Below are 61276 nucleotides of genomic sequence, written 5' to 3'. Positions count from 1 at the left end.
TGGGGGGGGAGGAGCGGGAGGGCCCTGAGGGACCCTCCTGCCGGGTCCCGAGGGGGCTGTTGCCTTTTGGGGGTCCCTGGCGGGGGGGGGGGGGGGGGTCTGAGGGGCCCTGGCCCGGGGGGGCTCCCGGGGGACCCTTTGGCCTTTGTGATGGGTCCTGGGGGGACCCTGGTTTGGGGGGGGGTCCTGGTGCCCCGGGGGGCTGGGGGGGGTCCCTATAGGGTCCTGCTGCCTGGGAAGGGTCTTCGGCCGGGCTGATTTTGGGGGGGTTGTGGTGTTCTCGGGCGGGTCGCGGTGGTAGAAGGTGTCTTGGGGGGTTCCCGGTGCCCGGGAGGGGAGCTTTGTGCGAGGGGGGGTGTTTAGGGGGTGTCCGGGGGGGGGCTAGTGTCAAGTTGTGTCCAGGGGGGCTGCACAGGGGTCTTGGTGCCAGGGGGTGCTGGGGGGTCCCGGGGTGGTCCAGTGTCCAGGGTGTATTTGGGGGGGCGCTAGGGTGTCCTGCTGGTAGGGCGTGATGGGGGGGGGCAGTCCTGGGGTTTTCCTGGCACCAGGATGAGTTTGGGGGTCCCCTGGTGTTGGAGGGGAGAGAAAGGAGGGGGATGCTGGGGGGGGGTGCAGTGTTCAGGGGGATTAGACCTAGACCTGGTTTGTGTTTTGGGGGGCAAGGGGGTCAGTTTGGGGGTGGGGGCCACCTCCAGGGAGCGCTTCACGGCATCTTGGGGTGACGGTGACGGCCGAGGGTATGCCAGGCTGTGCCATGTGCTGTCCTTAATTTGCTGGGATCCTTAATTTGCCCGTTTGCTTTCCAGCCCCGCCATTAAAATCCTCCCGTGTCCGCTGCTCCAGCCCGGCACCCGCCATGTTTTCAGAGCAGGCGACCCCCACGGCACAGGGTTTGCTGGCCCCCCCCCTCCGCCGAGGCCTCCACCTTCACCAGGGTGCCGGTTTCGGCATACACCGACTGCTCCCAGCCCTTCCGGCTGGGCGAGCGCAGCTTCAGCCGCCAGTATGCTCACATCTATGCCGCCCGCCTCATCGAGATGCGGCCCATCCTGGAGGAGCGGGCGCGACAGAAGTGGGGTGAGTCGGTTTGGGGAATAAGCCCCCTCTTCGGGGAAGGAAGGCAAAGCTGTGCGGCCGACACAGCGCCTGCTGGAAGCTCTTTGGTGATTTTTTGGCGCGTGCTGGCCATCGGTTCCTAAACTTACGCACAAGTTAAGGTGTTGAATAAGCCATGGGTTTTTTTGGGGGGATGTTTTCTCTGCCAGACGGTATCTGACCCAGCTGGGAGCATCCCTTCAACGTTTCTAAAACCGCCTTTAAACATCAGCTGCGTGGGCAAAATTTATTTTTTTGCTCGCCAGGCCAGGTCAAAGCTTCCACTCGCTGTCGGGAGCATGAGCTAAAGCACGAGGTCTGTTGGGGTGAGGGGCTGGCAGGCACCCCGGCCAGGAAGCGGGGTGTGGGGGGCGGGAGAGGCGCCGCTTGCACCGGAGGGGGGGGCCGTTTCCTCGCCTGGTGGGGCCGCGTTAGCGGTTAGCGGGTGGGATCCTTGCGCTAGAGAGTTTCCATCCGAAGGCGTAACGGCAGCGCTGGATGAAGCAACCACCTCGCTGCTGCCAGAGCGCTGTGGCTGAGCTTTCTGGCAGGCCTCGGCGCGGCACATGGCTCCCCGAGCGTGGTAAAAGCCTGTTATCGAATTTCACCCTCTCAGGCCAGCCAGGCTTTTGGCTTTGCCCTTCTATGGAGGTTTTCAGGCTGGCCACTTGTTTTTCTTTCTCTCTCCGGCCCCGTGGGCTGCGCGGAGCCGAGGGGAAGCAAAGCCCGTGCCGGGCTGTGCTGGTTCCACAGCGGATGTCGTTCCTTGGCCGGCTGCCCTGCGCTGTAACCCTGGATTTTGCCGAGGGTGACAGGAACCAGTGGTTTTGTAAAGCCCCACTTCCCGGAGTCATGTGATGGGACGAGATTTCTGGGGTTTGTCTCACAGCGAGAAGTGCCTGCAGGCAAAATCTGGAAAGCGCAGCCCTCCTCCCCCTAAACACACACATTTGGGGGGTTAGAGCCAAGAATAAGAAACTAAAACTGGATTGTTTTTTCTGACTCCGAGTGTTTGCATTCCTGGGACTGATGAACCCATGTTTCCAGCTCCGCTGAGCCTGGGGTGCCTGTGATCACAGCAGGGTGCTTTCCACCAGACAGGAGTCACGTTCAGCAGGCGCATGATTAGCAAAGGGAGAGTTTGGAGGGAGAAAACCGTCACCCACCCACCCGCAGCCAGAAAGGATGACCTGACAGAGGAGCCGGCATGGCAGCGGGCTTTGGCAGTGGTGTTCTGGGAGAGGAGCCCAGCAGCTCTCACAGCGCTAGCCCAGCCCAGCAGCCAGTCCTCCTCCCTCCAGGGCTTGAGGATCAGGATGGATGGGCTTCACGGGTTGATTTAAACAGGGAGGAATAAAAGTCCTATGTAAAGGATGGGCCTGAAGCATCTCTGGGTCCTCGTGGGTGAGGTGAGAAGTCTTGGGCTCAGCTTGTGGTGAGGGAGATGCATTTTTTGCTGTCTGAAAATGCTCCCCAGCCACAAAGGTGATGAAACGCTGGGGCCGCAATGCTCTTTGCACCTCCTGAGGCACGTGTTGGTTCCCCCAGTCCGTATCGCCCTGGGACCTGTCTGTGCCTTTCAGGCAGAGGAAACCCTGCCGCTCCCCAGCAGCCTGTCTTCATGCCAGGATCTTCCCAAACGCCTGGTTGCAATGGGGATTCTGGCTTCCAGCAGGGATCCCGGGCGGAGGATCTGGCCCTGGCAGAAGCAGAGGTCAGACATGGGGGTGGTGAATGATCTCTCCTGCCTGTCAAATCTGAGTGGGATGTTTGGGTCACCTCCTGGATGGGGAGCAGGAACACCAGCCCCTCATGCCCAAGCGCAAGAGCACCAGCTCTGTGCCCAGGCGGGACAATCCTGGACCCGTGCGCCCTCCCTTCCCGGGCAGAGCTGGACCTGCGGGCTCAGCGGGAGCTCTGCACGCTGTCCTGGGTGGTGGCTGGGAGCTGTGGGCCCCCCAGACCCCAGCATGACCCAGCTTTTCCCCGCCTTAACGCAGAGGAAATGCCTGCAGGCAGTGCTGGCTCTCTGGTATGCTCCCTTGGCCCTGTCTGGCCTACACATGTGGATTCGGCTCCGTGCCTCGAGGAAAAGTGAGAGGCTTCGCAATGTTCCCCCACCGCCTCTTGCTGGCCTTGACGTTCAGGCCCTTTCAGCTGGTCTCGGCCAGCCTTGAGCCTTGCCTGCCCTCGCAGCCATCCCCGAGGCTGCCTGAGCCCCGTTTCTCTCCGCAGGGAACGGCGTGGCACTGAGGAAGCTCTGCGAGCTGCGGGCGGGTGAGAAGTGCTGCGTGGTGGGGACGCTCTTCAAGGCAATGCAGCTGCAGCCCTCCATCCTGCAGGAGATCAGCGAGGAGGTAACAGCAGGAATGTTCCCTCCTGTGGGCCCCCCACCTCCTCCACACAGCTCTGGGGACATGCCAACACACATCGGGACCTCAGCCAGTTTCCCATTGTTTCCCTCGTGCTCGCTGTGGCTGAGCAAGTGGGAGCTGCCAGGGCTTTGACCTGGGGAGCCGATGTATCATCTTCTCTGTGCCTACCCCATCCTTAGACGATGCCACTCTTGGTATCACCCCTTTGTGCCAGTGTGTATCATGTATGCGCCTGCTTAGTGTTGTTAATTCCTGCCTTTGGAGGGTTTGGATCCAGTGGGGTTGGCAGAGCAAACCCCCTTTTCCTGCTGCAGGGGAGGAGGATGAGGGGGGCGTCCAGGGAAGCTCCACCATCCCCATGCAGTGCCGGGGGCCCATCTGCTCCCAGCCGGCTCTCAGGGAGCACATTGGGAAGTTTGGAGCCTGCTCGTCACGGCATGAGGTTAGCACCATGCCTGCCGGGCAGCGTTCAAAGGGAGTGGAGCGCTTGCCCGGGTGGTGATTGCAAACACGTTTCCCAAGGCGAGCCAGAGCGCCGTCTCCCGCTGCCTGGCTGAGCCACTTCCTTCTTGGCCGAGGAGCTGCGCTCGTGTTTGCTTCGCTGGGGCGCTGCGGGGAAGCGTTAAGTGAAACCAGCTCGTCCGGGTGGCGTGCAGCTGGTGAGCAGCGCCGAGAGCTGCCGGGGCCTCCAAAGTGCTGCCTTCAAAGCGGCAGCGGAGGCGTTGGCTGGGCTGGCGGTGGGGGGCCATGCCGGCGGCTCTTGTGAGTCACGCGCCCGTGTTCTGGTTTCCACGAGCGGGCTTTGGCGGGAGGGGGAAAGGCCCTTTGGGGCAGCTTGGCCTTGCTGAGGCCGTCACAGCCTGCCCTGTCCCCCCCCAGCACAACCTGGTGCCTCAGCCACCCCTGCCCAAGTACATCCACCCCTCCGACGAGCTGATCCTGGAGGATGAGCTGCAGCGGATCAAGCTGGAAGGAGCAGTCGAGGTGCAGAGGCTGGTGACAGGTAGGGAACGATGGCTCCTCAGTGGGAGCCACCTTGCGGGCCCTGGCCAGGGGCTGACCGCCTGCTCTCTGCCATAGGGACCATCTTTGCCGTGTACGGCTCCGAGCAGGACGACGGCAAGTTCCTGGTGGAGGATCACTGCTTTGCCGACCTGCCCCGGCCACTGCCCTGGAATGGCCCCAGCTCAGACCGGTGAGTCTCTGCAGCAACAGGAGCGGGGCTGGCACCGTGTCCCCTGCCGTATCCTCAAGGCCTGGGGACCGTTTGCCCCATGTGCCCATCGGAGTAGGCGCCTCATGCCAAGCGAGATCGTGGACAGGGGCTCATCCCCCCCGACACCTGGCTGTCTGAAGCCCCTTGGTGTGGGCAGCCCTGGTGTCACCGTGTAGGCAGGGATTGGTGCAGGCGGGGAGTACGGCATGCTGCCCGAGCCGCTCTGCCTAGGTTTGTCCTGCTGGTGTCGGGGCTGGGGCTGGGCAGCGGGAGCGGCGAGTCCCTGCTGAGCACGCAGCTGCTGGTGGACGTGGTGACGGGGCAGCTGGGCGCCGAGGGCGAGCAGAGCTGCGCTGCGCAGATCTCCCGCGTCATTCTGGCGGGGAACCTGCTGAGCCAGAACACGCAGAGCCGGGACACTATCAACAAGGTACGGCCGGGAAGGGGTCTTCAGCATTGACCGTGCTTTCCGGGGCCCGGATTGGCACGGGGAGTCCCATGGAGGTGGGGAGGGAGGAATCAGAGGGTACATGGGGTTGTTCCCTCACTGTCTCCCCGCTGACCCAGGCCAAATACTTGACCAAGAAGACCCAGGCTGCAAGTGTGGAGGCTGTGAAGATGCTGGATGAGATCCTGCTGCAGCTTTGCGTGAGTGCTTGGAGCGGGATAGGGTTGGCCAGGGGATTGGGTACCTTCTGGGGGAGGGAGCCTGGCTCCCGAGGCAGGGATGCAATGCTCTGCCAGCAGCCCGGGGTGCAGGGTGGCAAACACCCCTTCCCCGGCCCCCAGCTTCCTTTTGAGCACCGCATCTGGTGCCTACGGGAATGCAGCAAGAAGGGGAGGCAGTGCATAACCCAGCTTCAGATCCCTCTCCTGGCATCTGGTCTCTGCAGTGAAGCCAAGCGGGGCTTCCTGCAGGAAAGTAGCAGGAGCCAAATGGGGGAGCAAGGCAGAGCTGGCAGCAGGCCAGCTTTGCTCTGAGCCCCTTTGAAGGAAGGTGGTTTGGCTGTCCCCGGTAATCCCTGCTCTGCCCACAGACCTCCGTGCCCGTGGACGTGATGCCCGGTGAGTTTGACCCCACCAACTATACACTGCCCCAGCAGCCGCTGCATCACTGCATGCTGCCCCTCGCCAGCGCCTACTCCACGCTCCAGCTGGTCACCAACCCCTACCAGGCTGATGTGGACGGCATCAGGTAAAAAAGCCTGGTGTGCTACCAGCTCTGTGACAGCTGCTGGCAGCATAGGATCGCGGGGCATGTCACAGAGATTCAGATGGCTGTACTTGCTCCTTCCTTCCCCCAAAATGTAGGTTTTTGGGGACGTCAGGGCAGAACGTCAGTGATATCTTCAAATACAGCAGCATGGACGATTACCTGGAGATCCTGGAGTGGACGCTGCTGGCAGGACACATCAGCCCCACAGCCCCGGACACCCTGGGTAAGGCGAGGACTGGGTGGCTGCTGAGGCTGGGGGGTGTTTCCCCTCTGAAGGGGCGCAGGCGCAGGTTCCTCTCCTAATTTCCGTCCCTCCCAGGCTGCTACCCCTTTTACAAATCGGACCCTTTCATCCTCACCGACTGCCCTCATGTCTACTTCTGTGGCAATGCTCCCCGCTTCCAGTCCAAGCTGCTCAAAGGTGAGTCCTGCAGCCTGTAGCACCCCCCGATCCTCGCTTGGGGCTGGGACCTCGTGCCAGGGTGCCGACTGGGGGCTCAACCGCCTTACGCCTGCCTGTCTTTGCAGGGGAGGACGGACAGCAGGTCCTGCTGGTGACGGTGCCCGCCTTCAGCACCACGCAGACCGCCTGCCTCGTCAACCTGCGCGACCTCAGCTGCCAGCCCATCAGCTTCTCCGGCTTCGGGACTGAGGATGATGATGGGGACATGGAGGTTGGGCACTGACTGAGCAGGCAGGGCACGGACTTGATAAACCCCTGGCCCCTCAGAGGGTCCTGGCACCCATCGCCTTTGTGTCATTCCCATTTGTCCTCCCAGGAGGGCTGGTGTGGAACTGCTGGGGCGTGGGAGAGAAGAGATGCTCGTACCAATATAACTTGATTTATTTGTGTAATAAAAAACTGTGTGGAGGGGACAGGGGCTGTGCCTACCTCCGTGTGGGCCCTGCCCTGGAGAACAGGACCGCCCCTGCCAACCCTGCTGTGCCAGGAGATGGGAGTGGGGCAAGGGCTGGGTCCTGCTTCACCCCCTCCCTTGCCAGGCAAGGGCTGGCACTGCCCAGCCCCGAGGGATGGGGCAGCACGTCCTTTCCCGCCTGGCTCTGGAGCCCGGCAAGGGGGAGGCTCTGCAGCCGCCCAGCCTTTGGGGCGAGCATCGGCATGGCGTGCCCTGCAGTCCTAGGAAGCAGCGCGGGTGAGGAGCTGGAGCCCACCCGGAGCGGGCTGCCTGGGGCTCGAGGAAGACGTTAGAAGCAGATGCCGGAGCCTGTGGCAGGCGGAACCAAACCGGCCGCGAGCGTCCGGCCTTGGCTTGAGGCAGGAGCGAGGGGACAAGCATCTCCTAGTCACCAAAGTTCACGGTGTAGGTCTCGGCCGTAGTGAAGGGCTGCGCCGTCCCCGTGCCCAGCTCCCAGGCCTCTGTCTCCGTCACCAGCTCGGTGACCACCTCTGTTTCGGTCTCCATCTCCCAGGTGCCAGCTGTGGGTGGCTCTTGGCTCCAGGGCGCATAAGCAGTGCTGCTGAAGGGGAAGGGCAGGGCTGTGGTGGGTGGCGGGGCTGTGGGGCTGCTGGCGGTTGTGGTGGCATTGAGACGTCGCAGCCTCATCTGCTGCCGGAGCCGCATGCGGTGCCGGAGGCGCATACGCAGGCGCATGCGTTCGCGGGGCGTCATGGGGCGGCCGGGCACAATGCGGCGGATGGGTCGGTTCCCGTTCATGGCCATGATCTCCCGGATGCGTTTCCAGTTGGAGCGCGACAGGACGAAGTTGCACTGGGTGGCCCCAATGTCATAGAAGACGCTGCAGGTCTTGACGCTGGGGTTGTAGCCCTCAGCCCGAGCCAAGACGCGGTACTCGCCCGGGTTCAGGATGCGCCAATAGTCCCCGCCGCTGGCTGCAGACAGTGAGGGGAGGCAGTGGGGTATGAATGAGGTAGCGCGGTGCTGCTGGCACCCTGCCTGGCACCCAACCCTGTGCCCTACCTGTCTTGATGTTGTGGTTGATGCCCCCTACGACGATGGTGGCGTTGGCGATGGGTTCTCCCTGCTGGTCCGTCACCAAGCCCTTGATGCCCCGATGGACCTATGCAGGGAAAGGGAATGAGAGAAGCTGTGTGGGGCAGGCAGGGCAGCTGCTGGCTCCCTGCCCGGCACATCCCAGCACCTACCTGCTCCATGAAGGTGAGCAGCGACTCCTTGTTGTTCTCCCACTCCTGCTGCAGCTCGCTCTCGTGGGGGAACTTGTCGCAGCCCAGGTAGATGGAGAGCTCCAGGCAGTTGGTGTGCAGGTAGCTGAAGTCATTCAGGCCTGCAAGACAAACAGCCAAGTGCCCACCCAGCCGCTCGCTCACACTTTCACATGGAGGGAGCATGGGGTGAGTAAGCCGACGCCATACAGCGTGGCACCCACTTACTGCCAGTCCGGGGGTGCCACTTGGCCCCTTGCACAATGCCCATGGCATTGGTCATGTCCTGTGTGTGGCAGCCCCCGCGGAAGGTCTCAGTCATGGTGAGGTGGGCTGAGGCATAGGAGATGGCGAGCCAGCGGAAGATGGCGTGGTCGGGCGTCTCCTGCAGCTCAGGGTCATCGTCCTCATAGTCATCCGGCAGGCGAGCGGCAGCCGCTGGCGTCTCACTGACGGGCCGGGCCGTGTCGAAGGGGTAGGACACCAGCTTCTCCCCACCCTGCAGGTTGGCTCCCAGCACGAAGGGGTTCTTGTCCATCCACGCCATGATGGCCCGCGTCTCCACTGCCACCTGTCGAGGCGGGCATGACGGCATGAGACGTCACCTCCCCATCACTGCCCCGCCGCCGTGCCCTGTGCCATGGCTCACCGTGGCATCCTCAGTCAGGTAGTGCTCTGGGATGGGGATATGGTGGTTGGGGAACTTGTGGGGCACCAGCTTCCTCTCCTCGGCCGCCCACAGTGCCGAAGCCAAGTCAGGGAAGTTCTCAAAGAGGTCGTAGCCCTCCTCCGTCCAGTGGCCCAGCGCCCAGTTGCCCAGCTCAGAGCCCTGCGGGCAGCCCGGGGCAGCGGTGAGCCCGGGGGCTGCATCCCACCACCCCGCCATCCCATCCCCTGCCTTGCCGTCCCCTTACCGCCTCTCGGGCCAGCTCATAGCCATCGGGGTTGAGGGAGGGCACGAGGTGGATGCGGGTTTCGGTCACCAGGCTCCGCACCCGGGGGTTGCCGTCCTGGTACTCCTTGCACAGGAACTGCATCAGCAGGAGCAGCAGCTCCCGGCCCAGCACCTCGTTCCCGTGCAGCCCCGCCGTGTACCTGAACTCGGGCTCGCCTGCAGGCAGGGTACGGGCAGGGTCAGCACGCTACCCATACCCCTGCCTGCACCAGGGGCTTGCGGCCAGGTCCCCCCCCCCACCTTCCATTCCTCACCTGTCTCATGCTCGCCCGGGTTGTCAGAGATCTCCATGGCGTAGATCTTCAGCCCCCGTGAGCTCTTGCCGATGTTGTAGATGCGGGTGATGGTGGGACACTCCTCGTTCACCACCTTCATCAGCTGTGGGCACGGGGCGGGGGGGCGATGGGGGGCAGCACTCAGGTGGCCGATCCCACCCCCCTTGGAGGATCCCACCACCATGGAGGTGCCCGCCACCACGGAGGTACTCACCTGCCTCATGTCCTTGTAGGTATGGTGGCGGAAGTCCAGGTTGTCGGTGGAGGTCACCTCGTTCTGTTGGGCGTAGTAGCTACTGACAGCTGCAGAGGGGATGAAAACACAATGGTGGGGGGCCAGGGAGCCGTAAGCCCCCCCCATAGCCCCCCCCATAACCCTCCCCAGCTGCTGCTTTGAGGGGGGCTCTTACTGGAGAGAGGGCAGCCCAGGACCTCGAGGCGCAGGCAGAGGCTGCCGTTCCACGTCTGGGGGTAGATGCGGATGTAACGGGCCACCATGGGCTCGGGGAACTCGGTCAGCACCGGTGTGTCCTTGTCCACGTTGCCATAAAACATCTGCCGAGGGAGGCGAGATGTAGCCGTGGGGTGGGAGAGGGTCCCTATTGTCCCCGTCCCCCCCACAACCAGCCCATTTTGGTGTCCCGTACCATCTCCTCGTAGCCATTGGTGTACATCACCCAGTTCTGGCTGTCGTTGCTGAAGCCCACGTAGAAGCTGGTGACAAAGTCCTCGCTGTAGGAGGAAGGGGACAGGTTGGAAGGGGGCGTCCCCAAGCTGCTCTCCCACCCCATCTCCCTGGATCCGTCCCCTCCCGCTCATCCCTGGCCCCGTACTGGATCTGGGAGTCGCGGCCCTGGGTGATGACGCCGGTGAACTTGGTGGTGCGGCGGGTGTCCACCTCGATCCAGTGTGCCCGGCTGTCGTCCTCGGCACACCAAGCCCCGTCAAAGAAATCGTCCTCGTTGGTGCCTGCCTGGGGTGGGGACAGCAAGGGGGATGTGGGTGGGGGGGTCCACCAGTGCAGGGGGTGAGTGCGGGGTGGGCGACCCTCACCTGCATATTGAGGCGACCGCGCTGGGCGCCCAGCCCGTGGCGCAGCATGGAGGAGGCCAGGATCTGGTCGTCCTCGATGCGGTGGGACTCCAGGCCGATGGGGGGGCATCCTGGGGACAGTGGAGGGGGGCCGGGGAAGGTGATGGGCATCCCCCTACCCAGTGGGGTGCCCGCTCCCCCCCCCCCCGGAAAGAGGGACACTCACTTGTCTTCTCCTCTGGAGGGGTCCATTCGTCCTCATCTGGCTCCCACTTCTTCCCCCCTGTTTTTCTGGGTTTTCCTGGAAAAGGGGCACAGTGGGGGGGGGGGCAAAGCCCAGGGGGTCGGGTGCGAGGGGACAGGGGGGGGGGGCTGGCACCCACCTTTGCGGTCCTGGCCCTTCTCCTCTGCCCAAGGGTCCTCCTCCTCCTCCTTGCTGCTGCTGCCTTTCTTGGGCTTCCCTGGGGTGGGAGAGCAGCTGTTGGGAACATACCACCCGCCCCCGGGGACATGCCAACCACCATGGGGACATGCCACCCGTCCCAGCACCCAGTCCCTGCCCATCTCTCACAGGGTTTGAGTTTCTCGTCGTCCGTCTCCATCTCGTCCCCTTTGTCTGGGTGTTTCCTGGGCTTCGGTGGGGGGGGGCAGCCCGTACGCCACTGCGGGGTGCAAAGGGGGGGGGGGGGCTGGGACACCCCTTTAGGGCCGGGGGAGGGCGGGCGTGGGTGCCACCAGTCGGAGCCCAGCTGGGTCCAGCGGGGGGAGATGGCTACCCATGGGGCCAGGCAGGGCTCCCCAGGGAGGGGGGTCTGGGGTGCCTTGCCCCCCCGCCCTGGCTTGTCACTCACAGTCATCGTAGTCAGGTTGCTCGAAGCCCTCCTCATAGTCCCCTTCGGTTACTGGGATGGGCAGTGGGGGTGGCTGTGGGGGTGGCTCCTCCGGCTTCACTGGGGAGGGTGAAAGGGGCCGTGCTGGGGATGGACTCGGGGTACCCCTATGTCCCTATGGGGGTCCCCCATGCTCCTGTGGGATCCCTGTGTCCCTATGGGATTTCCCATGCCCCTATGGGATCCCCACACCTCTACTGTGCCCCCGAGGGTCACCCATGCCTCTACGGGAACCCCATGTCTCTGCAGGGTCCCCTCTGGCCCCATGGGGTCAGCATGCCCCTATGGTACCCCCATGTCCCTATGGGGTCCCCTGTGCTTCTGTGGGACCCCTGTGTCCCTATGGGGTGCCCATGTCCCTACAGGATCCCTCTATATCCCCACGGGCTCCCCATGCCCCCAAGAGATCCCTATGCCCTTCTGGGGTGCCCACACTCCTATAGGGTCCCCTGCACTCCTCATGCAGTCTCCATGCCCACCCCAGCTCCAGTCTGCCCCAAAATGATGCTCCCCCTGGGTCGCCAAGGCTGGGGACTGTCCCCCCCACCCCAAGTGGTGCCAGCCCCCTGTTGTCCCACTGTCACCCCACTTACGTGGCTCCTCGGGCTGGGGCCAGACTCTCTCGGGTTTCTTCCTGCTTGGGGGCTTGCGGGGTTTCTGCTGCCGCCGGATGTACTCGACTAGGGGCAGAACGAGGGGGTGGCAGTGACTTTGGGGGTGCGAGGCGGAGGCGTGGGGGGGGGGGACAGCCCCTCCCTCCCTCCCTCCAGGCCGGTGGACCCCAGTGGTCCCCCTCGCCTAACCCCTGGCACCGTACAGTCCTCGTAGTCCTCCCGCTCCAGCTGCTCGTTGTAGTCCAGCGTCGGTGGCTCCGGCTCCTCAGGCACCTCTGTGGGGAGGGGGCACATGGGGAAGGGGTGCAGGGGGTGGCCCCGGGGTGCAGGGAGGTGGCCCCGGGGACAGGGCACTCACCAGGCTCGGGCTCGGGGCGATAGTCCTCCCGACCCAGCTCCCAGGGCTCCCTTGGTGGCTCCTCCAACTCCCCTGGGGACAGGGACACAGAGCGAGGGGCTGGGGGAGCCCCACGGCCCCCAGCAGCCCCAGCCGAAAGAAAATCCCATTGGGGAGGAAGGCTGGTGGGGGTGGAGGGGCGTGACCCCAGCGGGGACACCCACAGGGTGCCACTGGGGAGCTGAGCTGGACACAGGGTAACACCATGGTGTGCCAAGTCCCCCCCCAACCTGGCTGGTGGTGAGATTGGGCCCCCCAAGACTCACCTCGGCCACCTCCATCCTCCTCCTCCTCGTAGGGCGAAGGCTGCTCCGGGAACCAGGGTGTCCCTGTGTCATCCTTGCCCCGTGGGGGCTGCGGGGTGGTGGGGGACTCCGGGGGGGTAGTCGGTGGCTCTGGCTTCTTGCCGGAGGGTTTTTTGGTGGCCTTGGGTGGCTTCTCTTTGGGCTTTTTGGAGCCTTTTGGGGGTTTTTCAGAGCCTTTGGGGGGCTTCTCCTTGGGCTTCTTGGGGGGCTTGTCCTTGTCCTTGCCCCTGTCCTTGTTCTTGCCCCTGTCTCGGTCCCGGTCCTGGTCCCGGTCCCGGTCCTTGTCCCTCTTGGAGCCCCGGGGTCTCTCCTTGGGCTTCTTGGTGGGTTTGGGAGGTTTTTCCTTCTTCCCCTTCTTGGGTTTCTCAGGCTCCGTCAGCCGCCCCGGGGAGCCTGGGGGGTGGGCAGCCGCCCCGCGGCAGGGTGAGGGGAGGCCAGGGCCGGCCTGGGGGGTCCCCACCTCCCGCTGCCGGCCCCCAGCCCTGCCCCACGTCCCGCTGCTCCCCCCCGCCAACCCCCGCCCCAGCCCCGCCGCTCCCCCCGTCCCCCGCGGGACCCCGGCGGTGCCCAGTGCCGAGGCAGCCCCGACCGCCGGTGCCGGTGCCGTTCCCTCACCGGTGCCGTTGCCCAGGTCGGTGCCGGTGCCGGTGCCGGTGCCCAGGTCGGTGCCGAAGCGCAGGTCGGTGCCCTCCCCGTCGCCGTCGCCGTCGCCGCGCTCCCCGGGACCGAGGAACCCCCGCAGAAACGCTTCGATCTCGGCGTCGGTGAGCGCGGGCGGCGCGGCGGGGCCCGGGGCGGCCCCGGGCGGCAGCAGCGGCAGCAGCGCGGCCGCCAGCAGGAGGCAGGAGCGGGGCGGCCCCGCCAGCCCCATCGCCGCGTCCGCCGCACCGGCCCCGGCCCCGGCCCCGGCGAGCCCGGGCGGGCGGGCCGGGGGCGGGCGCAGGAGCCGGGGGCGGCACCGACCTGCAGCGGCCCTGCGGGACCCGCTCGGCACCGGCAGTGCGCGGGGACTACCACCGGCACCGCACGGAACCGGGATGGCACCGGCACTGCACCAGGTCCGGGACTGCCCGGGACTGGCATTGCACGGGGAACCCACGCTGAACCGGCACTACGCAGGCCTGGCACTGCCCAGGGCCCCACACTGGCCGGGGACTGGATCTGGATTGCAGGGGGACTGGCACTGCATCAGCACTGGCACAGTGCTGATGGGAACAGGCACTGCCCAGGACCTGGCACTGCACGGGGACTAGCACCGCACTGGCACCGCACAGGGCCAGCACTGCACGGGGACCGGCACTTGCACCAGCACTGGCACTGCATGGGCACTGGCGCCGCGTGGGAGCTGGCAAGGCGCTGGTTGGGAACAAGCACTGCACCAGCACCAGCACCATGCAACCACATCAGCACCGCGCAGGCACCAACGCTGGCACCACGCCGCCGGCGGCACCACGTGCAGTGCCCTGGCCTGGCACCAACGCTGCACCGGAACAGGCGCTGGCACTGTGCCTGCAGCGGTGGCACGGACACCCTGCGCACCGCACAGCGCGTGCACACGCTGCGCCTCTTTGCACACCCACTGCAGGCATCGCAGATGGAGACGCTGCGCCCTGCGCACGGCCCAGGGTGCAACCAGCCCGTGCTCACGCACTGCAGCCCTGCACGGACACAGGGATATCGCGTGTGCAAATGGACACGCACGCACAGAGCCCAGGCGCTGCAGCCTTGCACACGCGCTGCACACAAACATCTCCAACCGGCACATGTGCCGCTGCACACAGGACACATGGGAAACCCACCACGGCACAGAGCAGCGCACTGACACACTGCACATGTGGAGACCCTGCAAACGGGACACACACTACATGTGAGTCCCTGCACACGCATCGCACCCTGGCACACGGGACACACTGCACATAAGGATGGACCGTGCACTGCACGTGGGATGCAGTGCACATGCGCGGCACATGTGTGACCACACTCCCCCCCCGACACCCCCCCACCCAGCCCGCTCCTGGGGAAGGATGGGGTGCACCCCCCAGGTTGCCACCCGAAGTGCTACGGGGGTGCGGTGGGTGCCCCCCTTCCGCCCTGGCCCCGCAGGCTCCCCGGGCCGCGCGGTGGCCGGTGGGGCCACGTGGCGGGCTCAGGCCGCCCGCATTCGTCACACGCATGACCCCCCCCCCCCCCCCCCCAGCCATGAGTCACTTCCCAGCAATGCTGCGGCTAGGGCCTGTGGGAACTGGGGGGGGGAGGCCCCTGCCATGCGCCTCCCAGTGAGCCTCTGCTGCAGCCCCCCCCCCCATGGAGTCCCCAATAGTACCCCCCGCTTCCAGCTCTGCTTCCAGTACAGCCTCCCCAACCCATTATGGCTCCCCCAGTAGAGCTCCCCCTGCCCAGTACAGCCCCCCCAGTACAGCCCCACCATTCCCAGTACAGCACCCCAGTACAAACACCTCCCAGCACAGCCCCACCAATACAGCTCCCAGTATACCCCACCCACCCAGTTCAGACTCCACAGTATAGTCCGGACCCAGCATAGCTCCCCCACTCCCAGTACAACCCCCTCCCAGTGCAGCCTCACCGGCACAGACCAGTACAATCCACCCCCCAGTACAGCCCCACCAGTACAGCTCCCAGTATAATCCCCCCCAGTGCAGCCCCCTGTATAGAGCACCCAGTATAGACCCCTCCCAGTACAGACTTCACCAGTGCAGCTCCCAGCATACCCTTTCCAGTTCAGCCCCCTCATACAGCCCTCCCAGTATAGCCCCCCCCCCACCTAGTACAGCCTCCCCCTTCCCAATACAGCCCCCCCAGCCCCACAGACCTGCCCCAGCCCCTGGCAGGGCAGAGGGCTGGGACCCTCTCTGGGGAGGGGGGTGGCCCATGGGTGGCACTGGGTCCCCTGGGTGATGATGGGTCCCAGTGGGTTGGGGGGGGTCCCAGGAGGGTGGGTATCCCAGCAGGATGGGGCAGGGTCTCATCAGGGTGGCGGGAGTCCCAGGAGGTTGGGAGGGTTCCAGTGGGGTGGGATCCCAGCAGTGGGGGGATGTCCCATGAAGGTGGGGGTCCCAACAGAGTGGAGAGGTCCCATAAGGGTGTGGTGGTCCCAGCAAGGTGGGGGGGCGGTCCCAGCAGTGGGGGGGGGGGGGCAGGAGAGTGTGTGTGGGGTCCCAGGAGGGTGGGATGGTCCCAGCAGGGTGGGGGGGTCCCAGAGGTGAGGGCGAGCCCGGTGGGGTGGGGGGTCCCACCAGGGTGGGGGTCCCAGGGCTCGGTGCCCCCATCCCTAGTGTGAGGGGCCCCATGGAGGCTACGTGCACCCCGGGGGGGGGCCCACATGGGGCGAGGCCCGTCCCCCCCCCGTCCCCACCCTTTCCTGCTGCCTGAGTCACGGCCGCTGCCTTCCGGGTGTCCCACGGCTGGCAGGAGTTTCTGCGGCTGCTGGGGTGTCCGTCTGTCCTGCCACGGCCCGCTGCCGTCCGTCTGAACGAGGGGCTGTCCAGCTGTCCATCGGGGTGTCCGTCTGTCTGCCAGGGTGTCCGGTTGTCTGTCTGTGTGGTTGTCTGTCCATTGGGGGGGGGGGGTGTCTGTCAGGGTGTCTGTCTGTCCATCCGGGTGTCCTGTGGGGTGTCCATCTGTCCATCATGGGATGTGTGCCTCTGGGGGCGTCCATCTGTCTGTCCTGGGGGCTTCCCACCCACTGGGGTGTCTGTCTGTCTGCCAGGGCATCTGTCTGTCCTTCCAGGTGTCCCCCTATCCATCAGGGTGCCTGTCTGTTTGTAGGGGTGTCTGTCTGTCCTTCCAAGTGTCCAGCTGTATGTCGGAGTACATCTGGCCATTGGGGTGTCTGTCTGTTGGGGGCTCTGTCTGTCTTCCTGGGTGTCCATTTATTGCGGAGTCTGTCTGTCCATTGGGGTGTCCACCTATCCATAGGGGCATCCATCTGTACTTACGGGTCGCTGTACATCCTTCTGGGTGTCCACCTGTCCACTGGGATGTCCATCTGTCCATTGGGGTGTCCATCTGTCCTTCTGGGTATCTGTTGGGGTGTCTGTCTGTCCTTCCAGGTATCCATTAGGGCGTCCATCTCCCTATTGGGTTGTCCTTGACCTCCTGGCTCTCCAGCCCTTGCACCAGCCATCTCATGGTGTCCTTCCATCCACAGGTCCATCCATCCACCCCACCCATCACCACCTCCCCAACGCCATGTACACCGCGCTCCCCAAAAGGTACCACCACCGTCCCCCCCCACCTCCCCCAGCCCTCCCCACCTCACGCCGCCCCTCGCCCCGCAGCGGTTCCCCCTTCGGCCCCTCCGTCACCCGCCCGGGGCTGCACATATGGCGGGTGGAGAAGCTGCAGCCGGTGGAGGTCCCCGAGGCGACGTGGGGCGTCTTCTTCTCGGGGGATGCCTACCTGGTGCTGCACAACGGGCCAGATGAGCGAGCCCACCTCCACCTCTGGATGGGTGAGCTCTGAGTGGGGGGTGAGGGGGTACAGGGAGGTGGCGGTGGGACCGGGGGGCTCAGCGCTGGCTGCCACCGCAGGCCGGGATTCCTCGCGGGACGAGCAGGGTGCCTGCGCCCTCCTCTCCACCCAGCTGAACACGCTGCTGGGCGAGCGCCCTGTGACGCACCGTGAGGTGCAGGGCAACGAGTCCGACGTCTTCATGGAGTACTTCCCCCACGGCGTCACCTACCAGGTATGGGTGCTGGACATCCCTGACGGGTGCTTGGCGTGCTCCCAGTGCTCAGCATCCCAGATGGGTGCTCAGCATCCCGACCAGGCTCTCAGCAACCCAGTCAGCCTCTCAGCATTCTGGATGGGTGCTCAGCATCCCAGATGGGTGCTCAGCATCACCACTGAGCTCTCAGCACCCTCACCACCCTGCTTGTTCCCCACTGAGCATGTGGGACCCCCTCTGGGTGCTGGGCATCCCCAGTAGGTGCTCAGCCTCCCTAGTGGGTGCTCAGCATCCCCTCCGGGTGCTGAGCGTCCCTGATGGGTGCTCAACAACTCTACCATGTGCTCAGCATCCCCTCCGGGTGCTCAGCATCCCTGATGGGTGCTCAGCCTCCCTGGTGTGTGCTTGGCATCATCTCTGGGTGCTCAGTACCCATGGTGGGTGCTTGTCATCCCCGTTGGGTGCTGGGCACCCCACTGGGCGCTCAGCACCCCCATGCCGGCAGGAGGGCGGCGTGGACTCGGCGTTCAAGCCCACCCGCCCTGGCGCCAGCGCCGGCCCCGTGCACAAACTCTACCAGGTGAAGGGCAAGAAGAATATTCGGGCGAGCGAGCGGGACCTGAGCTGGGCCAGCTTCAACACCGGCGACTGCTTCATCCTCGACCTGGGCGAGGTGGGTGGGGGCCCTCGGGTGGCCCTGTCACTGCTGTGCCTCTCCCTGTCCCCCAGGGCCTTGTCGCCTGGTGCAGGACAAAGGGCAACGTGTCCTTCTGGGTGTCCATCTGTCCCCTGGCGTGTCCATCAGCTCGTTGGGGTGTCCCTCTTCATGGGGCATCTGTCCACCTGTAGGGCTGGCCGTTTGTCCTTCTGGGTGTCCATCCGTTGGGGTGTCCATCTGTCTGTCAAAGCAGCCGTCCATCCATAGGGGTGTTTGCCTGGTTTTCTGGATGTCTATCTGCTGGGATGTCTTTCTGTCCTTCTGAGTATCAGTCTGCTGGGTTATTTGTCTGTCCTTCCAGGTGTCCAGCCATCCACTTGGTCATCTGTCTATCCATAGGTGTGTCTATCTGTCCTTCTGTATGTCTGTTTCTTGGGGTGTCTATCAATCAGTTGGGGCATCCTCCTGTCCATAGGGGTATCTGTCCTTCTGGGTGTCCATCTGTCCATTTGGGGAGCCATTTATCCATGTGGGTGTCTGTCTGTCTGCCTGGGTGTCCATCTGTTGGGCTGTCCATTTCACCGTCGGGGCACCTCCCTGGGCCAGCTTCAACCTGAGCGACTGCTTCACCCTCAACTTGGGCTAGGTGGGTTGGGGGCCACCATGGGATGGCTCCATCACCACTGTCCCTCTCCCCATCCCCAGACCCTCTTTGTCTGGTGCGGAGCCAGGTGCAACGTGCTGGAGCGCAGCAGGGCGCAGGAGCTGGCTGCGGCCATCCGGGACGGCGAGCGGGGCGGCAAGGCTCGCCTGGAGATCGTGGCAGACGGTGAGGAGCCACCTGAGATGCTCCAGGTGCGTCGGGGCCCCGACGTCCCCCCTGGGAGGAGAGGGGGACCCAAGTGTCCCTGGGGATGGCTCTGTGATACCCCCCGTCTCTTCACCCGGCAGGTGCTGGGCCCCAAGCCCACCTTGCAGGAGGGCAGCCCCAAGGAGGACATCGTGGCCGATCAGAGAAATGCAGGGGCAGCTGTCCTCTATAAGGCAAGGCCATTGCGGGACACCACAGTGGCGCCAGGGCTGGACATAGCCGAGGGTCAGCACGGTGGTCATGGGGCTGGGCATGGCCAGGGGACACTGCAGCGGCCCCGGGGCAGGGCACGGATGGGCAATGCTGCAGTGGTTATGCGGGAGGACACAGGGCTGGGCACGGCCAAGGGACCCCAGGGTGGCCCCGCAGTGACGTCCCGTCGGCGGGCAGGTGTCGGATGCGACGGGGCGCATGGACCTGAGCCAGGTGGCCGCCAGCAGCCCCTTCAGCCAGAGCCTGCTCTGCTCCGATGACTGCTTCGTGCTGGACAATGGCGCCGGCGGGAAGGTCTACGTCTGGAAAGGTGCCCAGGGACAGGGACCGGGAGGGGGGGGTGTGGGGACAGGGGCCCACCCCAGCATGGCTCTGATGTCCCCGTCCGCAGGGCGCAAGGCCAACGAACAGGAGCGCCAGGCGGCCCTGAAAGTGGCCGAGGAGGTCATCGCCCGTATGGGCCACTCGCCCCGGACACAGGTGGGTGCAGGTGGCGAGGGGCGCCCGGGTGCCGGCATGGGCGATGTCACCCTGTCCCCGTCCTTTCTCTGTCCCTGTCCCGGCAGGTGGAAATCCTGCCCCAGGGCCGCGAGACGCCCCTCTTCAAGCAGTTCTTCACCAGCTGGAAGTGAGGGAGCGGGTGCCCGTGGGGCCAGCGCCCAGCCCACGGCATCACCAGGCTTGTGCCGGCTGTGCCAGCTCCCTGCCAATGCCTGCGCCCTGCTCAGCCATCCCCATCCCCGTGTCTTTGCCCATCCTATCCCTGTCATTCTCATCCCCATGCCAACGCCATTCACATCCTTGTGCCATCCCCGAGCCCATGCCATCTCCATTCCTGTGCTATCCCTGTGCCATCCTCATTCCTTTGCCCACCCCATGCCCATGCCATCCCGATCTCCATGCCATCCCCAAGCCCGTGTCATCCCCATCCCCCTGCCTTTGCCCACCCCATGCCCATGTCATTCCCTTCCCAATGCCCATGCCATCCCAAGCCCGTGCCATGCCCACAATAACTCTGTGCCAACACTGTCTCCCCACCCTCACTGCTGCTGTACCTCTGCCACCTGCACGCCCTCACCACCTTGCTGCCAATGGCCACGCCACCCCTGTGCCCACGCTGTGCCACCTCTGTGCCCCATCATTGTGCACACGCTGTCCCCCTGCCCACATCATATTCTTGCCCACACCACCCACGTGCCCACGCCGCCTGTGTCCATGCCACCCCCGTGCCAACGCGTCTCCCCCATCCCGCGCTCAGGCCCTGGTGAATAAAGGGACGGTGCCGAGTCCTGCGTCTCGCTGCTCTGGGTGCGGTGCCAGCCCTGGGGATGGGTTGACACGGGCAGGGCTGGGGACAGGAGGGGACACAGACAGGGCAGGGCTACAGCAGCGTGGGGGCCGTGACGGCAGCAGGAAGATGTCCCCAGCACCCCGGCATTTTGCCACCCCACATGGCATCCTGCAGGGCCACCTGTGTCACGAGTGTACCAGACCTCTGCCCCATGGGGTGATGCCCGCTGCTGTACCATGTCCCCAGGGGCTAGCAGCACCCATGGGTGCTAAAGTGACCAGGGAGCCCTGGTCCTTGCAAGAGTACCCAACCCCAATGTGGTTGGGAAAGGTGGGAGATGGCCTGTGGCACCCACCTGGCTGCCAGTCCTGGGTCCCCAGTGTCCCCACATCACTGGTGTCCCCACGTCCGCAGACCACCATGTCCCCAGGCCCCTCATGTCTCCAAATCGCCAGTGTCTCTGCATCCCCAAGGTCCCCTCATGCTGGTGTCCCTGCAGCCTCCATGTCCACATGTCCTCCAAGTCCCCCCCTCCACCATCTCCACAGCCCCTGCATCCCCGATGTCCTCAGTGTCCCCAAACCCCCAGTGTCCCCCTGAAACACCCCTAAAGCCCCCCTACACACCCACGGCCATCCAGACCCCAGGACCCCCATTGCTCCCTGCTCACCTCTGCCGGCCACTGCCTCCAGCTGCTTTTCTGACCAAACCTCCCTCGTTAGACTCAAATAATTAGTGCTGGGGCCAATTATTTATCCCATTAGCCCTGCCTTCGCTCCCTTCTCTGGAGCATAAGCCTGGTCACAGTGACCCGTCATGAAAACACGAGGTGATTCTCACACATGGTGATTCTCACATGCGGCTCAGCTTCGCCTTATTAAAAGATTTCACGTTAGCGCTCACGGCTGACGTTAGGAATACGTGAGCTCTGCCTGTCCCCGCACCAAAACACCGGCATTTCACCCCAATTCCTGCCCGGGAGCGCATGGCCAGATCCTACTGCATCCATCACCAAAGAAAAGCCCTTTTATTGTTGCTGGGAGAGACGGGGACAGCATGGGAGGAGTGAGCGGTGGGGAAGGAGCCCACAGGACCCCGGGGGAACGGGCTCGGAGGAGCCGCTGCATCCCCCAGTGCCCGCGGGAGGGGTGGGCGAGCCGGGACCCCCGGCATCTCCAACCCCCATCCTCTCCTGCTACTTCTAAAGCAACACCCAGGGAAGAAACTTAACAAAGGGAGAAGGTGGCAGCTGGGCTGGGCTCTTCCTTGTTCACAGTGAATTTGGGGTGATGGAGGAGGGGAGGGATCCCACGCTCACAGGTTTTGCCAAAAAAAACCCCCTCAAACACCCACTTTGGCCTCGCTGGATCTCCTCTGCAGGGGGAGCTTGCTCACACATGATTTAAATCCCCAAAGCATGGTTTGGGGAGAGGGAAGGGAAGAGAAAACCCCTCCAGTGGGGACAGCAGGGAGGAACACACAGGGACACATGTGGCAGCCCCACTGGCGAGCTCTGGGATGCTCGGGGGGGAGGTGGCAACACTGCAGAGCCAGGTTTCGGCTCTCCAGGTGATGTTAGACCCTGTAAAATGCTAAAATCAATCCGGTGAGCTTCATCAGCGAGCCGAAATGGGGAAAGTGGTTTCTCCATCACAGCCACACCAGTTCTGAGGCCACAGGGTCGGAGGGAGCGTGGGGGGAGAGGCAACTTGTTCCCTGAAAATGCCCAGTAAGGGATTTGTCATCCCCTCCTTCAGCTCTGAAAGAGAATTCGCACTCCAAACCAGAGGGAGGAGGGGGGAGATCAGCACTGCAGGGGCTCAGGATGGGATCGGCCCCTTCCTCCCGACCAAGGACCAGCTACGGGGGACAGGAGAGAGCGGAGGAGAGCAGCGCCTGGGTCAGCCCTGCTGCCAAGGGAGCAGGGCAATGGCACTTCACTTGGAGAAAAGAAAAAGAAGAAATAAAAGCCACACATCGTTTGGAAGAATCAGGCAGGAGCCAAGTGCTCCCGGGGGGGACGGAGCGGCTCTGGTCCCCACAGCCCCTGCCAGCCCCCTTACTCTATCAGTTCCACATAATTGGCAGGGAACATGCCGAAGTGGCCGTCAGGACCATAGCCACGCCACCAGCCTTCGTCGATCATCTCAATGTTGGTGATGATGTTCTCCGGATCAAACGAGATCTCAGTGTCATCAGCTGGAATAAGACAGAGCGAGGGAGGGGGTTAAAACCAAGCCGATCCCTGCCAGGGACACACTGTGCCAGGCATGCAGCCTCCCCACCAGACACCCCCTTGCTTAAAGAAAGGAGTCTGTGACACAGTCAGCTTCCCTGGGGCTGAGTCCTGCTGTAGCCCAAACCCCTCGACAGCCACTTTTCACAGCAAACCAGCATTTTTATGGCTGGAGAAAGCAAAGGCAGCTCAGCCCCACTGCTGCTGTGAAAGGCCAGGGGTTCAGTAAATTGTAAGATGTGAATATCCAGGTAAAACAGGCTCTGAGGCAGGAGGCAGGGGAGGGGAGACAGGGAGGGGAGTGAGAAACAGATGTTAGGGGGAAAAAGAGAAGCCAATGGCTTCCTTCACTTGCTCTTCCAGCTCCAAGTTGGGTGGAAGACACTTTATCTAGCACCCTGCCATGGGATTGCCCAGCATGATGGGTGATGTCTCTGGTCCAGGTATCTGGAAACAGACTGGGCCCAGCAAACCCCCCCCAGTTCAGAGGGAAAGCCAGAACTCTGCAGGTCTTACCAGCCTGATAGTCGTAGAGCGCCCGGGCACACAGCCCCTTCCCCGTCAGGTCCGGCGGCTGCTGGTACTCAACTGGGTAGTCGTATTTGGCATCGTCAACTTGTTCCTTCAGGAAGGAGAAAGGCAGAAAAGGAGTTACCAGCATGAACAATGCTGTGCCAGGCAGCTCGTGCTTCGTTAGCCACAGCAAGGGTCTGCAGTCTGGGGTCTTGCCACCCCAACGCACGGCACACGGGGTGCACGTCACCCCACTGCTTCTTGCAGCCGCACTTGGTTTCCCAGGTGGATCAGGAGGTGTTGCACACTGGGAATTGCAGGAGAAAACAGTGGGAGGGAGGAGTACAACACCATGCAACACCCAGAGATTTAGATCAGCCCCCCCGAGCCTCGGAGAACCGCATGCAGCAGGTCCCAGATGCGCCCCCCACAATAAAAACACTGGCTCTGGGAGCTCCACGTGTCTCTGCTAGGAGATAAAGAGATGAGTGTGCAAACCAGCCTTCCACTGAAGAGCGAAGGCAGCCAGCTCTCCTGTTCGACTCACAAACCGGCACCGATCCTGCAGTGCCTCCGGCCCAGCAGCCGGCACCACAACCAGAAATACTGGAGACCAGCAGCAGACAACCCTTCTGGAAGGCAATCCCTTAGGATCTCTGCTGCAGACAGCGGTTCATCACCCACACGTTTAAGACTGTGGAAGCTGGACAAGCTCCAGCTCCCATTTTCCAAGCATTTCTCTCTCATTTTGAGACCTGAGCTGGCTGCTTTTTACTTCTCTTTCGTAGAGAAAGACTGAGGTGATTGTTCAGCCCATCTCCCCACCCCTTTTGAACCAGCTGGACACTTCCAGACAAATTCAAGAAAGAGAAAATTAAGTATCTTTGAAATGCTTATGGTTTTGTGAGCCGGGGGGGGGAAGATAGATGAATAGAGGAGAGGAAACCAAATGGCCACCACATCTCCAAGGGAAACACTGCAGCATGACACAACCCCGCGATTAGATGCTGGAGAATCTGATACAGCACGCCAAGAATAGCTGGGCTTTGTCGGCTCTGCTGGTTTTGGACGTGAAAAGAAGGAGAAGGAGGAGAAAGTCCTTTGGCAAAGAGGCTGACAAGAGCCTCTCCCCTTGCCCCCTCCTGGGGCTCCAGGGACAGGGGGGCAATAACCCCAGCCGGAGTGGTCCCAGGGCACGGGACGGGTGATGGGGGCTCAGCACCAGCATGTCTCGCTGTCAGCGCTGGGAAGGGACGTGGCAGCATCCCCTCGCCATGCAGCTGCGGCCCCAGCGCATGTGAACTTCAGGGTATCTCAGTTTCAGACTGATTTTAGCCCAGGCAGCCGGGCTCTGAGCACCAGAGTGTTTGTACCCAAAGAGAAGAGACGCTCATAAAAGAGTTCCAGACTCATCCTAAAAGATGAGACAAAGCCACGTTCTCTTGCGTGAGGATCCTGGCCAGCTCTCGGGTGCCCTTTTCCCCCTTGGGGTCCTCTATCCTCCCTCATGCACCAACCTGAGGGGGTTCTTCATAGATGGCCGAGGGGTCTGGTGGCTCCTCGTACAGATTTGCCTCTTCTGCATGGGAAGCCGGGACGCTTGAATTGTACCCAGAATCTCGCCCTGCGGAAGAAACAGACGGTATCTCACCACGATATCTGTCACCAAAACCTCTCCCTGTCCCCTCAGTCATCGAAATCCTGCTCCAGGCTTAAGTGCCACCAAACCTCTGGTATGAGCAGGATGTCCCCTGGGTCTCCTGTCCTGCAGAGGGGATGGGGTCCAGCAAGCACGAACCCAGCTCCGGGGGTGAGCAGGGGTTTAGGGAATGATAAAAAGGACCAGGGAGAGACCCAGGATCTCCGATAGGGAAAGGAATAAGCTTGCTCAAGATGAACCATTTCCAAGCTGCTCCTCGTGGTGATGGAGAAGGGCTGGCGCAGAGACCTTGGCCGAGAGCAGCATCTAGTGGTGACTGCAGCCTGGGGACCGCCAGAGCTCGGCCGTCCTGGACCCCAGCTCGTCCCTAGCCCCCAGCTTGTCCCTGGCCCCCAGTTGCTGGGGTGGACGGGAGCAAAAGCATAACAAGCTGCTCTGAAACAACTGCTGGTTTTGCTCCACCAAAGCAAATCTATTTCTGGCTGAAGCATTTTGCTGAACCCAGTCACTCAAGGGCTTTGGGTTTTGACCAGGTACATCCTGGCTTATCTGGAAAAAGGCAGCTTGGAGGTTGTTTCCCAGCTTCCACCTTCCTGAAGCAAAGCTCCGGGGCAGCCTTGGGAATGGGGCAGGGAGCAGCTCGGTGAGCTGGGGACAAGCCAGCACAGACATGAAACCACACAGCCCTTCAAGGACAAGGCAACACCTCCATGCCACCCACAGAGACCTTCTGGACACAGCCAGCCCTCCTCCAGACTTGCTCTTCCCACCCAAACCACCTGAAAGGAGACAGAGCATCTCACTACATGCAGAGAAAGCTCTTCGTAGCCCGGCTCCCTCTCCCTGCCTTGCCACCCCAGTCCCGGCGGCGAGGGCAGGGATGCCCGGGCAGATGGGCACTGCCAGGCCTTGGATCCCTGCATTGACGACATGCACAGGTCCTCTGGTCTTTACTAGGATGGCGAGACAGCCCTGTCTACCTGCTAGAGCTGGCTGCTGTCACCGCACTCTGCTGCCCAGAGGGAAATCAGTGCGTGGGGGTAGAAAGCCTCCCTTGCTGAGTCTCAAAGGCATTTTGGAAAGATCTGAGGGCAAAGCTCAAAGCCCCCGCAGTGGGAGGTCTGGAGAGGGGCTCTGGGGGTGCACGTAGCTGAATTTCAGCCTTTCAGCCAGGAGATGTCCTCATCCCCTCGGCCACTGAACCTCCTGCTAAGTCTGAGGAGGAAACAAAAGGACCTTTCCACCAGGCAGCAATAACTCTCCTCCTTCCCCAGCCTCAGCATCGCGCTCAGCCCTTCCCGTCCCCTCCGGCTGGTGACAAAGCCAGCGGGTTTCTGGCCTAAAGATCCACTTGCGCTCTGCCGAGGCATGGGAAACCAAAAGAGAAACTTGGAGCCTGGCCTCAACTTGCCCAATTTTGGAGATCCTATTTGGAGAGGCGAGCTGTAAAGCTTTGGTTAGGCAAGGAAGCAAAGCCACGCACCTGCTGCAGGTACTGGAGAGGCTGGAGGGGTCCCCCAAGCAGAGGAGGGGGCAAAGGAGGCTGGGGGAGCATCCCGGGCAGGAGAGACGGGAGAGGCAGGACTCGTCACAGAGTTCACCTCCTTCTGCAGGAAAGGGCTGCGAAGCTTGCCTGGAAAAGGAGTTAAACATGTTGCAGGAGCCGGGCACGCATCAAGGCTTCAAGCCGCATGGCGACAGCCCCGTGACTCCCCAGGAATCACAGGAGTTAGTCACTGAAGGGTGTTGTCGGACGCTTTTTGCCTTAGGAGCCCACTGCTTGGTTATCCTCCTAAGCAGGATTTTCCAGCTCTAATCCTGGTTGGGGAAAACAAGTTTGTCTACTGGTTACAGCAGTCATTGCAGTCAAGTGAAAAAATAAGACATAATATTGAGGAGGAAGAGTAGCTGGAGGACACCACCAGCCAGGTCCTGCTCTCTGGGGTCTCCATGGTCATTTTTGGAGCACCCTGAATTTCACAGACATTAGGACCAGCAACTGGGAGGGGTACGATTCAAACTGGTTGCTGCCAGCCTTCTAAGCCAGCGCACTCTCCTTTGGCAGAAGGTAACTATTTGCTGTTATCTCCCCCATCTACGCCTCTGAACGCAAACAAAAGCAAAGCAGGAGAGTTACGAGGCAAGCCCTATTGGAGCGCAGCAGTGAATAAGCACCAAGACTTGCCAGCCTACCCTTAGCCTGTGGGTTTTACCAGTGCCAGGGCATTTGTCTTCCTTTCCTCCACTGAAAAACATCAAATACTAACGAGGGAAATCCCAAGGGATTTCTCACCCTCAGAAATCAGCCTTCCCCCCATAGTGACGTTTAAACAGCAAGAAAGACATTTTCCCACCATGGCATTTCATCCTGTCCCACCGATGACTTGCCTACCCAAGAAAGTGTATTTGTGCTTGTATCACAACACAGAAGTGCTTATTCCAAATTAATTCAAGCTACTTTCAAGGGGGTTGAGCTGACTGAGGAGGAGACATCCATCCAGGGTTATCATGTGTTCTCAGCGACTTCCTCAGCTAGTTTGAGGTTTGGTTTTCACAGCTTCCTGGTTTCTATCTGATAGATCAGATTGGTCTCTTCTAAAGGGACACACTCCCGCTTGGTTCAACCAGTGCAAAAAATTGGGTGGAGTTTATGACAGTCAGGATAGATTGTGACAGTGGTCCCCTTCTGGCTTTAATATATTTGATTTTCATTTAAAAAATGAAATTTAAGCTTCACAAGTGGAGTCAAAGTATGGAAAACTTCAGTCTCGGCTGTTAAAACCTGGCGCAGCCCGCGGCAAGAGACTTACCGTGGAAAACCACACAAGCTGGGTGTGAGACATTGCTCTGCCTATGGCTGAGAACACCGGGTGTGATGAGAGCTACCCGTGCTCAGCAGGAACCACGGCCTCACAAGTAACACAGCCGTCCCAAACACGTGCTTCCCCCCATCGGGAGCACTGTCTGCACACAGATTTACCCGGTGCGGGCACCGGGAACCGACCCACGCTGCCTGACCCACTGCGAGTGTTGCATCTCGTGCCGTACCTGGCTGGGAAGCCGTCACCGTGTCCGCTGGCACTGACTTCTCCCTCTGCCTGAAGATGTCCCGGGGGTTCACCGCTCTCTGCGCTATCAGCGATGCAGCCTCCTGCGAAGATGAAGAGCGCAGTCAAGGCACGGCAGCCCTGAGGTGGGGAGCAGCACAAGGTGGGGAGCTGAGCCGATGCAGCCCCCCCCAGCAAAGGGCTCGGACTCCTGGCAGCGTACCTGCGCTTTCTCCACTGATTCGCTTCTTTTGAAGCCCTTCCGCTGCCTGGCCTCGTACTCCTCGGCTTGCTCCTTCTGCAGCACAAGACAGGGTCTGCTACGGCCTCAGTGGGTGCCAAGCCAGCCCCCTCCTTCCCCATCCAGCCCCCTCCTTCCCCATCCAGCCCCAAGGACCGGAGAAATGGGAACAAGGAACAAACATGGTGATGGAGGGTGAACAGGGAGGAAACCCCCTGGATCTGGGAGGGAGATGCAGGAGGTTTGCTGGGCTGAGGATAAGGGCTTGATTTCCTCCGGTGTCCCCAGGCTCTTCCCCAGAAAGAGTTTTTAAACTCTGCTTTCCCCAGAGGCTGCAGCTGGACTGGCTGTCGGGAGCATGTGGCCAGTGGGAGCAGACATATGAAGTGAGATCCAACGAAATCGAAGCCCATTCGACGAAACGGAGGATGGAGCAAGAGACCTGGAGGACCAGCCCGGGGCACCTCTTCTGCCAGAGCGTGTCCATGGGTCTTTCCACATCCCCCACCAGCCACAACAGTGCCCGGGGACACCCGGGGTGCTCCTCCATCACCCTCCTGCCTCTGCCCGCAGCGTGGTCGGCACCATGGCACCCTGTCCTCTCTGTTGTGGCGGATGCATGAAGAAACCTCACCATGGGGGACAGCGGTGAAGCTCACCCATTGCTGCTGCTCCTTGTCCCTGTTCTCTGCCTCCTGCTGCTGCTGGAGTCTCCTGCAGTGACAAACAACAAATTGGGGTTAACACGCAGGCAGGACGAGCAGTTTGCTCTACACAGGGCTGCTCTGGCACCTCACCCTGCTGCAGCTACACAGGGAAGACCAGAGGAAGGACATTGTCCCTCACCTCTGGGGCCAGATGAGGAGCCACAGGCCACCCCCGGAGCCGTGCAGGGGGCAACACCAAGGAGAGGGGGGCAGAGCAGCAGGAGCTGCTTCAAACAGTGGGACCAAACTGGGGAAATCTCTTCCTTCAGCAGCATGGACAAGAGCATCCGGCACGGAGGGGCTGGGCAGACTTCCCCATCCGAGCTCAAAACAGGAAGGCAGTGCCCACTGCTGTTCACAGAAGTGAGCTCCACCACCTAATAAGGCTCCCTGGGGTCACACCAGGCTTGGAGAGGAAGGAAATCAACAGAGAGAGCACAATGCCGGTCCCCGCACACGCCACCTCCTCTCTGCAGGGCGCAGAGCCCTGCACCAGCCGGCCTGGACCTCCGGCACCCCACAAACAGCGGCCACAGGTTTCAGCAGCACCCTGCAAGGGGGGGGGTACCGGGTCCTGGGGGCAGGATCTGCAGGCAGGGAGACCCACGGATGATGCTGGACAAGCAGCCCAAGCTTGTTGGCCGTTGGGTGAGGGAGACGATGCTCTCTCCACCCCAGGGGCTTGCTGGGGGATACCCAGCTGGAGGAACCCACGGGCCAGCCAGATCAGCCAGGCCAAACCTCCACCACTGCTCCAGGAAGGTGAGCAAAGGCGAAGGCAACTCATTTGCACGTCGGCAGGAGCAGACGGACGCTCGGGTTGCACGGGGGCTATCAGGAGGATTGGACCTGCGGATCGCGGTGCCCGAGGGCAGCGTGCCACGGCCGGGCTGAGCCTGCCCCAGCACAAGCCGAGGCAGAGCCCCTCCGCATCTGCTGCCTTAAAGGAGGTTTCCTGGAATTGCAGCGACTGCAGTGGCAGGGAACGCAAAGACACGATCTGCTGCTCCCTGAGGAACAACGCTCCGCTGGCAGCACACGGGCTGGAGCGGGGACAGCAGCTCGGATGAGGTGGTGACAAGGATACACTGAGAGATCCCGGAGAGTGGGATGGGGTCCGGGCACTGTTACAAACACTCGCCAGCAGCAGGGACTCACTTCTGGGCTTCGATTTCGTTGGATCTCGCTTTGTATCTCTGCTCTCGCCCCGCCGCTTCCTGCAGCTCCCGTTCCCGACGCTCTCTCTCTAGCCGCTGCCTCTCTTCCTCCGCTCTCCTCTTCTCCTCCAGCCGGCGGTTTTCTTCATCTTTCTGATGAGAGATGTGCAACAAGTCGTGGGTTTAATGCTGCCAGGTCTGAGAAACCCCCCCAAGCTCTTTGCATGCCATGCCATGCCACCAGCCAGCACGGTGGATGTGCCGGCAGCTCCCAGGGCACACGGTGCCCGTAACACTTCCACACCCTGACGGTTCATGCGCTATTGCTAAACCACTGTAAAACCCTGGTGTAAAGCAACCTGAATGGGCAGCAAATACAGAGCAGACTTGCCCTGCTGTTCGGTCTCAGAAAGCTGCCTTCAGAAAGGTTAAAAACCAGCCCCGTCACCCAAATGCACTTTGCCATCCACTGGGAGCCAGGCTGCAGCCCAGCTCTCTCCCCCTGCACCCACCCCAGCAGCCCAGAGCCAAATTAAGATGAGATAAAAAGCATCTTGCTCTTCAAGACCAATTTCCTCCTCCCCTTGTACCCTGAGGCAGCAGGACCTCTGCAGACAGCCTAGCTCCACGCTGCTTGAGGTCTGGGTCCCTGGCTCTGGGCAGGAGAATCCAGGTTAGAGAGGGAAGATGCAGATGGAGAGAAATCTCCAGCTACATGCAAATGCCTCGTCTTACTCATGCCTGGCTGCTGAAGAGAAGCGGCAGCACTCACCTCAGCTTTGGCCCAGAAATTATCTTTATTGACTCTCTTGATTTCGGACATTGCATTTGTCTTCTGGTAGACAGAGCCCTGAGGGGAGAGAGAAGGCAGCACATGTGAGCGGTAGTCACTGAGCAATCACAATTATTGCATTCCTCTGCAGAAATTTGTCCCCGCAGCTTTCTGGCAGCTTTCTCCTGCTGCTACAGGTCCGGCCAGACCCTCTTTGCCTTCCTCTGGCAGAGGGCACCCAGTCCCACACAGCCACGGGCCAGCAGGCTGGGTTGAAAGGGTCAACGGAAGATATTTAGCATGAAGAATAAAAAAAAAAGACGCTTTGTGATAGAATATAACAGCAAAACCAGCACGGTCCCACATTCAGCACAGTCTGTGACTTTTTAGAAGTTACTATAACCTGATGCTTTGCCCCAGACTTTAAAGAAGGGCTTGCTGAAGCCCAACGACGTGCATGTTCCCAAAAACAGGGACTTCCAGCCTAGTTTTCCTCTTGCCTCAAGCAAAAACCAGGTTGCTAAAGTGCTGCAGGGCCCAGGCTGGAGCAGCCAGCAAAGAAGTGACCAGGACACATGGGAAACCTGGCACTGCCACACCAAAGCAGGGTCATGGGGAGAGCGAGGGTCTTGCACAGCTCAGGTTTGCTCTTTACCCACATCTCAGAGCAGGGTCACGCGATTCACAGTCGGAGAGCATGTGCACCTGAGCTTCTCCTTTGTACAGCTGAGAAACCTCGCTTGCTTGGTGTGTGTGTGTGAAAAAAACACCTTCCTACATAACATTTCCATGTAGACAGAAAGGAAGTTGCTGAGATCTCTGTGAAGTGTCAAACTTCACAGCACCGGGGGAAGCCTCAGTTTTCGTTTGCAAGCAGGTCAAAATGCTGCTGCACCGAAACGTCTTGTTCCCTGTCCCTCGGCTGCACCATGGCCTCGGAGAAGCCCCAGGCCTCACAGATACTCTGCAAATTTGAAAAGCTGGAGCTTTTGTGTCTCTAAAAACTTGAATAGAACTGGAGGAGAATCAGTCCTGCTTAAAAAAGTGGCTGGGCCTATGGAGAGGAGAGCTTAGGCTTACAGGTTTGCTGCAGGGACATCTCAGCTCTACCACCACCCCCATGCTCTTGCCCTGATTCACTCTGCAACGAGCCGAAGAGAGGAACCAGCCCTGGGCACAATCATCGGTGCTTCCACAGCCATGTCAAAGCACGGGGAGGTGATGTCGGTCCCAGACTGCCCAACTGCGAGGCCAGAGGGACCAGAAAGCCCCCACTGAGCCAACTCACCACGGGAGCTTGAGGGCCTGAGTCCTGGAACTTGCTGCTCTCCTTGTGGAAGTTGTAGTTGGCCCCAGAGGCCTTGGCAACCTTCTCCATGATGAGTTCAGGCTCCACATCCTCCTCGGCGCGAGCGTTGATGGTGACATGAGCCCCCTGAGCAGGGAGAAAGCCAGCACAGGAGTGAAAGTGCGACTCTAGAACCCACCATGCTGCTCCGATAGGTCCCGTCCATCCTCCCAGAGCTCCCAAGGGAAGGCAAAGGACCCAGGTGAGAAAGAGGGGTCACCGGCCGCTCTAAGATAACGCAACGCTGGGAAAGCAAATGTTTGTTGGAGGGAGAAGAGGCTCGTTTTGCCTCCTCTGCAGTCCCCAGAGCTATTTTTGCCAGCAAGAGGTTTGTGTTGTGAATCAGCCTCTGTAATGCACGCCTGGGCTTATCCTACAGCACAGGGAATATCGAGTGCCAGGGCAGCACTCCCCAGCCTCGCCTGGCCACAGTTCTGCCTGCAAACAGATGCCTCTGTCCCACCCCAAAAAGCAGCGTGAGCCATGCAGGGCACAGGGTCCCTAGGGCCACGACCTAGCCTGGAGCCCACCGATCCGGGGAGGACACAATGAAAAGAGGACCAGACCTTTAGGAAGTTTGCTACAGTGCTGACGTGGTTGGCACAGGCTCCTTTTCTCACATCATTCACGCCTTCACCGGTCTGCAAAGAGAAACCATCGGCACCTGCTTACCAGAGAGTCCCATCCCAGGCTGTTTTTATAGCAGCAGCACCTTGATTTAAGTCCGCAAATCATCCACGCTGGGCACGGTGAGGGCTTCACCAGGGCTTACTGCATGGGAAGAGACCCCGCTCTGCAGCAAGCGCTGCCCAGAGGGACGTGGCGAGCCTCCTGCCCAGGGACAATGGCCACGCCATGAGGGCTCCAGGCTCCCGCTGACCCTCAAGCACTTCATTCGACCCATCCTAGATGGGTTCAGAGCCATTTACCAGCAGCCTCGCTGCCAGCCGAGTGAGCTACATGGCCAAAGAGATGTAACGGGGACGTGAATCCTCCGTTCGCCTGTGTCCACGGGGTTTGGACTACGCACCCACAGCGGTGGGCGTGGTACATCCTCGGTATTGCAGCTTGGTGGAGGGGATTCAACACGCTGGCTGCCGAGCGTGCAACAACTACGATTCAAGAGAGAATTGAAGGGAGAAACCATGATTTATCTCCACCAGGTCCCTCCTGGGAAAGGCGGAGGTCTGTCCCCACTCACCCAGTTGACGAGGACGTATTTGGGCAGGCCGGAGTTGGGATCCTTCACCCTACAGAAGGCATACATCACCTTCCCGCTGTTGAGCTCCTCCACCATCTCCTCCAGGCCACCATCTGCCCCGGGAGAGAAAGGAGAGGGTGCTAAAGACAAGCAGATCTCACACACGTGGTGGGAACGGCTGAGCCCACCGAGGTTGCAGACTCCTGGAGATTATTCCGGTTAGATTTGGAGTTGTCCTACACCAAGAGTATTTCAGACCCCTCATGTTTACCCTAGTCCTTCCGTCACCTGCTCGTTTGTGCGGGAGCTGAGCCTCAGCCCGCTCTCGCCCATGCCCCCGTCCCCAGCAGCCTTCGCCACCAGAGATCTTCCTCAGATTTTTGCTGTGACAAGCGCAAATCCACGTACGGAAAGATCCCGGGTCTGTAGCGCAAGTCAAGTAACGATAGAGAAGGGAAAGGAGATGCTCACGTGCCCCGGACTAATCAGAGGTTTTAAGCAGAGCAGGCAGCTGCAAACTCTGCCCACAGGTTCCTACACGAAACTGTGCTGCGAGGTTTCCGGCGAGCTACTCCACTGCCGGAAAACAGCTCAACGAAGATTGGAAAGGTCCTGAAAAAGTGGCAGAGGAACCAGCTACGCCTCGTTCCCATCCCACCTTCTAAGTCTGGTGGCGGCCATGAGGAGCCCTGCTTCATCAAATGGGAAGTAGACAAGAAAACGAGAGTCTGGTGCAGGGTAAGGTCACACTTGCCGACCGTAGGAGGAAACTCCTGCTCTCACGCTTTCCTCGCTGCTCTTAAACCCACAGGGCCCCTCCAGGCAGGTCCTTCCAGGGGCTGCTCTCAGCTATGAGCTTGGGGACGAAGGAGGAGAGCCCACCCCTGCACAGAGGAAAAAATATTGTGCAAGGCTCAGCAGAGGGGTTGTGCAAGATGGGCAAGTGATGGAAAGTGCTATGGTGCCCCAGGAACCGCAGCATCACTCCTGCTAGAAGTGTATGCCAAAAAACTACCAGAAAAGGAGGAAAAACGCAAAAAACATGTGCTCTCATTTCAAAAATATTCCCACAGACCACGATTCCTCCTACTTTGGTTTGTCTGACCCCTGAAAAGCAGAAAACGAGCCACTGCCTACCATCAAACACCGGCAGCAACTGCACAGCTGAGTCTGTTTTGTTCTGCACTGCAGCAGGACCTGAGATCGTTTTCTTCTCCACTATCAAATATTTATGCTTTGGCTCTAAATTTGGCACAGTGGTTTCCAAGCCCGACAGAAAAGTTTAAGGCTGGAAGTCTGAAGCCTGTCAGCTCATGAGGGCCGCAGGACTGGGTGTTTGCCGGGTCAATGTTTAACGCTGTGGCGGCGTGTATGGAACAACACAAAGGGAAGTGCTGGGAGGAGCGGAGCTCTGCGGAGAGGTCAGGGCTCTGCTAACAAGGAGCAGCAGAGTTACACCGTGCCTAACTAACCAGGGTCCCGTATAAAAACCACACGGGACTTTTAATTTACACACAAAACTCACCAAGCAGCTAACGCCTGCACGAGCCCTAAATTCAGATCTCTCTTCCATACACACCTAACTCTTCGAGAGCAGCAAATCTGCACCTTGGCCCCACCGACAGTCCCCCGCAGCCGCTCTCTAGCGCAGACCTGGTGCTCAGGCAGTCGCATCCTCTGCAGCCTCCCTGAGGCTCCCTGCAGCCCTCGTCTGCAGCTCGGTAAGAGCCTTTTGCTGAACAAAAGGCCCCGGCACCAAACCACCCACCACGGGGGCTTCGCCGGACTCTGCAAAGCTACCCAGAAACGTCTCACCTGACCACAGTCGCTGCGAGCTTCGTGGGTTGTGAGAAACACTTGCAAATGAGAAAGACAGCCGGCGAGGCAATACAGCCGAGCGCTGGAGGATGCAAATCTAGAGAGCGGAGAAACCTGCCTGGATGAGTTGCTTTTGAGCAGCTTTAGCTTTGCGTTGAGAAGCATTTGTGTGGGAATCGGCAGCTGGATAAAAAATAAAAAAAAGTCCCAGGAAGCGGGGAACCAAAGAAAGAAGAGGCACTTTAGCAGCAGCAAGCTGGAATCCCCAGCCTGAGAAAGCTGGCTTTGAAGCGCTTTGTGGTCCTTCCTTCATCCTGTGCTGCAGCTGGCTAGGATCTAAAATACTTCAGGACTGCAAAGAGGTACAAGGACCCAAACTTTGGATCCTTTGGAAAAGAGGAAAATGAAAGGGAAGGAGAAGGCAGAGCCACGCATGCACCTCTCCCACCTGCCACCGAGACTCTTTATTTTCCTCACTCAGAAACCGCACCAAACACCCCAGTGCTCCCAGATGTGCACTCTCGCTCTCATCCCACCGCCAAGGCCGCTCCTCACCAGCGTCAAGGGGCAAGAATAGGCTCGGGGATTAAAAAAATTAAATCACCCTTTAGGGAGGGGAGAGGGAGCGAGCACAGTTTCCCACCACTGGAGCCATTCCAGGCAGAGGCTGGATGCCACCAGAAGGACAGAGCGACAAAAGCCAGCCAGACCTCATGAGCTGAGCCCTGCGAACAACCCCAGACTCGGCCGGCGCGGCCAGGCGAGGGGGGGGGACAGTCCCTAACACGCTCACCTCCGGAGCCAGCCACTCGCAGGTCATTGCTGTTGCCTTCATAGGTGAACAGAGCCCTAAAAACAAGTCAGGAGCGGAGGTTTTAGCCGACCCGGTGAGAAACGTTCACCCCCAAACTTCACACCCTGACAGCATCTCCTCTCCTGCACCAACTCTTCTGGAGCACACCCCAAAAACTCCCCCATGCTCACGGTCCCCAACCAGGGTGTCCACACACGCCTGATACCCCCGATGCACATAGCTCCATGGGGCTCCCCACCCCACACACCTCCTGCCCCACATCCCAGATACTTCCTGATCCTCCCTATACACCCCACAACCCCCCCAGACACCCCACACCCCTGATCCCCCCTATACACCCCACACCCACCCCACAGGCACCCCCCACTCCCTGATCTCTATACATCCCACCCCCCCTGCTTCCCCTACACACCCTGCACCTTCACTCCAGACACCCCACACCCCTGATCCCCCCTATACACCCCACACCCACCCCACAGGCACCCCCCACTCCCTGATCTCTATACATCCCACCCCCCCTGCTTCCCCTACACACCCTGCACCTTCACTCCAGACACCCCCACACCTCTGATCCCCCCTATACACCCCACATCCCACACCCAGACACCCCCACACCCTCGGATTGATCCTTTCCACCCCACATCACCACCCAGGCACCGGCCCAGCCCTAAATCTTCCCCCACACACCCCCCAGGCCCCCCCAACTCCCTCCAGACACCCCCCCAGCCCTGACCTCTTCTATACAACCCCCACCCCAGACACCCCCACACATCCCGGTTTCGCTTCTACCCCACCCCCTCAGATCCCCCCAGTACACCCCAGACACCCTGATCCCCCCTATACACCTCAGACCCCCACCGCAGACCCCTGCCAGACACCCCGATCCCCCCTATACACCCCAGACCCCCACCCCAGACCCCCCCCAGGCACCCTGATCCCCCCATACACCCCAGACCCCCCCCCCAGACATCCCGATCCGCCCTGTATACCCTTCATCCCCCCTATACAGCCCACAATCCCCCTCCCCGGCACCCCCCACCCCCGACCCCCCCCAAACACACCCCCATCCCCCCCCCGGCACCCCCCAATCTTCCCTTGCGGACCCTCCCCCGCCCCTCACCAGTCGGTGGGGCTCCCCGCCGCCACCACCCGCCCGTAGGCCTCCTGCAGAGCCCGCCCGTTCTTGCTGAGGTTCAGCGCCATGGCAGCGCCCGCTCCCGGCCCCCCCCCGCGCCGCCACCGCCGCCCGGCCCCACCCACCGGCCCGCCCCACCGGCACTACCGGGACCGCCCCGCCACAGCCCCGCCCCGCCCCGCCACAACCACGCCCCCTCCGCGGAGCACGCCACGCCCCGAGGCGCCAAGCCACGCCCCTTGAGCAGCAGGTCACGCCTACGAGTCGCCAAGCCACGCCCATGGAGCGTCCCGCCCCGTCCCGGGAACTCCCCGCCCCTTGGACCCAGAACGCCAAGCCCCAGAACGGCCACGCCCCACGAGTGCCCCGCCCTCCCCACCCCTGCCCAGGCCCGGCTCACTCCGGCCCCCGCGCCCGGGGACCCCCGTCCCGGGGCGGTTCTCGGGGACCCCCCACCCCAGGGCAGACCTGGGGGTGCCCCCAACCCAGCCTGGGCCCACATCCCGCACCCCGAGACACCCAAACAGCACCCCCACATGGCCCCCGTGCCCCCCCCTCCAATTCCAGGGGGTCCAACGCAGCCCCCCCAAACGCAGTCCTGCCCCCCCCTCCCCCCCCAGGCCAAGATAATCCGCATTTCCCTGGATTTCCCCCATTTCCCCACCTGGCGAGCGCGGGGGGGACCTGGGGGTGTCCCGAGCATTGCAGCAGCTTTGAGCCCGGAGCTTTTTGGAGTGCAAACGCGCCTCGATGTTACCCCAAATCATCAAAATTCTGCTTTTTTTTCCAGGTAAAGCACCAGTTTGGGGTTCAGAAAGGGGAATATTTTTGCAGATTTTTCCCATGCTGGGCATGGGGGGGGGTGTCCCTCTCCTCTGCCCCCCCCCAAAGAGTCACCCCAAAAATTAGGTGCTGTGGGAAGGGAAGGGGGGTTCAGGCAGGAACTTGTTGAGTTAACCCCCCCGCCGTGGGGATGACTGTCCCCCAGGTGTGGTGGCCTCATCCCAGGGGGCCATGGGGTGGCCCCAGCACCCACAGCTGGCAGGAGCTGGATGGGGTGGGGGCACAGAGGTGGGGGGATCCCCCATGTGGGGCAGGGAGTGCTGCTGCCGGGGGGGCCACCCTGCGCCCCTCACACCCTCCGTGCCTCAGTTTCCCTGCTCGAAGCAGGGCGCTGAGATCCCCCATTTACATTCGGGGGTGGGTATGGGGAAAGCTCGTCTCCCAGCCGCCCCTTGGGCACAAGAAATCCCAGGGGGGCTCAGACTGGCAGGGGGGCGGGGGGGAACGGACACAGGAGGTGGCCTCATCCTGCCCTCGGCGGGTGGGGTGGGGTGGGGTGGGAGGGCAGGTACTCCCAACCAGGCATGCCCCCAGCATGTGTTAATGGGCCATTTGCAGATCGTCTGTCCCCCCCAACCCGACCGTGCACTCAAGACAAGCGCCCCCCAGCCCCGAGCCAGCTGCCAATCTCTGTCTGGGGCGCTGCCCCCCAGCTGGGGAGTGGGGTGCGTGAGGGATTTTTGGGGTGGCCGTCCCGGCTGCAAGCCCCCCCCCCCCCCCCCAGATTCTTTCCCGCCCCATAACGGGCTTTGCTCTGAGCTCTTCCTCCAAGCCTTCCTCCACACTCAGGGTCACCCTAAAGGGGGACAAGCTGGGGGGAACATGGAGGCAGGAGGGTCGCCCCAAAAATTCTTGCAGTGTTTTGTCCCCATCCCACCTGTCTCAGGGAGACAACGGGGGGAAAAAAACCCACCCGTGAGCCACCACTGTCATCCACTGGCAAAATAACGGGAGCTCCCACCTCCCTGGCCTCCCCAGGAGGGTGAGGTTGGGTTTAATGACCCCCCCAGGACCCCCGTTTGTCCCCGGTGATGGTGACGGTGATGTGCTGGGATTTGTCTCCTTGGGGCTTCAGGCTTTGGCTGGGAAGGGGGGGGGGGGGGAATGTGTGTCCCCCCGCCCCGTCTCCCCAGCCCCCAGGGGAAAAGGGAGTCTGGGGGGGAGCGTGGGGGGGTGGGATGGGGGTGGGAGAAGGTGAATGGGGTGATCGAGGGTCCCGGGGCGGCCAAGGGACCTGAGGTGGCTGTAGGTCCTGGGGGGGTCCTGGGAGGGCTGCCAAGGGTCCCAGAGTGTTCCTGGGGCGGCCGAGGGTCGTGCCTTGTCCAAGGATCCCAGGGTGGCTGGAGGTCCTGGGGTGGCCAAGGGTCCTGGAGCAGCTGAGGCTGCTAGGGTGGTTGAGGGTCGCGGGGTGGTTGAGGGTCCCGCAGTGGCTGAGAGTCCCAGGGTGGCTGAAGGTCCTGGGGTGTCCGATGGTCCCACCTTACACCGCCCCAGCTGCAGCACCTTGCTGGCCAGACTCATTTCCAACCACTCCATCTGCAGCAGCATTCTTCCCGGCTCCTCCCCGCTGTCCCCACTCTAGAGACTCATTTTTCCAACGTATCTTCCCTGGGTCTCCCGACCTCTACTCCCCTCACCATCCACCACCTCGTGGCACCTTCGGGACACCGCTGCCAGGATCCCAGCAGCTTTTAACACCAGGATGTGCCAGGGCAAAGGCTAGGTGATGGGATCTGACCTAGAGGCACACATAAGCTCCCATAATTGCTTTTTGGTTTGGGCTGCACAGCGACAAAACGTTGTGTGAGATGGTTTTGAAGGGCTCTACCCTGCCATCACCTCCTCCATCTCATGGACCTCCCATCCCACCATTGTCCCCTACATCTCATGGATGTCCCATCCCACCTGCCCAGCCAGGATGCTCTTAATTATCGCTTAATGGGGCAGGGGGGGGGTCTCGGGAACCTCTTGGGAAATGAATTGCAATGAGGTTTTGCCTCCAGAGCACCAGTTGCCTTCTGATGGCGATCTTCAAACCCATCGTAGGGGCTCTCCTGGGTTTCTAGGACATGCAAAAAATGTTGGGAAAGACCCCAAAACTGCAGCGCTTCCGTGTTTTTACTTGGGGTCCTGCAAAGTTGGGGGTCACATGTGGAGCGCTGGGCGGTGTGGGACAGTCACCCTCCACGTGCCCCGTGCCAGGAACCAGCCACCTCCTCGCTCCTTCGTGGACTTGTGCCGCACATTTTTTATTTGCCAGCTGGGAGAATGTTGGGAAAAATAACGCTTTAAGTGGTTATTTATATTTTTTAGCAGCCTGGGGTTCATGCAGCCCCCCGGACACATCCAGACCCCGCATGGAAGGGCTGTCCTCACCGCATCTACCCTTAAACACAGAGCAAAGAGCTGCCTGGGAAGGGGCAGATGTGAACTCCCCATTCAGCAAATGGATGGAAATGTTAATTAAAAGCAGGGTAATAAAACATCTGGAGGACTGGGAGCTGGGAAGAGCCAGCCAGCCTGATACCCTGCAGCTGCCTCTCACTGTTCCTTGAGAAACTTGGGCAGGGGGGGACTGGGGTCACCAGTTATTTAGATGTTACAAAAGCCTTTTCATGAAGTATTTCAGGCAAAGCAACTGAAGAACCTTTGTGGAGCAGAGTGAGGGGCTGCTGGCTCAGCGGGGAGGGGTGGGGAGAAGTTTGTGGCCCCAGGGACCCAGGATTTGGGGACTGTTCCGTCCGGTGAAACGGGGAGGTGGCAAGTGCGGCTGGAGGTTGGGGTTCACGGTCAGGCTGTAGGTGATGGGATGGGATGAAGGCAATTGCTGGGAGATGCTGGATGAAGCCCCATTTGGTGCCATCCCAGCACCCTCTTGGGTGATGGGCTGCAGGGTGAGCACCTGTCCCACCTGTGTGTTCCCGTCACAGGAGAATGAGCTCACCCTGTGAGAAAAAGGCGGGGTAAAGGGTTTTCCAATAGGTCTGTCTTCCAGGCTGGCTCAGAGCTGCCATGGTGGGACCCTGGCATCCTGCTCTCAGTGTGGGGTGGGATGGGGAGCCCTCTCTGAGCATCCCACTGATGTGGGTGACAGGGACACCCTGGTGGGATGGGGGCACCTGGGCAGATTGGGGACACTCAGGTACAGTGGGACACACGGGTAGGATGGGGTCACCTCAGTGGGATGGGGCCACCCTTGGAGGGACAGTGTCACCCCAGGTGGGGTGGAGGGTTATCCTGTTACATGGAGGCACCCAAATGGGATAGGGGCACCCCAACAGGACAGGGGCACCCTCGTAGGATGGGGGCACCTGAAGAGGATGGGGGAAGGTAGGGACAACCTAAGGAAGAAGGGGGTACCCACATGGGATGGAGTGTCCTGGGTGGGATGGAGACACCCAGATGGGAGGGGGCACCCTGGATCTGATTAGGGGGACCCAGATGGGATGGGGGGACCCTGGGTGGGATGGGGGGCCCAGATGGGTTGGGGGGCACCCGGATTCGATGGGGGGACCTGGATGGGATGGCGAGGCGCTGGACAGGATGGGGGAACCAGCGTGGGATGAGGGGACCCAGGATAAGATGGGGGGGAACCTGGACGGGATGGGGGTCCTGGATGGGATAGGGAGGCACTGGATGGGAGATGCGGGAACCAGGATGGGACAGGGGGACCCTGGAATGGTGGGGGATGGGACCTGAACGGAGGGACCCTGGAAGGGATGGGAGTCCCGGACAGGCTGGATGGACCCCAGATGGGCTAGGGGGGGACCCGGCCGGGACGGGGCGGGGAGGTGCCCCGTGTGGGACGGGGACCCCAGGACGCACCAGGGACTCCCCCGGAGGTGGCGGGCACACGCCGCCGGCTGACTCCCGGTGAGCTCCAGGCGGGCGGCCGGGACCCGATCCCCTCCGAGCGGGGCCAGACCGGGCCGGGCCGGTCGGCGGAGCCGGTGGCGGGCGGCGGGGCGGTGCGATCGCCCTGCCCTGCCCCGCGGTGTCGGTTTGCAGCCGGGCTCCTCCTCCCCCCGCCGCCCCGCGCATTCCCGACCCTCCCGGGCGGCGGCGGCGGCGGAGGAGGAGGAGGGGGGCGGCGGGGCCGGACCCCCACCATGCCGCAGTTGGAACCGGCGGGGGGGGGACGACTTGGGGGCCCCCGACGAGCTCATCGCCTTCCAGGACGAGGGAGAGGAGCAGGACAAGGGCGCGGGGCGCGGTTCGGCCCACGGGGACCTGGACGAGCTCAAATCCTCCTTGGTCAGCGAGACCGAGAACCGCGGCACCGGCACCGGCTCCGGCTCCGGCTCCGATACCGAGGTGAGTCCCGGGGGGGATGGCAGAGGGAAGGAGTGGGGGGACGCGACCCCCGCCTGGCCCCGCTCACCCCCCCTCTCCCCGCAGGCGGAGCGGCCCCCGCAGCCCCGGGAAAGTTTCCAGAAGCCGCGGGACTATTTGGCAGAAGGTACCGGCTCCGCTCCTGGCCCCCCTCACCTCCCCCCCTTCCCCGCTCCGGTCCCCGGTCCCCGCCGCATCCCCCCGGGACCATCCGACACTTCGCAACTTCTTTGTTTCCGCCCCCGGTTGCGGGCGGGACCCCCCCCGTGTCCTCCCCCCCTCCCCGGTGTCCTCCTCCCACCCACCGGAGGAACCGGTCCCGACCTCCGCGCCCCCCCCGCGGTGAGCCTGGCCCCCACCGGCCCCAGGTCCCGCCCTCCCCCCCCGAGGAACTGCCCCCCCCCCGAGGAACTGCCCCCCCCCCCCCCCGGACCTCCCATGCAGCCGGCATGCCCTACCCCCCCCGGGGGCGACGGGTGCCGGGACCCCCACCCGCCACCAGCTCAGACCCCCGCCCCTCTGCAACCGGGACCCCCCTCCCGTGGGGACCGCGCCCTCCCCGCAGCTGGGACCCCCCCAGAAGGACCAAGGACCCCCCCAAGGGACTTGGGCACCCCCAGAGGGACCTATCCGCCCCCCCCCAAGTGGGGGGCTCAGACCCGTGATGCCCCCTGCCTCTGCAACCGGCACCCCCCCGGAGGAACGGGCACTGGGACAGCCCCCCCCCCCGCATCTGGGACCCCCCCAAAAGAACCAAGGACCCCCCCCAGGGACTTCAGCACCCCGGGAAGGACATACCCATGACCCCCCCCATGCCCGCCCCCTCCACGGGACGCCCCCGCCTCGTGGGTTCATCCCCCCCGCCGCCTCCTGACCCCCCCCCTTCTCTCCCCAGTGGTCAGACGACAGCAAGATGGGGGTTTTTTTAAGGGCCCCCCCTACCCCGGCTACCCCTTCCTGATGCTCCCCGAGCTGGGCAGCCCCTACCTCGCCAACGGAGCCCTCTCCCCCGGCGGCGCCCGCACCGTAAGTGCCCCCCCGACCCCCCCCCCCCCCATCCTCACACCCCGTCCCGAAGGAAGGCAACTGCCTGATGCTAACAAAAAAAAGGAAGAAATTAGTTTTTTTCCCCTAATAAAGGGACCAAAAAATATTTGGTTCACTTTGCCCCTTCCCGGGGGACTGCACCCCGGTGGGGGGGGTGGGGGGGAATCTGGGGGGGGGGGGCCTCGCCCCGGGCACCCAGCCCCGAAACCTGACCCTGAGCTGTGCAGCTTTTCTCATTTAAAAAGGGCTCGCTTCGACTTTTTAAAGCTCTTAATGGGCTGACATTGTCTGTCCCTCCTTTGGCGTTTAGAAAACTGATTAAGCAAATTGAGCGAGCTTTAGATGGGGGGGTGAGGGTGGGGGCACAAAGGGGAGTGGGATTGACACCCCCCCCCCCCAACAACATCCCTCTACACCCAAGCCATCCCAAACACCAACCTGGTCCAGAATCATAAACCTAGTCCGGAAATACAGACTGCTTTTAGAAATATAAACCTATTTTAGAAACATAACCTATTCCATACACATCCCTTACCTGCCTCAGTTTCCCGTCCCGGTACCCATGATGACATCGCCGGGGGGGTTCTTTCCCGGCCCCGGGAGGGATGCGGTGCCTGGCCGTGGTACCTGCCGCATCCCGGGCCAGAGCATTGCGCCATGCTTGTGGTTTTTTGGGTGTATTTCTCGCGCCGGAGCCGCGGTGGTGACACCTGATGGTTGTAAGCACGTTATTTGCCTGGGCTCTATAGGAAGCTGTATTACCATATGGAATATATATAGGATGGCAAAAGTTGTTGCAATTAAAATGGCTTAAAATCCCCAGCATGGGCTCGCTAGCTGGGATCCTGCTTTCTGGTAGCATCGTGTGGGGAGCTTTCTATATTTTGGGGGTCCTCTTGCTTTTGCTTTATTGGAAGCAACTGGTTTGAAAGGCTGTCGAGCGTAAATCCCGGGCTGGGGAGGGCGGGGGGGCCCCGGCCGGTGGATTATATAAATATTCCTGTGTTTGGCCAGCAGCCGGGTGCCGGATAAAGGTTATATTCCCAGTTTGTCACTTTTGGTATTACTATGGTTTGGAGATGATGCACAACTGGCCACAATCCCAAATAGCGGCGAGGAATAAGGAATAATTAAAAGGGACCGGGGTTGGGATTCGTAGAAAACGGCCGCTAACAATGATTTAATGAATCCCAGAAAGGGGGATTAATTAAAAGGGGCTGGGAGAGGAGCTGATATCGCATCCCGGTTTTGGACCCGGGCTGATGATGTGCCTGGAGAAGGGCTGGAGGGATGAGTGGGGATGGGAAAGCCCCGGATTGGGGCCAAATCCTGTCAGATTGGGGTGTTTCTGTGCGGAGCTGAGCCTGGGGTGCCGAGCAAGTGAGGAGTGTCACGGTGGGGGCAAACTTGGGGTGTTGGGAGGATTTTGTGGGCACATGGAATGTTTCAATGCGACTGGGAGGTCTCTTGGAGCCAACTTTTGCTGTGCCGCTGGAGCAGGGTGAGGCCCCGCCATATCCTGCAGCCACTTGTGCAATGAAAGCGTCTGAGCTCTGCGCCGGTCAGCACCACCCCACCCCGCTTTTCCACGAGCTCCCACCGGACCGGCAGCACAGGGATCCCCTGGATCCCAGGACATCATCATGCTGGTGAGCCCGGATGGGGTCCAGCCGTATGCAGCATCCTCAATCCCGTACCGTATCTGGCCAGGCACAGCATCCTCAATGGCATACTGGCTCCAGCCAGGCACAGCATCCTCGATCCCGTACCGGATCTGGCCAGGCATAGCATCCTTGATCCCATACTGGATCTTGCTGGGCGCAGCATCCCTGCACGGCAGCATCGCCCGAGGGCACCGAGCTCTGCACCGGCAAATCCGCCGCCTGCCCTCAGCCGGGGAGGCTTCAAGACAAGACCCGACACGTGAAGCGCAGAGGTGGTAGGAGGCGGGAGGCCACTGAGCAGACCTGGGAGTTTTTTTTCCTGTTTGTTTCTTTTTTTTCCCCCAGCCACTGGAGGAAATGGGCTGATCCACAGGATCCGGCCATCCTGGTGACTGTGGCATCCTTGCCATCCCTCAGCCGGGCTGCCACGGATTGAACCATGTGACTCTGCCGCATGAAAAAGGAAGATCTGGGGGGAAAAAACCCCAAAGGCAAATAATCTCTGTGCCCAGGAGATGCTCTGAGGAGGCAGCCTGGGAGGGCAAAGGATGCCAGGGCTGGACATGCCTGTGGATGCAGGTGTTGGACCTGGCAGCGGTGAAACCACTGGAGGACTTGTTTTGGAGTAACAGACAGGGTAGCCAGGGCTCTTGCATCTCTCTGCTCCAAAATATTTATAAATCTGGAAAAGTGATGCCTTCACGCGCCCTGAACCAGAATAATCACCTCCATACCTGTGCAAAGCTGCCGGGCACCAAAGCAACGGGATGCTCCTGCCATTCGTCTGGGTTAATTCACTTTGCTCCGATATCACCTGTGGTATTTCCAAATGGGACCCTGAAATTTGGGGTGTCTCCACCCCAGTATCTCTTTTCTGGCAATTCCTGGCCAGGGTGGTATTTTGGGGGGCTCCTCTAAGCCAGCGGAGGAATTTGGCAGGGTCTAATGGTGGCATTGCTGTTCGGAGCAGTGTTTTAGCCTGGTTTTCCCCATGGGTGCACCAAGAATTGGGAACTGGGGACCCCCAAGGCTGAGTTTAGTTCCCTGGGATCATCGGAGCCACGATTCCCAAAACTACGAAGGTACCCAAGGCGGGATGGAAAGAAAAAGCTCTGGGTATGCATCGGCACCATGAGCTGGACAGATGCAAACCCCTGTTGCCGCTGTGCCAGATCCATCCCATCAGGATCATTCGGAGCCAGCATCTTTTATCCCAAGCCCAGAACAAGCTGGATCCATACTGGGGCAATATCGCACCCCGGCATCCTCCTCCAGCTTGGGGAGGGGATGGGATGGGAACTGGCCACTCGGCATCCCCAAACCAGGCACAGCACTGCCAGGGAGGTGAAGGCAAGACCACGCATTAGCGGATAAGAAAAACCTCGCACGGGGTTGTCGTTATTTCCCCCCAAAAAAGCAGTTTAAACCCCAGGAATTTGAGTCTGGAGGTGAGTATTTAAATAAACCTGAACATTCCTCAGGCATGGAAATTCAGCCAAGGCACCCAAACATCTCCCTGTGCCCCGCAATGATGCCATGCTGGTGTAATTAATGCACGCCAGTGTAATTAATGCACATTGGCGGGTTGTGGTCCCAAAATAAATCAGAAAAAAAACCCCATAACCTGGGCTTGTTTCGGCTTTTTTTTTTTTTTTCCCCGTTCCTGAGATGAGCTCGCGATCCCCGCGTGGGCTGCAATACAGAGGCATATCTGTCTGCAAAAGAAAATATATCCTCTTAAATGCGTGGCTGCCAAGAAAAATGATTAAAATACAGATTTTTGGCAAGAAAAAGGGTTGCTCCGAAAACCGGGCGGGTCTTGCCGGAGGCTCCGGTGGCGGCTCTGGCTGAGCAGGGAGGGTTTTGGCATGCGCTCGTCGGGATGCAGGATGGAGGTGTTGGGATGTGGGGGTGGATTTTTTCGGCTGTGGGGGCTCGCTCAGTGCTCAGCATCCTCTAACAGTGGCGGTTCGTCATTTGCTGGTTGAGCTCCGCGCACCTCTGTGAAATTTGCTGGTTTATTTGGGATTCCCCCCCCCCCCCCCCCCCCCCCAGCAGTGCGGGCTTCCTTCCCCACCTGGAAAATATTAAGAAAAAAAGGATTTTTCACACTTTTTGGCTTCTTCATCTCACCCCATGCAGCTGCCGGGCCGATCACATCCCTCCCGGCAGCGAACCCTCCCCATGCCTCAGTTTCCCCACTCTGAGGTGCTCCTGCCTGTTGAGCCTTCACACACAATGGCCCCTTTATGTCTCCTCTTTAATTATGCTATTCGGCTAATTACCCCGGGGGTTTTTGGGGGGGCGCTAAATGAGACCTACAGGAGGTTTCCACTACCCCCCCCCAACTTCTCCCTCCTCCCTCCCTTTTCCAACACGATTCCCAAATTAAAGCAATGAAGTAAGCGCTCCGGGCGACTCTCATAAGACCTGGTTTTGTTAAGGGGACTTAACGCGCATTCATCATCTTTCTGGTATTCTGAGCAGCTGCTTTTCATTAGTTTTTCTTCCTTGAAGTCGCTGGCGGGAGCGAGGGAAAGAGGAACCCAGAGAGAAGCGCCCGGCGCATCCCAGCCAGAGGAAGAGGAGGGTTAAGGGCAGGGGGGAGGTCGGGCTCGCGCTGTGTCCCATCTTTCCACGCTTGTGGTGGGGTTTGAAGGGTGTTTGGGGGGGAGAGGGGATGGGTTGGCGTGTGATGGGCTGGGTGGTGGTACCCCAGGGAGGAGGAGGAAGGGGTGATGGTGATGTGCGGCTTCATGGCTTGCTTTGCGTTTTGGGGTGGGTTTTGGCAGCAATGTCACCCTGTGCGTGCACCCCGGGAATCCCTGAGCCCCGGGAATCCCACCCAGAGCCACGGCAGAGGCCAGGGGAGGTCAGCAGGCTGTGAGGCCAGAAAAGCAGATGTCCCGTGGGTCCTGCCGGGGGGGGGAGGGGGGCGGGTACAGGACCCCCCAGTGTCCCATGGGTGCTGCTGGGGGGGGTGCAGGACCTTCTTGGTGCTCCCACGAGCCTGGGCGCAGCATTGCCCGGCAGGATGCAGAGATGCGTCTCCGGAGGTGTCAGCCCCCAGAATCATGGAGTTTGTGGCTGGGGGGGCATGGCAGGGCAACGGGCCCTCTTTGTCCCAAACTTCTGCGGCAGCATGGCTTCCAGCGACTTTTTTTGTTGTCCCCGTACCTTGGATGGAATCTTAAACATTTTACACGTGCCAAAGTCCACCCGGGGGCTTGGAGCACTGTTAAAACACGCTCCCCATACAGGCACCGCATCTTGCGTCTCCCTGAAACCGGGAATGCTCTGGGGGGGGGGTTCGGAGCCGGTGGGATTTTTTTTTTTTGCCGGGGCGGGGATGAGCCCTTTGCACCCGCTGGGATCCCCCCGGCGCGGATGCAGCCGTCGCCTGAATGCGGGATGAATGGAGCCATTCAGCGTGATGGACGGGAGCTGAAAGCTGCAGACAAAAGCCTCGGGGCAGCGGGGAAAACTTGTTGCCGCCAGGTTTGGGGAGCAGAGAGAGAACTGCTGGCGGTCGGGGGTCCTGGCTTGCACTGATCTTGTCTTGCTTAGCGGCTGGGTGTGCGCACAAGGGATGCTCGGGGTACCCACGGGTGAGGGGTGCTCGGGGTGCCCACAGGCGAGGGATGCTCACGGTACCAGCTGGTGAGGGGTGCTCATGGTACCCACTGGTGAGGGCTGCTCGGGGTGCCCATGGCTGAGGGATGCTCAGGGCATCCCCCTGCCAAGATCACTTTGGGATGAGGCTGCGCCCACAGGCTGCCCAGGAGCCGGCTTGGCTGGCATCCTGCCATCGCTCCAGCCCCTGCAAGCCTCATCCCGCTTCCTTCCAACCCTCCCATCTCGCCTTTCCTCTCACCGCCTTCCTCCGTGGAGCCGTGGCTGGGGCCAAGCTGTTTAGCAGATGCCAACCGGCATCCCCGGTGCGGCGACACAGGGATCTGTGGCTCGAGATAAGGGCAGCTTTAAGCACTGCCTCTCCAAGCTCATCCCAAATGGGGTTTTTTTTGGGTTTATTTTTCAGCTCCCAGCCACTTTTCTGTTTTCCCATCCTGGTGCTGTTGGCATTTCCCACCCAGTTTGTGCCAGTGTCAGTGTGCCGCTGACTGAGAGATTTAGGCTGCATCATGTGAATGGTTGAGCATCCTTTATCCAGGGCTTGCGAATTCCCAGCACTGCACCCATTCCCACCCCCAAACTGGTGTCCCTGCCAGGGATGGCCTTTGCCTGCCTTGTGTCACCCTAGAAATGCCAGGAGAGGACACTGCAAGCCATGGGGACAACCCAAGACGCAGCATTGTGCCCTATATTGCCCCTTTGCAGCCTTTTAAAAACCCCAAACCCCTGGGAAAAGAAATAACCCCACCGGGTATTTTGGGGGTTTGCCTTGGTGGGATGCGGGGATGCAGGAGACCCCCCAAAAGGTCTCGTCCCTGCTGGAAACTGCCGTCCCGGCGCTCGCGGCCAACATCTGGAGGAGATTATTTGGCTGGGAAGCAGCTCGGAGGGGAGCGAGGCGGGGACGGGGGGGCAGTGAGGATTTACGGCTTGTTTCTTGGGCTGTAAATCCCAGCTGTAATTGGGATTTCTCCCTCCCTAATTATCCGCGGGGAAGCGGAACGCAGCGGCTCCCCACACGGGCATGCGGGACAGGCAATGGGCTGTGCGGGGCCAGGATGCTATTCGGTTTTCCCTCCTTTTTTTTGGCATTAAGGTGATTTATTTCAGCTCAAAGGACACCCGATACCCGGCACAGGAAGATGAGAAACTGAGTCCTCTCTTTCCATTTCTTTCCAGCCTCTTCACTGCGTTCGTTTCCAGTTCCACGGGGACAAAAATCCCCGCGGCTGGTGTATTGCCGGCCCATTCACTTTCCTTTTCCCCCTAAGTGGCACTCGCTTTCCGTGTCCCGTGATTGCCTTTGAGAAAGAACTTTTCCCCCCTTCCCACCCTTTTTCCCCCTCCCTCCCTCTTCCCCCTCTTCTCCCCCCTCTTCCCCCTCTTCCTCCCCTCTTCCCCCCTCTTCCCCCCCTCTTCCCCCCCTCTTCCCCCCTCTTCCCCTCTTCCCCCCCTCCCCCTCTTCCCCCCCTCCGGACCCCAGCTCCCCCCTCTTACCGCCCCCTTCCGCCCCTCTTCACCACCCTTCCCCCCCACCCCTCTTCCCCGTCCCTCCCCCTTTTCCTCCCCCCCCCTTTTTTCCTCCCCCCTCCCTCCCCCCCCACTTTTTCCCCTTCCCCCCTCCCCTATTTTTTTTTCCCCTCTCTTGGGGCTCAGCACCCACAGACCCCCCTCCCCACATCTCACTTTGCACCAAAACCTCCTTCACAGCAGCTCCGGGTTTGCAGCCCCAGGACCTCCTGCCAGGGAAGATTTGGGAATTTTCCAGCTTTTTGCTCCCAGGCACGGAGTTTTATCAAATCAGACGAAGCATTGAGCCTAGAATACCCATTCCTGCAGAAATCACATCTCTCTTTGACCCCCTAAGCTGTTAGGGGCCAAATTTGACTGGTTTTATCCCAAATGAGCCGGTGATGCTACTCAGCGCTAGGATCTTGGGATGCCGCAGGACCGGAGCATCCAATACCTGGACAAAGATTTTCGTTAAACATCCCGCAAAACCCCATTTGCTGTCCCGATGCTCGGCCTTTCCCTTCTCCCCCAACAAGGTTTTGGGATGTATTTTGGGGAAAAAGGGCTGGAGCGGAGGCGGGAGGGGGAAGGGCGAGCTGTCAGTTATCCTGCAGCTGTGTAAACAGGCTGGGAGTGAGGAGGACTGGGGGGGCTCAGCGGGGGCTGTGGCAGGGCCACGTTCGGGCTTGCCAAGCCCCGAGGCTTTGCAAAGCCCCAGGAGTTCAGGCTGGAAAAGGGGATGGTGTGGAGACAGGCAATTTGGGGTCACCGTCCCCCACCACCTGCCCCAGGCTGCTCCCAGGGACGGAGGTGGCATGGGAGGGATGGACAAGCGGGGATGTGCCAATGGCATGCTTCCCTGGATGCTTTCCAGCTACCCCGTGGGTTTTTTTGGGATAGGGATGAAGTGGCCAGCTGTCGGCATCGCGTGGATCTTCTTGCCGGCACCGGTGATTCCTGCAGGGTCATCTCTGGGCTGGAGCATGCGCAGGCAAAGGGAAAAGCCAGCATGGAGGCTTTCCACCCCCAGTGCCTGCCGGTAGTGTTTTACCCTGAAAAGTGGCAGCTTGGGTCCCAAACAGACCTTTTCTCTCCCAAAATGAGAGGCTGGTGGTCCCCAAGCCTGAGCCTTCGAGCCCAGCGGAGACGAGCATGCTGCGACACCGTGCCGTCTCACTGAGACGTGCAACATCAGGACAAGTGACGTTGGGACGGGCAATGTTGGGATGCGCAACGTCAGGAGGACAGGCAGTGCCTGGAGATGTAACACCAGGACCGGCAATGCCAGGATGCACAATCCTGGGATGCGCGATGCTGGGAGATGCAACACTGGGACACGCAACACTGGGACACGTGATGCCAGGGCATGGAAGTCCAGGACTTGAGATGGTTTGACATGCAACACCAGGACACACAATGCTGGGATATGCAATCCTGGGACACGTGACACCAGGATTTGCAATCCTGGGACACATGACGCCGGGACGTGCAACACTGGGATATGCAATCCTGGGACATGAGATGCTGGGACATGCAACAGTGGGACAAGCGACGCCTGGACATGTGATGTCAGGACATACAATGCCAGGACACACGATGCTGGGACATGCCATGCCGGGACACACAACAGTGGGACATTTGATGCCAGGCTATGCGATGCTGGGACACGCAGCGCCAGCCCTGCTGCCAGCCAGGACTTTTTCCAGCAGCACTTCTCCCTCTTCCCAGGGAAAACATCTTAGCCAGGATCGAGTCCCGTGTGCGGAAGAGGAGAGGAAATCCGCTCATTAAAGCCCCTAATTGGGTATTAGGGGATTCCACGGCGTTTGCATCTCCTCCCTGAGCGTGGAGGCGAAACGCTGCCGCCACACGGCACGACCCCCCCCTGCCCCAGCACGCTAGCCCCTGGCATGCCACCGCCACCACCCCTTCCTCCAGCTGCTGGGGCCACAGGGCAGCCACCGGCGGGGGCTCACCCCACACCAGGGAGGGGACAGACAGATGGACAGGAGACTTCATTGTGGTCCTACCACTCTGGCAGGGAAGGGGTTAACTCCCTGCTTTTAATTGGGGGGTGGCTGGTAACAAGGAACCAGAACTTGCTCTAATCTCTCTGGAATGTGACCGATTTTCAACTATTTTCTTCTTTTTTTTTTTTTTTTTTTTTAATAGCTCCAATCTGCTGCTCGCGCGCGGTTCCCGCACGTGGTGGTACAGTGGGAGCTGTGTCCAGGCTGGGGCCGAGGGGAAGGGGGGGGGCTTCATTTTTCCACATTACCACTGAACCGTTCGCCAGCTCCCCCCCTCTTTGTATATTTTGAAAGGGTCCCCCCCTTCCTCTCCCCTCCCCGGCCTCCTGAAACGGCTTCAAAATGAGAAGCAGCCTTTTATATACCCGGCCTTTCCCCAGCCGCCGTCCCCCAGCGGCTTCTCCGCTTACAGAATAGACGAGAAAGCCCCCTTTGTGATGGGGGCAGCGGGCAGGGGACGGCGAGGCGGAGCCGAAGGCGCCCGTCAGGGATGCGGGGGGCATCTCCTGCCTTGCCCCGCACAGCCCTGGGGTTGGCGAGGGACTGCGTGCGGTGGCGGCTTGGCGCGGTGGTAGGGATGGCGGGGCACCTCGCACAGCATCTGAGCGTGGCTATGGGGATGCTCAGGGCATCTCGTGTATCACCCCGGGCACGGTCATGGGGACGTTGGGATATCTCGTGTGTTGTCCCAGAGCAGCCATGGGGATGCTCAGGGTATCTTGTGTCTCGGACCGGTATGGCCACGGGGAGGTTGGGATGTCCCACGCATCACCCTGGTGTGGCTGGAGGGATGCTCCAGGCATCTTGTGCCTCGCCCCAGGCGTGGTCGTGGGGGTGTTGGGACATCTCGTGTGTCAGCCAAGCACAGCCACAGGGACGCTCTGGGCATCTCATGCGTTGGCTTGGCACAGCCATGGGGATGTTGGGGTGTCCTGGGTGTCACCTTGCACCTCACCCCAGGCATGGTTGTGCGGGTGTCGAGACATCTCATGTGTCACCCAAGGACAGCTATGGGGATGCTCTGGGCATCTCATGCGTTGCCCTGTGTACCACCATGGAGATGTCGGGATATCTTGTGTGTTGCCCCGGTGCAGCCGTGGGGATGTTGGGGTATCCCCTGCATCACGCCAGCATGGCCACGGGGATGCTCAGGGCGCCTTGTACATCACCCCACTATGGCTGTGGGGATGCCGGGGCACCTCAGGCATCACCCCAGCTGCGGATGCCGCTGCATCCAGCCCGGGAGCATCTCTAGCCGGAACACCCTCCCTGTCCACACGACGCTGCAGTTTTGGTGGCGCGCGGGGCGGCAGCGACGGCGCTCGGCTGTTTGGAACCAGCCCGGAGTTGTACGGCAGCCAGACCCCGGGGCTTCCCCGCCGCAGCCCGGCAGCTTTGATCACCCAGATTTGGAAGATGCATCAAAGCCAGCGCTTCAGGAAAGGGCTCCTACTGTACCGGGGAGCACGGGGTGTGCGGCAGGTCACGGGGCCGCTTGCATACCAAGCGTGCTCTGAGCGCGCACAGCACCCTGGCTCCCTGCCTCCTCCATGACCGGCCTTCGGAGGAGCGGCCGAGGGCTGGGTCTGGTTATGGCTCTCCGGCACTGACGGGTCCGTCTTGCCACTGTTATCCCAGCAGTGCCAAAAATCTCCCCGGGGAGAGCGCGCAGAGGCATTGGGACCGGGATGCTGGAGCATCCCTGTGTGCAGGACGGGGATGGGACTTGGGGTGCCTGGTTTAGGCAGCGAAGCAGGTTTTTGGGGGGATCCCCTGTGCCCGTGGTTGCGGGAACAGTTGGGTCACAGGAAATCCTCATCTCGGGCTTCGTGAGGACCGTGCTGCGGCCAGTGGGGTTTCCTGCAGTGGCTTTGTGGCAGTGCCATCGGCACGGGGTGGCCCAGGTTTGCCAGCAGGATCATCCCCATGGCTCGTGGGCTCCCGGCACGCCCCAGTAGGTAGTGCCGTGTCTTCACCTGGCTTTGCTGGGCTGCTGGGATGTGTTGGTGAGGTTGTAGCTTACCCAGAGGTGCGGGGCCAAGTGCCGGCAGGATGGGGGGGTGCTGGGGGGATGCTGGAAGAAGTGCTGGAGGTGGCGGGGGGATACTGGAGATGGGGGGGAGATTCTGGAAACACAGGAGGGTGGCTACTGGAGATGTAGGAGGGACACTGGAGATAAAGGGGGGGATACTGGAGGTGCAGGAGGAGATGCAGAATGGATGCTGGGGGTGTACTAGTGATGCAGGAGGGGATATAAAGGAGATGTTGGAGGGGATGGGGGGTGCAAGAAGGGATGCAGAGGGGATACTGGAGATGCAGGAGGGGGTGCTAGAGACTGGGGGAAAGTGGGAGGTGATGCGGGAGGGGGATACAGGACACTTTTGGGGGCTGCAGGAGGCAATGCAGGCAGGGATGCATCTGTCCAGCCGTGGAAGGGTTAACGCTCCCCGCAGCTCCTCGCTGGGTTTTCCTTCCAGCTGCTTTGGATCAGGAAGGTTTGTATGGCGGCAGGGAAATTCCTACACGCAGCTGCAGCCTGTCCAGGCCACATTCCCCAGCCCCGGCATCTCGCGGGACGCGCCTCCCTCCCGCCGTCTGCCGGGAAATGCCTCTGGCCCCCCTCCGCTGAAAAACACAACACAAAGCACCTTTCTTTCAGGGGCCGCTTACGTCCAGTGCCAGGGAGACAAACCCGTGTGTCGAAGCAAAGTTTAACCCAGGGAGGGGGAAAAGCCCCCCCCAAAAGCCCCATATTTGCCTCCCTCCACCCCTTGTTGCAATATGGGGCTGGTTTCTTGCACTCCGGTAATTCAGGGTTGGTGCCGGTACTCTGAGGACTGGGGACCGGGGACAGGGAGGGCACCCCCTGGCATGGGGACCACCCCGAGGCTGAGCCCCACAGGCGATTGCGGCTTGTGTCAGGCATCACCATGTCCCCAAAAGTCTAGTTTTGGGGTAGGGTAAGGCGGCATCGGCGCAGGCGGGTTGGGAATTGTGGGGAGGGAATGTGGGGGCTCGGGGCTCCCCAGCAAGACAGCAACCATTTTGGGGCAGTGATTTGGGATTTAAGATTTGGGGCTTTGCGCCATTTAGGACAGAGATTTGGGGTTTGGGGCTTTGCACCATTTGGGGCAAGGATTTGGGATTTTTTTGCACCATTTATGGGGTCTGTAGGGGCATATAGGGCTGAAAACAGCCCCATGTGCCCCCAAAACCCCTTTGCCACCAGCCCATGGTGTCCTCCATGGGTTGGGGTGTCCCCGGCCGAGCATGCAGCCGGGGCTGGGGGGATGTTGTGGGGCCAAGGGGTGTTTTGGGGCTGGGGGGGGTGTTTCAGGGCTGGCGGAGGGCATCAGCCCGGCTCTCCTGCAGTACCTGCAGATGAAGTGGCCGCTGCTGGACGTGCCCGCCGGCGCCACGCTGAAGGACAGCCGCTCGCCCTCACCCGCGCATTTGGTAAGAGCAGCCGAGTCCCACAGGGGTGATGGGTTTCTCGGGGGAAAACCCCACTCTGGCCACCCGTCATGCTGATCCGATGCCCGTGGGGGTGGGTTTTTTGGGGGGGTGGCCATTGTTTCACCCTCCCATGTGCTCTCCCTTGCTGCCCCGCAGTCGAACAAGGTGCCGGTGGTGCAGCACGCCCATCACATGCACCCGCTGACGCCGCTCATCACCTACAGCAACGACCACTTCTCACCGGGCTCGCCGCCCGGCCACCTCTCACCGGAGATCGACCCAAAGACGGGTGAGCACGGGGATGCGGGGGACACAGCATCGGCCAAGCTGGGACATGTTCAGTTGAGCAAAGGGACCGTGACGGTATTGGTGCCATGCTGGGAATGGGGTGCTCTCCGTTGGACGGTCCCTCTGCTTGCCGGATGGTTTTCACAGCCTGGTCCCTGCGTGGTGGGAAGGGGACGCAGCCGGTGGCCAGGGATGGGTCCTTACGTGGTCACAGCTTTGGTTGGGGTGCATGGGGATCCCTCCAGGTCTCCGTTATGGTTGTCTCAGCATCCTCTCCCTGTGCTCCAGATGGGCAGATGGGTGCTGGGAGAGAGATGGGGTGCTCAGAGGGAGATGGGGTGCTGGGAGGGAGGGAGAATCCTCAGAGGCAGACAGGGTGCTCAGAGGAAGATGGAGCACTCAAAGGGGGGGTACTTGGAGGAAGATGGGGGTGCTCGGAGGCAGACAAGGTGCTCGGAGGCCAACAGAGCGCTCAGAGGCTGCCATGTCCATGTTTTAACACCAGTTCCCCTTCGTCTGCAGGAATCCCACGGCCGCCGCACCCGTCCGAGCTGTCGCCCTATTACCCGCTGTCGCCAGGAGCCGTGGGCCAGATCCCACACCCGCTGGGCTGGCTTGTGCCGCAGTAAGGATGGGCTTGACCCTGGGCCAGGGGCTCGCTCCCACCTCTGTGTCCCTGTTCACGGGCAGGTCCCGTGAGCTCCACATCCCTCTGAGACCCTCCTCCTCTTCCCACTTTATCCACTTTTTTCCCCTGTGAGCTCAGTGGGATGCTGAGGGCTCATATGGGGTCTGGGAAGGGAGGGGTTCCCCACCGCTGGAAATAGTGGGAATCATCAGGATGGAGATCGGCTGGAGACGGGTCCGAGGGCCCCTGTGAATCGGGGAGAGATTTTTTTTCCACTAAAGCTTGTGCTTTTGCAGGCAAGGACAGCCCGTGTACTCCATCCCACCCGGCGGCTTTCGGCACCCCTATCCTGCCCTCGCCATGAACGCCTCCATGTCCAGGTGGGTATTGGCAGGAATGAGGGACCCTCCTTGGGTGTCCCAGAGCTGGCAGCAGGTTTTTGGCCACTTCCCTGAAGCTGATGCTGGACTCAGCCCTGCAGCAGCATCAGCAGTGGGTGCTCCTGGGGAGATCCCGCTCTGCATGGGCACAGACCAGTCCCAGGGGTTGTGGTGGCTTCCTTGGCCAAAAATACCCTCAGGAGAGTGCGGATAGTCCCCATGGGTGGGGAAAAAAGTGAAATCCCATGGGGTCAGGGCATGGCTTAAGTTGGGTCCATGTTACTGTCCTGCACAAGCTGGGGCAGGATCCAGTGTAAAACCAGACCCTCAACTGGGTTGAGGCTGGTGGTTTCTTAACCCAGGAGGTTCTCAGGAGGGTTTGGGGTAGAAACCGGGGGCTGTTGGTGCCCGTGGGAAGCTGATGAGCCTTCTCTTCCCACTCCCTCTGCTGCAGTTTGATGTCCAGCCGTTTCTCCCCGCACATGGTCCCACCACCCACCCACGGGCTGCACCCCTCGGGCATCCCGCACCCGACCATCGTCTCGCCCATTGTGAAGCAGGAACCCACCCAGCCCAACGTCAGCCCCGGAGGCAACTCGTGAGTGGGGGACAGCAGCTCATCCCCTGGGTGCCCTGCACGGTGCAGTGCAGGTCCTGACCCGCCGTCCCGCTCGTTGCAGGAAATCCCCTGTCACTGTGAAGAAGGAGGAGGAGAAGAAACCCCACATCAAGAAGCCGCTCAACGCCTTCATGTTGTACATGAAGGAGATGAGGGCCAAGGTGGTGGCCGAGTGCACGCTGAAGGAGAGCGCCGCCATCAACCAGATCCTGGGCAGACGGGTACGGGCATCGCCCTTGGCATTAGCTTCGCGCCCACATGCTGCCCCATCTGCGACCTTAAAATGGCTTTCAGCCCCCTTTACCTCTCCCCATGGCTGGGTCCCTTGACATGGAGCATTGCCAGCCCAGGAGTTCCCAGGGAGCTGGTGGGGACCTGGGTGGCAACAGGACGGAGGGGGCTGGGAGCTCTGCAGGCCCAGGGCAGTGTGTCCTCCGGGCCAGCAGCGTGGCTTTGGGGCTTCTGGTGTGACTTTGGGGTTTCTAGCGTGGCTTTGGGTCTTCTAGCGTGGCTTTGGGGTTTCTAGCATGGGTTTGGGGTTTCTAGCATGGGTTTGGGGTTCCCAGCATGGCTTTGGGGTTTGCAGCGTGGTCTCTTCTCCTCCCTGCAGTGGCACTCACTGTCGCGGGAGGAGCAAGCGAAGTACTATGAGCTCGCACGGAAAGAGCGGCAGCTGCACTCGCAGCTCTACCCGACATGGTCGGCGCGGGACAACTATGTAAGTGTGGCCCCCCTCCAAGCCCCATGGCCCCGGGGACTGGGCGGGAGGAGGTCTCCCCTCCTGTCCCCTTGCCAGGTTCCTGGATTGTTCCTCTCCCGGGGGGTTTGGCTGGGTCGCTGGGGATGCTCTGCTGCTGTCAGTGGCTCCTGCATCCCCGTGAGCTGCTCTGGGACACCGTCAGCCCCATTTCTCATCCGTCAAACAGCCGCCAGGGGCTCTCTGGTGGCAGAAAGCCACATAAGGACTTTATAATATTTTCCAGGGCAAGAAAAAGAAGAGAAAGCGAGAGAAGCTGGCCCAGCAGCAAAGCCACGACACAGAGAGTGAGTATCCCCCCTGCCAGCCTCCTCCCTCCTCCGGCTTTCGGCCACTCACGCTGTCCTCCATTGTTCGCAGGCTCCCTGGCATCCAAGAGCAAGAAGCCGTGCGTGCAGTACCTGCCAGCCGAGAAACCATGCGACAGCCCAGCGTCCTCCCACGGCAGCATGCTGGATTCGCCCGCCACGCCGTCAGCCGCCCTGGCATCCCCGGCTGCACCGGCTGCCACCCACTCGGAACAGGCTCAGCCGCTCTCGCTCACCACCAAGCCGGAGGCCAGGGCTCAGCTCGCCGTGCATTCGGCCGCCTTCCTCTCGGGCAAAGCCACCTCCTCTTCTTCCTCCTCTTCTTCCTCCTCTTCCTCTTCCTCGAGCCTTGGCAGCCCACCCTCGCTCCTCTCCAGACCCATCCCCTTCACCTCGGTGCCCTCCACGGCTCTCCTGGCCTCGCCTCCGTCCTTCGCGGCTGCCATCCCGTCCCCGCAGGCTGCCCTGGCCGTGCTGCAAACGCAGCCCCTTTCCCTGGTCACCAAACCTGCTGACTAAGGGAAAAACTCGTGCCCCCCTCGTCCCATCCCATCCGTCCCCTCCCTGCTGTACATTGCAGAAGCCACAATCAAGATTCAAATGCAGCCAAAACCATTATTGGTCAATATTTGACCCTTTCTGAACTCTTTTGTAAGCAGACTCTGGAGGAAGGGGCTTTCTGCTCAGAGCGGCTGCCAGCAGTCGACCTAAAGACCGTTTTTATTAAAAAAAAATGAAAAAAAGGAAAAAAAAAAAGAAAATAAACCCTCCACAAGCTGCCGACAATGGAAGTCTCCTGCGAGCTGACCATGGGTGCAAGCTGAGTGCCTGTCGCTGCTGCAGGGCACAGTGCTGCTGACGGCCCGGTGCTGCCATGCATGGGCATGCCAGCACCAAATGCAGCAGGCATTGAGCTGGGGCCGGCACTCCGTCCTGGAGGCAAGAGCAGAAACACCGGCTACCGACCCGGTGCCTCTGGATGCTCCCGAGTCCTCCCGTCCTGTGGCTCTGCTCCCAGCCACGGTGATTGCCTTCGCTCTGTCCTGGCGAGGAGCCGGATCCTGCCCTGAGGATGCTGCACCGTCAGCCCTGCTCCTTCCCGTGGTCGTGCTGGGGTGGGCAGGATCTGGGGCTGAGCCCTGGGTGGGGGGGGTTCCCCTTGAAACCCTGTTATTTTTCACAAAAGGAAATAAAACTACAGCTGCAACTTGCTGCGTGAGCGTGGTCAGTGGGGGAAGCGCTCGCTCCTTGCCCATCGCCACCTTCTCCACACCAGTGTCGCCGTGCCCCAGGAAGCATCTCGGGATGGGGCTGCGGTCCAGCCCCAGAGCGGGGCATGGGGCCAGACATGGCCCCAGCCTGAAAGCACCACCCAGACGACTCCATCAATGGGTACAGTGTGATTTTGGGGTGTCCGTCACAAACCTGTGATGGAGTGAGTGGGCAGCGTATGGTTTGCTGGAGAGATAGAGGCAGCAGGATGCGGGGGATTAGGTAAACCAGTTTGGTGGGTGCCTGAGAAGCCAAGGAGTGCGAGTTACTGGTGTGTATCTCATGGCCAGGAACTGCAGGATGCCCTTTGCCTGCTTCTTCCAAACCAGGAATGAAAAGACAGATTAGGATGAAAAAGGACCTGCACAAAAGCAACCCAGGGTCACCCAGTGGATTTTCAACCAATTTTAAGTTTTCTGTCAGTTTGACACTTGAGCTAATCAAGACTCTTTGTCTCACTGTTTTTTTAACAGGAAAAAAATACCTCCAAGTTTTCCTGTTGAAAGTCACAATTTTATTTTCTTTTGCAGATTTAATTCTGACCTGCGCCTGCCCAAAGGTGATTTGTGGTGTTTATAGTCCCGTTTTGTTCCCCTTTCTGAATTTCTTGGCTAATTTCCAGTTCCCAGGACCCCGCCTGGCTCCTCTCTACCTGTGCCAGTACTGTGCTGTGGGGACCATGGTGTCCTCAGGCTCCCAGCCCGTGGTGGTGGGCAACATCCAATCCATCACTATCGGTGATGGGCTGAGCCCTTTCTGTGGTTGCTGGCCCTCCGGCTCTCAGTTTGGTGGGTGTCTTTGCTCATTTGGTGGAATAAATGATGCCTTTGCCTCCTGTTGTGACATTTCTCTTTTCCTTTCCAGTGCCGAGCTGGTGTGAGAAGCCACTGGGGAAGTATTTTTAGCAAACTGGAGCAGCAGCAGATGTCCATCTGCAGGTAGAGGGGAAAAGGGACCATCTTGGTGTCTTCTCCTTAAGGAAGATGGCGTCTGCATTTACCAGATGTTGTGTGACAAGTGCGTGCCATGGGATGATGCTGGCATCTATAACCCCAGTGGATGACACCTGGATTCAAGGATTCCTATTTCCATATTGGAGCTGGGTGGAACTACCAAAAAAGTACAGCCAAGCGATGCCCCCAGCTATGGGTGCAGACAAGAGCACAGCCTCGAGCCCTTGCATGAGCACCAGGGACACATTCCAGGCAAACACTAGCTCGTGTAACCTTGTGAAAGCTCCAGATGACTTCTGCAAACAGTGTCGGTACCTCCAGCAGGAGCACAACTTCTCCCATCCAGCGGAGGATCATCTTCTGGACTGGAAGTGACAGCTTAAATTCACAGCTCAGAGCATCCCAGCTGGGTGGTAGCTCCCAAAATCATTGCTCTAAGGGGTCCTGGCTAGCGGAGGGCCTCAGCAGTGAGAGGAGCCTGCAGCAGACCCAGCTTCTGCATACAAGCTTCTTGGTGGTGACCACCAAAGCCTCTGAGCATGAGAAAGTGCCTGGAGCATCTTTATTCATTGTTGCACCCAAGACAGCCCCGAACTCAGTCAGCATTTCCGTTCCACACACAAAATTGTTTAAAGTTCCTGCTTTCAAAGAACAAATTTGTAAATGCTGGGA

General features: G+C 60.9%; 5 protein-coding genes and 1 non-coding gene across 12 annotated transcripts; 3 read left to right on the top strand and 3 right to left on the bottom strand.

The window, feature by feature from the left end:
• The first annotated feature begins 841 nt into the window (after positions 1-841).
• On the top strand, positions 842-6739 carry POLD2 (DNA polymerase delta 2, accessory subunit). The gene is given in 11 exon segments (XM_030034768.2): positions 842-901; positions 903-1077; positions 3331-3452; positions 4350-4473; positions 4551-4665; positions 4918-5116; positions 5254-5334; positions 5724-5881; positions 5998-6125; positions 6222-6323; positions 6431-6739. Coding segments are annotated over 11 exon segments (1407 nt in total). The 5' UTR covers positions 842-856; the 3' UTR covers positions 6589-6739.
• AEBP1 (AE binding protein 1) lies at positions 6729-13433 on the bottom strand. Its single transcript, XM_041128371.1, has 21 exons — positions 13129-13433; positions 12475-12906; positions 12170-12241; positions 12015-12086; positions 11791-11877; positions 11162-11257; positions 10879-10971; positions 10691-10768; positions 10534-10608; positions 10329-10438; positions 10109-10248; positions 9923-10007; positions 9686-9830; positions 9490-9578; positions 9255-9378; positions 8960-9156; positions 8695-8874; positions 8274-8616; positions 8028-8167; positions 7843-7942; positions 6729-7754 (listed from the first exon to the last, which is right to left on the bottom strand). The coding sequence occupies exons 1-21, from the start codon at positions 13382-13384 to the stop codon at positions 7204-7206; spliced, it is 3465 nt and encodes a 1154-aa protein (XP_040984305.1). The 5' UTR covers positions 13385-13433; the 3' UTR covers positions 6729-7203.
• A 121-nt stretch (positions 13434-13554) lies between these two features.
• CAPG (capping actin protein, gelsolin like) lies at positions 13555-20228 on the top strand. Of its 6 annotated transcripts, none has more exons than XM_041128358.1 (10): positions 13555-14380; positions 16682-16745; positions 16812-16984; positions 17064-17218; positions 17781-17873; positions 18564-18713; positions 18810-18902; positions 19120-19252; positions 19334-19422; positions 19509-20228. In XM_041128358.1, the coding sequence occupies exons 1-10, from the start codon at positions 13906-13908 to the stop codon at positions 19572-19574; spliced, it is 1491 nt and encodes a 496-aa protein (XP_040984292.1). In that variant the 5' UTR covers positions 13555-13905; the 3' UTR covers positions 19575-20228. The 6 variants fall into 6 exon arrangements, with proteins under 6 accessions (XP_040984292.1, XP_029890618.1, XP_029890621.1 ...); XM_030034758.2 differs by having other exon boundaries at positions 13558-14380; positions 17706-17873; XM_030034761.2 differs by lacking the exon at positions 13555-14380 and adding an exon at positions 15793-16003 and having other exon boundaries at positions 17706-17873.
• A 1013-nt stretch (positions 20229-21241) lies between these two features.
• DBNL (drebrin like) lies at positions 21242-36993 on the bottom strand. Of its 2 annotated transcripts, XM_030034766.1 has the most exons (14): positions 36868-36993; positions 35727-35782; positions 33116-33228; positions 32481-32555; positions 31855-32001; positions 30567-30644; positions 29796-29947; positions 28590-28644; positions 27913-27987; positions 27691-27793; positions 26126-26275; positions 24500-24606; positions 22986-23091; positions 21242-22432 (listed from the first exon to the last, which is right to left on the bottom strand). In XM_030034766.1, exons 1-14 carry the CDS (start codon positions 36948-36950, stop codon positions 22293-22295), a joined length of 1440 nt encoding a protein of 479 aa, XP_029890626.1. In that variant the 5' UTR covers positions 36951-36993; the 3' UTR covers positions 21242-22292. The 2 variants fall into 2 exon arrangements, with proteins under 2 accessions (XP_029890626.1, XP_029890627.1); XM_030034767.1 differs by lacking the exon at positions 26126-26275.
• A 4826-nt stretch (positions 36994-41819) lies between these two features.
• On the top strand, positions 41820-59160 carry TCF7L1 (transcription factor 7 like 1). Its single transcript, XM_030034748.2, is given in 13 exon segments — positions 41820-41855; positions 41857-42039; positions 42124-42184; positions 42953-43083; positions 55316-55399; positions 55556-55688; positions 56210-56312; positions 56612-56695; positions 57150-57293; positions 57376-57535; positions 57925-58032; positions 58298-58358; positions 58432-59160. Coding segments are annotated over 13 exon segments (1740 nt in total). The 5' UTR covers positions 41820-41834; the 3' UTR covers positions 58899-59160.
• Positions 47537-47653, bottom strand: LOC115350534. The gene has a single exon (XR_003926485.1). It is a non-coding gene; the product is annotated as a small nucleolar RNA ACA64 (small nucleolar RNA).
• Positions 59161-61276: the final 2116 nt, after the last annotated feature.

Source organism: Aquila chrysaetos, chromosome 13 (genome assembly GCF_900496995.4).
Source record: "Aquila chrysaetos chrysaetos chromosome 13, bAquChr1.4, whole genome shotgun sequence".
Classification (NCBI taxonomy): Eukaryota; Metazoa; Chordata; class Aves; order Accipitriformes; family Accipitridae; genus Aquila; species Aquila chrysaetos.
This window is presented reverse-complemented; position numbering and strand designations above follow the sequence as displayed.

What these genes read in the sequence shown, in the direction of transcription:
- CAPG (XM_030034758.2), top strand. Translation starts at nt 13,906, where the DNA reads ATGCAACCACATCAGCACCGCGCAGGCACCAACGCTGGCACCACGCCG. An exon ending in CCACCTCCACCTCTGGATGG is followed by an intron (nt 16,985 to 17,063) that starts GTGAGCTCTGAG and finishes CTGCCACCGCAG; the next exon opens with GCCGGGATTCCTCGCGGGAC. An exon ending in AGCCACCTGAGATGCTCCAG is followed by an intron (nt 18,714 to 18,809) that starts GTGCGTCGGGGC and finishes TTCACCCGGCAG; the next exon opens with GTGCTGGGCCCCAAGCCCAC.
- AEBP1 (XM_041128371.1), bottom strand. Translation starts at nt 13,384, where the DNA reads ATGGGGCTGGCGGGGCCGCCCCGCTCCTGCCTCCTGCTGGCGGCCGCG. An exon ending in GTGGCACCCCCGGACTGGCA is followed by an intron (nt 8,168 to 8,273) that starts GTAAGTGGGTGC and finishes TTTGTCTTGCAG; the next exon opens with GCCTGAATGACTTCAGCTAC. An exon ending in TGCTCACCTTCATGGAGCAG is followed by an intron (nt 7,943 to 8,027) that starts GTAGGTGCTGGG and finishes TTCCCTGCATAG; the next exon opens with GTCCATCGGGGCATCAAGGG.
- DBNL (XM_030034766.1), bottom strand. Translation starts at nt 36,950, where the DNA reads ATGGCGCTGAACCTCAGCAAGAACGGGCGGGCTCTGCAGGAGGCCTAC. An exon ending in AATACGTCCTCGTCAACTGG is followed by an intron (nt 32,556 to 33,115) that starts GTGAGTGGGGAC and finishes TTCTCTTTGCAG; the next exon opens with ACCGGTGAAGGCGTGAATGA. An exon ending in TCTATGAAGAACCCCCTCAG is followed by an intron (nt 23,092 to 24,499) that starts GTTGGTGCATGA and finishes TCCTTCCTGAAG; the next exon opens with GAACAAGTTGACGATGCCAA.